Raw genomic sequence first — 72,089 nt, forward strand, 5'->3', positions numbered from 1 at the left:
CCCCCTTTATCCGCGGATCGTATCACTATATTGTGGTTTTTTTGTATATTTTTAAGCCCTTTACGTTGAGAGTAAGATAAGTTGTCTGATGATGGGATAGATTGTTCTATCGTTTTAAAATCATTGCTTATTAAATTGGAAAATGTTTCAATTGCAGGGCCACGGTGATGGAGGGGGTAAAAATAGGATTTAGGCTGTACATTAGTCCTTACAGGCATAGAGATGTCTACTGGAAAAGGAGCCGTAAGGGCCGTGGGGGGGCAGATGGCAAAATGACGTAACAGAGTTATTTTACGTAGAAATTTATTAAGGTCCATGAAGATCTCAAAGTCGTCTGGAGATGAGGTAGGACAAAAAGACAAACCTTTTGAAAGTAAGCTTAGTTCATTAGGATTAAAAGTGTATTTAGAAAGGTTGAATATTTTTATTTTGTCAACCTGTGTTTCCTCTTGGCTGAGAGGGGTAGGGTCCATGGAACGACCTCTACCCCCTCTGCAACCTCTAGGTCTGTTTCTAGTTTTCTTTTGGATGGTAATTTGTGTATTTTTTGAAAATATGTACTGATGTTCTGAGATTTGGGGCTTTTGGGTAAGGGCAGAGTGGTTGGGAGAACCGGGGGCATGGTTGGTTGACAAGGAAGATATAAAAAAGGACTGAGGGGGATGGTTTGGTCAGGGAAAGAGGAACCGTCATCTAATAGTGGAGCAACAGTGGAAGGGGCATGACTAATATGGACAATGGATACAGGAGTGTGTTCAAATGGAGATGAGAGGTTTGTGGAGCAAATTGTAAGGTCCATAGAATTGTTAAAAATAGAAAGATCCGAAACCGAGCCAGGGGGTGTATCTGGTAAGAGATTGATTAGTTTTAGATGTGCATCCAAATCGTGAGACTTAAATGCATACTGTGGGATGGTGCCTAAAGACTTTGAACAAGATGATTGATTTGCCTGAGGTCCAAGAACATTAAGAATGGAAATGGATGGGCTTGCATTATTTATTGGAGTGGTAGTGCCAATGAATGGTACAGAGGGGTCAACCTTGGATATGTTCATGACGGGTAATCCTAAATTATCCTGATGGGATGGTCCAATGTGAGGTATGGTAAGAGGCTTGGATAAGGGTTTTTTTGTGGATATATAAGTGGACAGATTTCTTCTAGATATTTTAGGAGAATTGATTGGAGGAAAATATTTGGTGGTCGTAGGACGTGCAGAGGACCAATCTCCCAAAGCATTGTTTAAGTAATCTTCCCTATCTCTTGTTAATTTACGCATTTTTTTGGAAATGACATTTTTCTCAAAAATCTTTAAATGATCTAAGGTGGATGATTCAAGTTTATTAAAATCAGGATGTTGGAGGAAAGGTTCAAATTGGTCAATCAAGCCCTCAATGGTGGTTGCAAGCGCTAGACATAGTTCAGATCTTTTATAAACAAGACGATCAATAAAACCCAAACTACAGTGTTCGATGTAGTTAGACCAATTGATACTAAAGTCTTTATCGGCAGGATAAGGTGAGTTGAACAGAAGTCTGAGGCCTCTCGGGGCCATTTTTTCAGAAATGTACAGGTTGAGAAAATAGCAATCGATGCTGTGGAAAGCTTCTTCCTTCAGTAAATCTTCCAGGCGCAGAAACAACTCTGTCATGGCTTTGGTTAGTTCCGGATTTATGGGACTGTTCAGAGATGCCACGTCGGCAACTCTTCCATTTGTATTGAGCATTTGTGTTAGTAAAGAGTCCCGGGATAAACCCCTCAGAGCAATTGATTCCAACATGATTGAACAATAAGGATTTTGTTCGGTGGTAACCAGGAGAAATGTAAAGGCAGCCTGTGTGCGAGGTCCTACACAGTGGTGACTGTGTCCAAAGTAGGAATCCTCGATAACCCGAGACGAAACACCTGAGGACTTGGTGTAGAACGTCCGGCACAATACACTGAAAACAGATAAAAAACACGGCGCCAGAATGTGCAAAATAACGATAAACAGCCCCAGGGGCAAGGGATGGAATAATTGCTCACCTAGGGACGTGGACACCGGTTAGGATGTCGTAAACGTAGGAGAGCTGCTGCCAGGTCACTAGCCTATATGCAGCACAAGGCCCTTAGGTTTCCTCATCTCCGCTGCATCTACAGGGCCCACCTGTGGGGTCTAGCAAATGATGATGTGGGGTTTTTAGTGAAATTCTACTGGACCTAAAAAATTAGTCTGTGCCGTCATTTAGCATCATTGCGTTTTGAGAGTCATAACGTGTTATTTTTCCGTTGACGGAGCTGTGTGAGGGCTTGTTTTTTGTGGAATGAGCTGTAATTTTTATTGGTTCCATTTTTGGGTATATGCGATTTTTTTTTTTATCACTATTCCATTTTTTGGGAGATGTGGAAACCAAAAAACAGCAATTCTAGCACGTTTTTTTTTTTTTGTATTTTTTAGAGTGTTCACCGTGCAGTATAAACAACATGTTAACTTTATTCTGCGGGTCGATACGATTACAGCGACACAAATTTATATCGTTTTTTTACGTTTCACTACGTTCCCACAATAAAAATACTCTTTTCTAAAAAAATCATGTTTTAGTGTCGCCATTTTCTGACAGCCATAACTTTTTTATTTTTTATTTGATATCGCTGCGGGAGGGATTTTTTTATGCGTGACGAACTGTAGTTTCTATTGGTCCCATTTTGCGTTACTTGCAACTTTTTGATCACTTTTTATAAAAAAAATTTTGAGACAAGATGACCAAAAAATAAAATGCTGTCATTGTTTTTTATTAAAACTTTTTACAGTGTTCACTGTGCAGTAAAACTAATGTGATATTTTTATAGATCAGACTGTTCCGAACGCGGCGATACCTATTATGTATAGTTTTTCTAATAATAAAGGAGTTCAGGGAAACAGGGCGATTGTTGTTTTTATTAGTTAAAACTTTTATTTATTTATTTTTCTTTAACATTTTTTTTACTTTTTTCACTTTTTTTTTTTACACTGACCTGAGGGCTTGAAGATCTGGTCTTTTGATCCCCAGTACAATACACTACACTACTTATAAAGTGCAGTGTATTGTAACTGTCATTCTTCATCTGAAAGTTAGCGTATTAAGTCCTGCCTCGGGTAGGACCTAATAGGCTTCCGTACCTGGGCAACCAGGAAGCCTAGCAACGGCTTCCCAGTTGCCTTAGCAACCATCGCCACCCGTGATCCATAACAGGGGGGGCCCGGGGAAGTACAGAGGGAGCTCCATCCCTCTGTCAACCACTTCAATGCGGCGGACGCCATTGACAGCCGCATTGAAGGGGTTAAATGGCTGCGATCGGCGGTAACTGCTGTCTTTGCAGCGTGATGTCAGCTGTGTATTACAGCTGACCGCCGCTGAAGTTGAAGCGCACACAGCTCCTGTGCCGGCTTTATCTACAGGGCGTGACTGTACGCCCTATTGCGGGAACGCACTTTGAATTTGGACATACAGTTACGCCTAAAAGCGGGAAGGGGTTAAACATATTAAAATAAAGTGGCACAAAATCAAAACTTTTGTGCTAGGCCTTGTTCACATCTGCATTGTAAGCTCCATTAGGGGCCTCCGTCGCAGATCCGGCCAAGAATATTGGATACAATAGTGCAGCATGCTGCCCTATTATTTTCGTTAAAACTACGGACACCCCAACGGAAACCCGACAAAACCCATTAACGTCAATGGGTTTCAGTGGCGGCCAGTGTTATCCATTGTGCAATGGAACCAGCGCTTCTTATTTTTCCATTGTTCTGCTCCTCTGACGGAGCAAAATAACAGAAAGCTGAATGCAGGTGTGAACCCAGCCTTACATGTTGGGCATTTTGAGTAATATAAAACTTCTCATGCAGGAGCAGCTTGTATAGAGTGGTGGTCAAGCATGTGCCCTTTACTTCATTCAATGTCCATACACTTTGAATGAAGTGGCAGCGCGCATGCTTGACCGCAGCTCGATTCAATGTCCCCCTCAATGCGAGGGGTGGGACCAAGACAATTTAGATGTATGTGGCACCGAAATTCCTTATGGCAGCCCTGATCTTGGGTGAAGGGTCTTCCCTGTTAGAACTTCCAAATTTCATCCAGGTAGGCGCTTTGCAGGACAGTCAAGCTCAAGATCCTTGATGCATCAAACATAGCACTGCACATGGCAATGCCCTTCTTATATGGAATCTTCTTTTATGAGTTCTGTGTGTCACAAACATATGCGTTTATGACATCAGCAAATTTGTCATGGTTACTACAGTTGTTTGGCTCATACCTTATGATGTCAACCACAGTGTTCTGAAATATTAATCCTTTAATGATTGACAATATGCATGGTTGTAATATATGGGCAAATGGAATATATAGAGAATATAGAAGAATTGCTTTATGGGTAGGCAATCTGCAGTGTATTAACGTAACAGCCATGTGGATGAGATTTCAACATATCTCATCCACACGCTGCTTACAATTTCAGTGCAGAACTATACTCTCAGTACAAATTATTTCATCCTCAGCATGTCAACTTATGCTGCGGAATGGTTGCGTATTTGTTGTGATTTTTTTGCATTGTGTTCAATGGGTAAGTAAAAATCCACAACACATACAACTGTTGCGATTTTTGGTTTGGAAAAGTAGTAAGTAGGAAAATAAAAAAAGCCCTACATTATCAGTTTAAAATATATATTTTTTTTATCATACTAACCTCCCTGGCTCCTTACTGCTCCCACAACTCGTCTCTGTGCTGCCAGCCTCCTAGGATGCATTTCACTCCATGTGACTGTCGCAGACAATACCAGAAATTTTCTGCAGCAAATCCGGTACAAGTGAACGTTCCCTTAGTACTGCTGTATGTCTGTATGTATGTGTATGTGCATACATATGTGTACTTAGTTGTATGTATGTGTATATGTGTCTGCATGGGTGTGTGTACATGTGTACATAGGTGTGTGTATGTCCTTGTACGTCTGTCTGTATGGGTGTGTGTATGTATGTATTTATGTATGTATGTATTTGTGTCTGTATGTATGTATGTATGCATGTATGTATGCATGTATATATGGGTGTGTATACATGTGTACTTAGGTGTGTGTATGTATGCATGTCTGTATGGGTGTGTATACATGTATACTTAGGTGTGTGTCTGTACTTGTACGTGTGTTTGTATGGGTGTGTGTATGTATGTATGCATGTATATATGTATGTATGTATGTATATATGGGTGTGTATACATGTGTACTTAGATGTGTATGTATGAGTGTTTGTACGGGTGTGTATGCATGTATATTTAGGTGTGTGTATGTACAGTTAGGTCCAGAATTATTTGGACAGTGACACAAGTTTTGGCATTTTAGCTGTTTACCAAAACATATTGAATATACAGTTATATAATCAATATGGGCTTAAAGTGCAGACTCTCAGCTTTAATTTGAGTCTATTCACATTCTAATTTGAGGAAGGGTTTAGGAATTACAGTACTTTAATATGTAGCTGTCTCTTTTTCAAGGGACCAAAGGTAATTTGACAATTATCTAAAAAGCTATTTAATGGGCTGCATGGGCTATTCCCTCGTTAATCCATCATCAATTAAGCAGGTAAAAGGTCTGGAGTTGATTCCAGGTGTGGCATTTGCATTTGGAAGCTGTTGCTGTGAACCCACAACATGAGGTCAAAGAAGCTCTCAGTAAAACAGACCATCGTTAGGCTGAAAAAAATGAAGAAATCCATCAGAGATATAGCAAAAATGTTAGGAGTGGCCAAATCAACAGTTTGGTACATTCTTAAAAAAAAAGAGCACACTAGTGATCTCGTGAACTCCAAAAGGCCTGGATGTCCACGGAAGACAACAGTGGTGGATGATCGCAGAAGCCTTTCCATGGTGAAGAAAAACCCCTTCACAACATCTACCCAAGTGAAGAACACTCTCCTGGAAGTAGGCGTATCAGTATCTAAGTCTACCATAAAGAGAAGACTTCATGAGAGCAAATACAAAGCGTTCACCACAAGGTGCAAACCATTAATCAGCCTCAAAAATAGAAAGGCCAGATTAGACTTTGCCAAACAACATGTAAAGAAGCCGGCCCAGTTCTGGAACAGCATGAAACTAAGATCAAACTGTACCAGAATGATGGGAGGAAGAAAGTATGGAAAAGGCTTAGAACGGCTCATGATCCAAAGCACACGACATCCTCTGTAAAACGTGGTGGAGGCAGTGTGATGGCATGGGCATGCATGGCTACCAAAGGCACTGGTTCACTAGGGTTTATTGATGATGTGACTGAAGACAGAAGCAGCCGGATGAATTCTGAAGTGTTCAGGGATATACTTTCTGCTCCGATTCATCCAAATGCAGCAAGGTTGATTGGACGACGCTTCACATTACAGATGGATAATGACCCAAAACATACTGCGAAGGCAGCCCAGGAGTTTTTTAAGACAAAGAAGTGGAATATTCTGCAATGGCCAAGTCAATCACCAGATCTCAACCCGATCGAGCTGCATTTCACTTGATTAAGACAAAACTTAAGGAAGAAAGACCCACAAACAAGCAACAACTGAAGACCTGGCAAAGCCTGGCAAAGCATCACAAAGGAGGAAACCCAGCGTTTGGTGATGTCCATGCGTTCCAGACTTCAGCCAGTCATTGCCTGCAAAGAATTCTCTACAAAGTATTAAAAAAAAGAACCAATTTATTCATGGTAATGTTAATTTGTCCAATTACTTTTGAGCCCCTGAAATGAGGAGGCTGTGTAGAAAAATGGTTGCAATTCCTAAACGTTTCACAGGATATTTTTTGTTCAACCCCTTGAATTAAACCTGAAAGTCTACACCTCAATTGCATCTCAGTTGTGTCATTTCAAATCCAATGTGGTGGCATGCAGAGAGCAGATCATGAAGATTGTGTCACTGCCCAAATAATTCTGGACCTAACTGTATGTGTCTCTGTATCTTTGTAGTTTTATCTAGTTATTTTTTTACACTATTATATGCAAAACTGCTGCTAAATATTTGACAAAATTGCAGTGTGAATAAGCTCTTCCATCAATTGTTAGAAGGCTTTAAATGGGTATACCTGCCATAGACGTTTTAGGCATATTCATTAAAGTGTAACTAAACTTACAACAAACTTCTGACATGTCATAGTGACATGTCAGAAATATTGATTGGTGGGGGTCCGAGCACTGAGACCCCCACCGACCACTAAAACGAATCGGCAGAAGTGCTCCAGTGAGTGCTGTGCCGCTTCGTTTCTTTCTGATCGGCCTTTTTGGAAAGCCGATGTAACGTGTACAGGCCCATAGACTTTCTATTGAGTCCGTATACAGTTAGGGTATGTTCACACGGCGGGGGTCCGTAACGGCTGAAATTACGGGGATGTTTCAGCCTGAAAACATCCCCGTAATTTCAGCCGTACCGGCATGTGCAGGCGCTTGAACGCCGCGTCAATTACGGCCGTAATTAGCGCTGCTATTCATTGGAGTCAATGAATAGCGGCTCCAATTACGGCCAAAGAAGTGACAGGTCACTTCTTCTACGCGGGCGTCTATTTACGCGCCGTCATTTGACAGCGGCGCGTAAATATACGCCTCGTGTGAACAGACAAACGTCTGCCCATTGCTTTCAATGGGCAGATGTTTGTCAGCGCTATTGAGGCGCTATTTTCAGACGTAATTCGGGGCCAAAACGCCCGAATTACGTCCGTAAATAGGCCGTGTGAACATACCCTTACATTGGCTTTCTGAAAAAAGACAATCAGAAACCAAGCAGCTCAGTGCTCGCCCGAGCGCTTCTGCCGCTTCGTTTTAGCAATTGGTCGGGGGGTCAGTGCTCGGGTCCCCACCGATCAAAACTTCTGACATGTCACTATGACTTGTCAGAAGTTTGTTGAAGGTTTAGTTACTCTGCACCCGATCGTATTTTTCATCCGTAATTACGGGCCCATTCATTTTTATGGGCTACGGACACCTTTCCGTATTTTTACGGATGGGTGTCCGTGCCGTAGAAATGATAGAACATGTCCTTTTATATGGCACGGACTCTCCATAGAAGTCTATGGGCGCTTCCATAACTACGGAACGTTTGCTATGCGATGGGGACGAGCGCTCGTTACTCCGAGGACACAGGTACAATTAGAAGCAATAAATGACCGGGTACGTTCCGTGCCCGGCTATTCAGCGCTTTTGTACCAGTGAAGCTTCCGTCGCTGAAAGGCGCTGAATGACAGGCAAAGTCATCCTGCCCAGCCAATCAGCGCCTTTCATAGACCCCCATGAGACCTGCGCAGAAGAGAGTAGGTCTCCATTGCTGCCGGCCGGCATGGTAACGGGATTAAGGTGAGTTTGAATTTTTTTTTAAAATTGTAATAAAAAAGTGTGTGGCTGTATCTACAGGGGGGGCTTTATCTACGGGGGGCTTTATCTACAAGGGGGACTTTATCTACGGGGGGACTTTATCTACACGGGGGGACTTTATCTACGGGGGAGGACTTTATCTACGGGGGTGGCTTTATCTACACGCAGGGGGGCTTTATATACGGGGGGTGTCTATCTACAGGGGGACTATATACTGGGGTGGGCTATCTATGGAGCACCATATACAGCGGTGGGCTATATGTACAGGGGGGCTATATACAGGGGTGGGCGATCTATGGAGCACTATATACAGGGATGGGCTATATCTACAGGGTGGCTATATACAGGGGTGGGCTTTCTGTGGAGCACTATAGGGGGGAGCTATTTGTGGGATACTATATACAGGGGTGGGCTATATCTACAGGGGGACTATATACAGGGGTGGGCAATCTATGGAGCACTATATACAGGGTTGGACTATATGTGGAGCACTATATACAGGGGTGGGCTATATCTACAGGGGCTGCTATATACAGGGATGGGCTATCTATGGAGCACTATATACAGGGGTGGGCTATATCTACAGGGGGGCTATATACAGGGGTGGACTCTATGTGGAGCACTATATACAGGGGTGGACTATATGTGGAGCACTATAGACAGGGGTGGGCTATATCTACAGGGGGGCTATATACAGGGGTGGGCTATCTATGGAGCACTATATACAGGGGTGGGCTATATCTACGGGGGGCTATATACAGGGGTGGGCTATCTGTTGAGCACTAGATACAGGGGTTGGCTATATCTACAGGGGGCTATATACAGGGGTGGGCCATCTGTGGAGCACTATATACAGGGCTGGGCTATATCTACAGGGGGCTATATAAAAGGGTGGGCTATCTGTAGAGCACTATAGGGGGAGCTATTTGTGGGACACTATATACAGGTGTGGGCTATATGGGGGCACTATCTACCGGGAGCTCTATGGGGGCACTGTCTACAGGGGGCTCTATGGCAGACACTATCTACAGGGGGCACAGTGTGTGTGTGTGTGTGTGTGTGTGTGTGTGTGTGTGTGTGTGTGTGTGTGTGTGTGTGTGTGCGTGTGTGCGTGTGTGTGTGTGTGTGTGTGTGTGTGTGTGTGGGACATGGTGTATGGTGCTATTATAATTAGAGGTGCAGTATATGGCGCTATTATATTTAGGGGCGTAGTGTGTGGTATAATGATAACTTTATATTTATTTATAGGTGTAGAAATGTTGTAAAAGTGAAAAGCTGAAGACATTTGAGCGGCAAACTGCAGAAATGGGCTGTGACCGGGAGAAGTCATCATAGAGGTCTGGACCGGATGGAGAAAAAGAACTAGCATCTGAGACGTCACCGGAGAGTCTCTTAAAGTATATGTTCATTCTGCCTCTAATCAGCACTGTAGTCACTGTATGATCTGCAGCGAGATGATGGGTGGTATGATTATGATATGATTTATTTTTTGTGAAACAGCAACTCCCAGCATAGCCTTACCATCTTTCGGGCCATGCTGGGAGCTGTAGTTTTACGCCATACAAACCTGTACAGCAGGGGTTACACTAAATTGAGCTGTATTTGTGCTGGTGCTGTATATATGTATTGAGCTTGGTTCTGGGGCTGTATTTATGTACTGAGCTTTGTTCTGGTGTTGTGTATAGAACTATATTGCTTGTAAAATGTACAAATGTTTTTATGCTCGAGTTACATAAAAATGTGGAAAAGAAATTACACGTCATTGATTGGTAGAGAAAACAAACACGGCGAGAGGGAAGGAGATGTCGGGAAAGAGGTTGGGGGTGGTGCCAAACTGAATCTTTGACCCAGGTGCTGGAGAACCTAGGTACGCCTCTGCCTTATATTAAAGAGGCTCTGTCACCAGATTAAAAATGCCCTATCTCCTACATAATTTTATAGGCGCTGGAATGTAGTTAACAGCAGTGTTTTTTTATTTTGAGAAACAATTTTTTTTCAGCAAGTTATGACCTGTATTACATTTATGCAAATTAGTTTCTTAATGCCCAAGTGGGCGTTTTTTAGCTTTTAACCAAGTGGGCGTATTACAAAGAAGTGTTTGGAATTCCTGTGTTTGACTCTGCCTGTACCTTTGACTGTCCTTGCCTGTCGACTGCCCTGACCTCTCGCTTGCTACCCATGATGAGCCGCTGCCGCCTGCCCTGACCTTTGGCTTTACCAACCGTGAGTGCTCGTTTGCCGCCTGCCCTGACTTATGCTACATCTGACCTCACATTCTGTCTGCTATTGCTGTACTTCACCTGTTAAAGTCAGCTGTCGCCAAGGGAGACTGCTCTGGGAATAGTGACCTGGGATTCCCCAGCAGTGAAGTACAGATTCCTGTAAAGGGGTTAAAGGGTGAATACCTGGGGTTCCCTTAGACTCCTGTTTTAGCCCCACGTCAAATTTCTTGGTGACACAGTGGGTTCACACCATGCTCTGCAGGCACTGTGATGTGCCATTCCCCTGTTATTCCTCCTAGAAATGTATGAATAAATTGACAATTGGGTGTTACCATTTCCATTGTGAAAGGGATGTGTCCTGATGCAGTCTTACTCTGTCAGCGCTGATTGGACATTGTCAGCCTGTATAGGGACACCCCTCCCCCATCTAGTAACACCCAGTTGTCAATTTATTCATAAATTTCCAGGAGGAATAACAGAAGAACGGCACAAATTAGAGTCCTAAGAAAAGATGTTCCAGAATTGCTATTTCATGGGGAATACAATTATTTACTAAAACAGACATATCAGGATAGGAGACAGGTCCAGTTTAAGCCTATGGGAGTTACAGTGGATATACGGTGGATATGCCATCAGTGATGGAAAAATCCCTTCCACAGTGTTACATTCTATCCTGTACATGTTTTCTCTCAGCACATATATCTGTATATTGTCGGCATGATCTTATATTACCGTGCTTGCTTAAAACTGTTAATTCTATTTGGGAGTTTTGGAAGTAAAACCAAATGATTTAGGTCAAAAATGTTTCCAAAGTGCATATGTGCGTACGTTTTTTAGGAGAATATAGAGAAACCTGCTCTTAAGCTCAAAAAGATCTTTATGGTTTAAAGGTTTAGATAGCAAGTACAGACAGAGAAGTATTTAAAGCTTAGAGCCTGGAGCCAGGAAAAAATTATCTATAAACAGATGGTCTCTATCAAGAATTGCTGCAGGAATCTCCTCACCTCAAAGTGCACTTTGATTGTAAACCGAATTTAAGGTAAAACATGGATTTTTCATCAAAGGTGATATGGTAGGCAGCGCAAGTCAGTCACTACTCCAGCACTATAGAGCCACTGTACCTGCAAATCAGAGATCCCAGTGTACAAGTGCAGTAAAATCCTTCATCCATAAGAAATTGTGTTGATTCAAACGTTACTTGGCTGTGAAAAAAAGCAACATTCTTTCTGAATAAACATTTTATATCATACAGTCATCATTGATAAACAGACGTTTCTTGTACGCTGTTTACTGATAGAGTCAAACACTTTCCCTTCACACGGCTCCAATGAATTGCTGAAGGGTGTTACACTAAAAAGCTAACAAAATCGTTCACAGCGTCTCTATGCTGTATTGCAAGGTCAGTTGCTATTTCGCAATAGAAACCAGCAACCGGATAAATGGTCCATTTATTTTCTACTGAATATTCCTCTGGGGTGGAAAAGTCATCAAATTTACAGCAGTGATCTCTTTCATACTCACCTGAACTGCCGGTCTATCACGTCTGGGACACTCCGGTTCAAAAAAAGGTGTCCTTTTTTTTTTCTTTTTAATTAGAAATTGGAACGGAAAAGTAAAATGTTAAATGTAATAGATTATTAATATTAATGCAACCTGCTGTAAATCTGCTGGATTATAAAGGAATTTTTTTTGTAAAAAATTATATAGGCTCCACTTCTTGTGCCATTACATTACACCATCTTGGTACAGGCTTTCTTTGTCATGTAGAAGTGAAGGGCAAGTTACCAGGTCAGTTCCCTAACTTCCTATTCATTTTTCAAAGAAGAATATTGTAAGGGAAAGTAAAGTATGCTATTATTTTTCCAAGAACCATATTCTGGCCTAGTTGTATTTTGCCAAGCATCTTTGAGCATTCAGAAATCAATGTGGCACCCAGAGGCGAAACTTGAATCTCCTGCGCCCCAATGCAAAATCTGTAACAGGGCCCCCACTTATAGTGTGCCATTTATAATACTAGTGTCTTCTTACGTGGCAGAGGGGACTTTTGGTCCCTTCAGGCTCCAAGGCCCAGGTGCGGCTGCATCTCTGCACCCCCTATAACTAAGCCCCTGGTACCATCTCTACTGAAAAAGTATCAGGTTTTACTGTCCTAGGGAACCCCGGATGGGAAACACTGGCCTATGGTGTTATTTATCAACCAATTATTTAACCAATCTTACCGCTTTCCTCAGGCCCTGCAATAACCTCTCTGACTCACCTTTAAAGATTTTTTTATCCGTCTTTATAGATTGTTATTTTGTTGGCTGATATAAATCTTTTACTTAAAGGGGTTGTCCCAAGTTGACTCAAATATTTTTTTTTATACATTCTAAGCAGGAAATTAATTTTAAAACATTTGGTGTTAAAAAATTTAAAAAATTCATTTCCTAAGTGCCTTTTTTTTACACTTGATAACTCAGCAAGTGCTGGTTATCTTTTCTAAAAAGGGGCGTGAGCGGCTCGATGTCAATCAAGCCGCTCCGCTCTGCAGTGTGCGCGCTCCCGATGTTGCTAGATACTGTAGTTCTAGCAACATCGGGAGAATGTTCGTCTCAAGCGGGCATGGTAAGCCCGATTGAGACGAACTTACCGTGAATGTACTGTACACTACACTACACTACACTACACTACACTACACTACATTCACCCCGTTTCGGCAAGCCACTTTTCCCTCCCCCACCCTGTCACTACATTTTTGTACCCGCCGCATCGGTGCTGCATCAGCACCCGGCGAACAACTAAAAATATATAAAATAAAATAATAATCACCTCAGACATTCTAACGGCGCTCTGAACAGTCCCGTCACTTGCCATCTTCCTTCTTCTTGGCGCCGCTCGCATTCATAGTAACAATGCGTTGTGGCGCAGATGACGTAATCATATCAGGCCTACGTGATTACGTTGTCTGCGCCCACCGCTCTGTTATTGTGAATGGGAGAAGAAAAGTGACGGGACCGTTCAGCTCTTCGTGGGAACGTCTTAGGTGAGTTTATTTTTGTATGTATGTTGTCATGTATGTATGTATGTATGTATGTATGTTTTCTTGTATGTATGTTGTCATATTTGTATGTGTATATGTGCATGTATGTGTATATGTGCATGTATGTTTTGATGTATGTTTGCATGTATGTATGTTTGCATGTATGTATGTTTGCATGTATGTATGTTTGCATGTATGTTTGCTTGTATGTATGTTTGCATGTATGTATGTTGTCATGTTTGTATGTGTATATGTGCATGTATGTTTGCATGTATGTATGTTTTCATGTATGTATGTATGTTTTCATGTATGTATGTTTGCATGTATGTATGTTTTCTTGTGTGTATGTTTTCATGTATGTGTTTTCATGTATGTATGTTGTCATGTTTGTATGTGTATATGTGAATGTATGTTTGCATGTATGTATGTTTTCATGTATGTATGTATGTTTTCATGTATGTATGTTTGCATGTATGTATGTTTTCTTGTATGTATGTTGTCATGTTTGTATGTGTGTATGTTTTCATGTATGTGTTTTCATGTAGGTATGTTTGTATGTATGTATGTTTGTATGTATGTTTTCATGTATGTATGTTGTCATGTTTGTATGTGTATATGTGCATGTATGTGTATATGTGCATGTATGTTTGCATGTATGTATGTTTTCATGTATGTATGTTTGCATGTATGTATGTTTGCATGTATGTATGCATGTATGTTTGCATTTATGTATGTTTGCATGTATGTATGTATGTTTGCATGTATGTATGTTTGTTTGCATGTATGTATGTATGTATGTATGTTTGCTTGTATGTATGTTGGCATGTTTGTATGTGTATATCTGCATGTATGTGTATATGTGAATGTATGTTTGCATGTATGTATGTTTTCATGTATGTATGTATGTTTGCATGTATGTTTGCATGTATGTATGCATGTATGTTTGCATTTATGTATGTTTGCATGTATGTATGTTTGCATGTATGTATGTTTGCATGTATGTTTGCTTGTATGTATGTTTTCTTGTATGTATGTTGTCATGTTTGTATGTGTATATGTGCATGTATGTGTATATGTGCATGTATGTTTGCATGTATGTATGTTTGCATGTATGTATGTTTGCATGTATGTATGTTTGCTTGTATGTATGTTTGCTTGTATGTATGTATGTTTGCTTGTATGTATGTTTGCTTGTATGTATGTATGTTTGCTTCTATGTATGTTTGCTTGTATGTATGATGTCATGTTTGTATGTGTATATGTGCATGTATGTTTGCATGTATGTATGTTTGTTTGTATAAATGTCTGTATGGCCATGTATGATACCGTCTGCTGGCGCCCTGTATCTAAGCCAACTTTGCCGCAGGCTTCTATACATGGTATAACAGTCAGTATCACACATGAAAGTGAAACTAAGCCTACGACATGTTTTATTTCATTTTTTTTTTTATATTTTTGATTTTTTACAGGTTTGGTGTTTGGACGACTACGTCGGTTTCGAGGACTACTTAGATGACGCTTTTTTTTCATCAATAAAATGGTTAATGAGGGTTGTGTTGGGGGTGCTTTATTTCAATAAAATATTTTATCTATATCTTTGTCTTTTCTTTTCAAGTTTTATTACTATCACTTTAGTAATGGCTGCTGTCTGAGTGACAAGGTCCATTACTAAGGGGAGGCTTAGTGTTAGCCGGTACAGAGGCTAACATTAAACACCATTATTACCCCGGTACCCACCACCACCAGGGGTGCCGGGAAGAGCTGGGAAGGGCCAAAAACAGTGGACCTTCCCACCCTTGTAATGCTAGGCTGCTGCTGCTGTGTTGTATCTGGCTGGTTATAAAAATGGGGGTGACCCCACGTCATTTTTTTTTATTATTTATTTATTATTTTTATTAAAAAGACATGGGGTTCCACCCAATTTATCATAACCAGCCACAAACAACACAGTGTTATTAGCCTAGGAATGTACTAAACCAGTGGCCGCTCCTCCCACCCGTGTAATGCCAGGCTGCTGCGGCCTTGTATATGGCTGGTTATTAAAAATGTGGGGGACCCAACGTCCAATTGGTACATCAAAATCTGCAACAACATAAAAAAAAAGTTATCAATGTGAACAATACCGATACTTATACTCACCTACACACACACAAACAACCACACACAAACATATACACAAACACATATAAACACACACCCATATATTACACAAACACACACATAAACACACAAAAACATACACAAAAACATATAAACAAACACAAACATATACACACAAACACACACATATACACACAAACATATACACAAACACATGTACACAAACACCCATATATACACAAACACATACACAAACATATACACACAAACATATACACAAACACACCCATATATACACAAACACACCCATATATACACAAACACACACACATATATACACAAACACACACACATATACACAAACACACACGTATACAAAACACACACAAACATATACACACAAACCTATACACATATGCACAAACACACCCATATATACACAAACACACACATATACACACACACACATATACATATACAAAAACACACAAACATATACACACAAACATATGCACAAACACACCCACATATACACAAACACACACACATAAACACACAAACACATACACAAACACACACACACAAACATATACACAAACACATGTACACAAACAAACCCATATATACACAAACATACACATATACAAACACACACACAAACATATACACAAACACACCCATATATACACAAACACACCCATATATACACAAACACACACACATATACACAAACACACCCATATATACACAAACACACACACATAAACACACCAAAAAAAACACACACACACACACACACACACACACACATATACCCACAAACATATACACATATACACACACAAACATGTACACAAACACACCCATATATACACAAACACATACACAAACCCACACATATACAAAAACACACACACACAAACATATACACACAAACATATACACAAACATACCCATATATACACACACACACACACACACACACACATAAACACACAAACACACACACATATACACAAACACAAAAATATACACAAACATATACACACAAATACACCCATATATACACTCACACATAAACACACACACACACATATACACACAAACATATACACAAACACACCCATATATACACAAACACACCCATATATACACAAACACACACACATATATACACAAACACACACACATATACGCAAACACACACGTATACAAAACACACACAAACATATACACACAAACCTATACACATATGCACAAACACACCCATATATACACAAACACACACATATACACACACACACACATATACATATACAAAAACACACAAACATATACACACAAACATATGCACAAACACACCCACATATACACAAACACACACACATAAATACACAAACACATACACAAACACACACATATACACACAAACATATACACAAACACATGTACACAAACAAACCCATATATACACAAACATACACATATACAAACACACACACAAACATATACACAAACACACCCATATATACACAAACACACCCATATATACACAAACACACACACATATACACAAACACACCCATATATACACAAACACACACACATAAACACACCAAAAAAACACACACACACACACACACACACACACACACACACACACACACACACATACACACAAACATATACACATATACACACAAACATGTACACAAACACACCCATATATACACAAACCCACACATATACAAAAACACACACACACACACACACACACAAACATATACACACAAACATATACACAAACATACCCATATATACACACACACATAAACACACAAACACACACACATATACACAAACACAAAAATATACACAAACATATACACACAAATACACCCATAAATACACTCACACATAAACACACACACACATATACACAAACACATATACACAAACACACCCATGTATACACAGACACACACACACACACACTTACCTTTAGCGGAGCGCAGACTTCTCGCGACGGGTGCCTTCCACTGCATCCCCTTGCATCTCCTGCGCATCCGCCGAGATGCGCCGAGATGCGCGTTCATGAGTAAATGACATCCTCTGCTCAGGACGCAGAGGATGTCATTACGCATGCGCGGCCACCGCTAAAGGTAAATAGCGGTGGCCGGGAACCTAGGCAACGAGCAGGATACAAAGAGGGACCGACCGCAACTGCAATCAACGATATCAAGAAAACGACATCGCTGGACGACGGACAGGTAATTAGAATTCTTCTTATTTTTACATGGGGGAGCTTTATAGCTCCATTCATCAACTTGGGACAACCCCTTTAATGACTTGCTATAGCTTTCTGGATTGTTCCTATGCTTTACAGTGGAGCAATGTTACCAATAAGTTGTCCCCCCATTTTGCTGACTTGTTGGATTTGTATGGTCTGTGACAGCAAAGTAACACTAAATGTTCAGTTTACATTAGAATATGTGGATCAAATATTGGCGTGACCCAAAACCCTACCAATTGAGATAGGTATCATAGGAGTTTTAAAAAATATGTAGTAAGCTCTAAAGCTCCCCCTAGTGGTAGTTCCAGGCAGGCAGAATATTATCATTTAATTCTATGTTGGGGCAAGTGATTTGGAGCACTGTATCATAAAACTGTAACTCCAACCTCTATAAAGTTGTATTATAAAGTTACTGAGAACTGAGTGTAACATATAGATAGATTCCCAACGCAATTATTATCAGGCAGTATTTAGACTGGAGTGTAAAGAGAGGTGACTTTGCTGTGATCGCTATAAAGTGTTGGGGAGTGGTGTTTTCTGAATGAGATGCCAAGGAAGCTTATGACTGAGATCACACAATATGATCAAAATGTGCATTAAAAAAATTCGGGTGATTAATACTGCTGTATAAATTATGAAGAAAATAACATGCACCACCAGCTCTTCTAACCCCAGCATTTCTAAGGGGAAGGTGGCCACTCCACTCCAATAACAGAGCAGAAATTTCCTGCAGCTTCCCTGTCTGCTCACCAGTATGATTATTGGAGGGTGGGTGGAAATCGGAGTACCTGGGGGAAACCCACATAAAACACAGGGAGAACATACAAACTCCATGCAGACCTATTAGAATTATAAAAAGCCTTTATAAGAACATAGGCAACAGTGAAATGATACATATTATATTGTGTTTGGTTAAATGGAGAATCTTTGTATCGATGATTTACTTCTACCAGTATCATTAGTGTCTCCATTGTCACAATGAAACATCTGGCAGTAGGTCATTGACATAACACGGATTTAAAAACCTTCTTCGATATCTGGGAAAGTTATAATTTGTGTCACTAGCTTTTAATGGTGTATATTAATATTTTATTTTAACTTATTATTTATTTTTTTTAATTATTTTTCCTAGTTTTATTAAATCGCTAAGATAAATAAACAAAGAAATACATTTTAATGTCTGCAAATTAAAAGGATTAGCAACAAATTGCAATACACCAGTTTGACTTTAACTAAAAAAATATATAATTCTGCCTGTTTACATGTAGATATTCAATCCTTTGTTCATATTTATAGCCAAAGTCATTGAGCGTCATCAGCACAGGGCTGGCCTTATGTTGGTTGGTGCCAGTGCAGTACCGACTCTTGACACGCCTCCCTTATGGTGTGCCATGCTACCATATAGTGGCCAAATAACATTGCCATAAGGCGACCAAAATAACAGTGTGTGGTCAATAAACTAGTCAACTGTAGCTACAATTGTTTTATGCTTACATATTTTTAAGCATCAAAGGTGGGATGGGGTTGACACTTGGTGCCCAGATCCTCTGGGCTAGTGATGTCCCCTTTAGCAGTGAAAGATCGCAGGCCCCCTGGCCAGCATTGCTCCAGTAGGCGTTAGGGAGAGTGCACAAGCTGCGGCAGCCGCATGCGGACCAAACCACGACTCCATGTAGTGGCCAATGGCCACATGATTTTGCCAGTAATACCACAGTGGCAAAATTGCGCAGCCACCGGCGAATTCAATATGGCATCGAGTCGTCCACATTCTGCCGCCACAGCATGGGAACACACCCTTGTTACATATAGTTTTTATTTTACTGATGGCCCTCAAAGGGAAGCTGTGGGAATTTGATGTCCAATCTATTGCATATCTCAATCATGTGTAAAAGTGATATATTTGCATTTTTAGAAATTGCTCATAAATCAATTCATTTACAAATTAGTTACAGTTGCTCCAAAATTGGAGCTTCAATTTTGAGTGAAATGTGCTACATTTGTAATTTTTAGGCTTGAATGGACCATAAAAGAAGGTGAGATAAATCAGTGATAAGTACAGTTGGATGATGGACATATTTAATTGTTACCCTATATACAGATGTATGCCGGTAAACAAATGCCGATTGACAATGTAGTACGGTAATCAGTGCTTATTTAGCTCCATTTACATTAAGCAATAATCAGACTGTATGAGGACGAATGAGATCATTCATCCCCATACAGTGTGCATCATTGTCGGCAGGAGATCCCCTGCTTACACCAGGAGATGTGCTGACGAAAACAATGAAAGGCAATAAACAAGTGTTTGCTTGTTTGTCGGCTGATCTTTGGGCCTTTTTACATGGACCGGTGCCCGTGAATGATCAGCCCGTGCAGAGCTTAAAGGGTATTTCCATCTGTAACATTTATGGCAAATCTACATGATAGGCCATAAATGTCTTATAGCAGAAGCTTCCACCATTGGGACCTCTACGTATCCAGAGAATAAGAGTCCCCTGATTCCCGTTCCACCAGACACAACAGAATGTAGAGGTGACTGTGAATTTGTGCAGCTCTTTCCATTCCCCAAGTCTATAAGCTCCCCACCTACAGAAATTTAAGATATGTACTGTGCATAAATGTCTCAGATGGGAATACTCCTTTAAGGAAAGAAGGTTAAAATGTATTCATATATGACTGCACATGCTGTATAGACCGATCGATAAACAGTACATGTTCATAGATCTCCATTAATGTATTTTATATCCGGAATCACTTGTATGGACTAGAATTTGAAAACTTCCTTTGCAGCCACGGTGCCTGAGATCCTCGCATGGAGATCACATTGTAATACAGCATATATTGTGAAGTTATCCGTACTATTTGAATTAAATGTATAAAACCCCTTTAGGTCCAATCTGCCTCCCATTGATTTCAATAGGAAGCTGAGGCTTTCTTTTAACCGAGCGGCTTTTAGCTGCTCATGGGGAAAAAAAAGCGGCATGTCCTTTCTTGCAGCGGTTCCGCCGCTGACCTCCCAAATCAATGGGAGGCAGAAAAAGATTTTTGTGCTGCGTTTTTTTTCCGCGGTCCTCAATAGCAAGGTAAAAAAAAAACGGCAAAAAAAGCAGGGGAAACCATTGCAAGAAAATGCAGGCAGGTCAAAATCTACCTGCAAAATTCTTGAAGGAATAATATTGTGTTCTGCATATATTTAATGTTTAACCATTGAGCCAATTAGATCTGAATTGCTTCATTTCATTCTTTTACCAACAGACGGTATTCAATGGAAGTTAGAACAATGGAGACCTTTGGTGGCAAAGAAATATGATTATGGCATCACCTTATGAAGGTATTGAACGTTTACATCCCAATCTTCACATGTGTTGTGTGTAGAATGACTATAATGTATCTGATGACTTTATATCCTAACAGAGCATGTTAGGGTATGTGCACACGAACTAATTACGTCCGTAATTGACGGACGTATTTCGGCCGCAAGTCCCGGACCGAACACAGTGCAGGGAGCCGGGCTCCTAGCATCATACTTATGTACGATGCTAGGAGTCCCTGCCTCGCTGCAGGACAACTGTCCCGTACTGTAATCATGTTTTCAGTACGGGACAGTTGTCCTGCAGCGAGGCAGGGACTCCTAGCATCGTACATAAGTATGATGCTAGGAGACCGGCTCCCTGCACTGTGTTCGTTCCGGGACTTGCGGCCGAAATACGTCCGTCAATTACGGACATAATTAGTGTGTGTGCACATACCCTTACATTGTTGTTTAGAATGGAATGCACTTGTTTTCGTCTCTCTTCAGCTCTCCTCTCTTGGGAACAAGTCATTTGTAACAATCTGAATACAGTATTGGTAACAGAACACATGAATAATAAACATGGCCTTAATGCTTCAAAGGAAATTAAGATTTTTCTTTAGCAGAATTCCAAACAACAACTATACTGGCTGCTAGAATTCACTCTATGTTGCCGTTTTGGAGGATACTATTATTATTTGGCATCATACAAAAATATATGTGCACCTTTTATACATCAAGAATAAATCATGCTAAAATGTGTGTGTCTCTTGCAGGGGGTCTGGGGTATGACTGCACTGCATGTACTGTCTTGTGCACTCAGTGGCAGTCCAACAGGGACTAATAGGACTGTAGGCAGTGACCGTCTCTCTCCCACCCCTGCCCATCCCCTTGACCCATGACAGAGCTAGTTGCTGTCAAGGCACTTCAGTAACGTTAATGTGTGAGTAAGTGACAGCATATCATGATCTAGAAAGATGACTATGTGCTGAGAAAAACGCAGCATAAACGTTAATAAATTGACCTGCGGTGCAGAATTTAATTCCGCAGCATGTCAATTTATGCTACATTTTTGTTGATTTTCTGTTGCAGTTTTTCCCCATTACATTCAATGGGGATGCAAAACCCGCAACAGAAAGCTAAGTGTTGCGACTTTGACGGTGTAATCGCAGCGATTACGCCGCAAAAATCACAACTCAGGAAAAAATAATCATGCTTAGAACCTAGAAGGCTCTCCTTCTTCCTGCAGTCTGGCCTCCTGGGATGATGTTTCATCCCATGTCACCGCTGCAGCTAATCACAGGCTGCAGCGCCACATGGCCTGCAACGTCATCATAGGAGGCCGGACTACGCGCAGAGAAGACAGACGGGGTAAGTATGAGCACTTTCCTCCGCAGCGGAAATTCAGTTCGAAAAACCGGCGCGATTTTTCAGCTCAATGTACTGCGGCTTCCGGGTTGGACACGCTGCGTGATTTTTACGCAGTGTATCCGACCCGTGGGAACCGGCCTAAATGTCCATGCACACTGATTGGCTGCAGGGGTCAGATGTCAGTGTGAACTTCATCAATGCAGTGATTTAAACCACAGAATAATCGGCGCTAGAGCTTTGAGGGATTTAAAATGTGAGTATGTCCCATAATTGTTTCATGTTTTGTACCATTAAAGAGGATATACTTATAAAGTTGGGAAACCCCTTTAAGGCAATGCTGCTCTTTATCACTCAAGTCCTCTCATAATCTGTCTCATCTTCTCAACTATCTACTGTACTACTGTATATGGCAGCAATATCGCAATGAATACCAATACCTTATCGTTGTTTTTACTAAACAAATCCCTGGTTCATTCATTTGTCAAGAAAACTGAATGTATATTGTTAAAAACAATTGCCCGTCTTACATGATAAACTGGATGCCTATGGCAAACAAGTAGTTACACATTCAAGGCAAGTGAAATCTTAAAGAATGTAGTATGGCGGAATGTTATTTGCAAAACGCAGTCAGATATCACTTCTCATAAAATTGTTCTGTTATGCTGTTGATTTCAGCCCACGGGAAGAACAAAGCCCCATTTGAGTAAAATCTGAACCTAAACAACTACATATCCCAGTGAGCACAAGAGTTTCTACTAATTGCAAAAGTACTAGAACTTTTTGCCAATAATTTTAAAATGTTTATACTTATGGCCAGGAAATTTACTGGCAGCAAACTGCAGGTAAGTGCAATCAATTACAGATAAAGCATGTTACGTACAATGCCCAATTGTCCTCTTTTAACAACATGTTGTTAATTTAACTGCAGCCATTACTCTGAGCAATAATGTACAAGTCAGCGTGCTGTGCTTGTGTGATCTCATAGGCCACCCAATACCAGCTCCACTAAGTGCATTCAGAATACTATATATAGATTGTGTGTATGCATTGTACAACTCAACCCTAATAGGGACTAATTCATTGCCGTTTTTATTACATATTTTTCACGTATTAAGACGACCTAATTTTTAAGACTGATTGGTCTTTCTATAAAGAGATCATTAACTTACATTGCAAAATTTGTAATAGAGAGCAACAAAAGGGCATAGATGTTTTACCTAATATATTACCCTTAATATTTAGAAGTGATTTATCTTTACTATAAAGATCACTCACTGTACAGACGATGCATTTCTTCACATTAGTCCCTGCATCAATGGAGCTTACAATCTAAATTGCAGACACACAGAGACCAATTCGCATGGCTGTTTTGATGGAATGTCACTTGATCTATGTGTTTCTGGACTGTGAGAAAAAGGGTGGCAGAAATTAGGCCATATTTTACTTCATTCGATAATTAATTTCCCAAAAATAAAATTGAAAGGGGTAGGTCATCATTATATAATCGGTGGGGGTTCCCTCACCGATCAGCTGCTCGGGCTGCTTCCAAGCACCGGATGTCTGTGACGGAAGCAGATGTCTCTGGTCACAGTATAGTGGCAGAGCTGCTGCACTTCTCCTATTCAAGTGAATAGAAGCAGCGTTACGGTTCTGCAGCACGGCCGCTATGCAATGTACGGAGCAAATTGCTTCCGGCACTGAACACTGCATACCGTGCATAATATCCGGTGCCTGGAATTAGCCGGAGCAACTGATCGGAGCGGGATGCGGGTGTCGAACCCCCTCTGGCCATATACTAATAAACTATCCTGTGGATAGGTCATCAGTATGAAATGGTCCCGTGGCCAGACAACCCATTTAAGTGGTTTGACCAATATTTCAAAGTATCTTCCTTTCTGGAATACTGTAAACAAACTCTTGATATCTTGGGTCTGTCTATATAATTATGAATTACATACATATGATACACTATGTATTTGATAGATATGATTTCCAGTATCTAAAAATTTTTTACAATGTGAACACCGGGATCCAGTATGTTTCTGTCAACTTATGTATCATACTAAGTGCTCAGTTGGCCAGAGTACTGTATTTAATGGACTACGTGGCTTAGTTGCCATATCCTTAACCTACAGTATTGAGGGTTTAGTGGGGTGAACATCACCATCAGGTCAGTGGAAATTCCCTACAACCCAATCACATCTGTGGAGAGCTACAGAAGTCATGTGATGAATATTCTCCAGAATATCTTAAAAAACTGACAGCTAAAGTACCAAAGATCTACAATGCTGTAATTACTGCAGAAATATTGATACTCACCTCCTAAATATTGAGTTTAAGTGTTTTGGCCACACCCATTTCTATGTGCATAAAATCAAGCACACAGCCATGCAATTTCTGATGCCAAACATTTCTAGCAGTTTGGGTCGCACTGAAAAGCTCAATACTCAGATGCCACAAATCATTTCATGAAATTTCTGAACTGCTAGATGGGCACAGGTCAACTGTAAGTGCTATTGGGAAGTGGAAGCGTCTAGGAGTAACAACAGGTCAGTCACAAATCAGCAGTCCACGCAAACGCAGAGCGGGCCACCGAGTGCTGAGGAATATGGAGTGTAAAAATCGCTTATCCTTTGTTGTATCACTCACTACAGACTTACACACTGCCTCTATAAGTGAGATCAGCAGAAGATCTGTGCGTCCAGTGCTTCATCAAATGGGTTTGCCTGGTCAATCAGCTACACACAAGCCATAGATCACCATGCAAGTCAGATGAAATTGTGCAAAGCACGCCACCAATGGACTCTGGAGGAAACATGTTCTCAGGAGTTATGAATCACGCTTCTCTATCTGACACTCTGATAGACGAATCTGGGTTTGGAAGATGACAGGAGAACGCTACATAATGGATGCATAGGGCCTACTGTAAAATTTGGTGGAGGAGGGATAGGGGTCTGGGGCTGTTCATGGTTTGGCCTAGGCCCCTTATTTCCAGTGAAGGATAATGTTAATGCTGCAGCATACAAAGACATTTTTTACTATTAAATGCTTCTACCTTTGTGAGAACCGTTTGGGGAAGGCCCTTTCCCGTTCCAGCATGACTGTGTCCCATACACAAAGCAGAGTCCATAAAGACATGGTGTGACGAGTTTTGGTGTAGAGCAACTGGTGTGGGCCCTCACAGAGCTCTGACCTCAACCCCATTGAACATCTTCAGGATGAATTGGAACACCAATTGCGAGACAGACCTTTTTGTCCAACATCAGAGCCTGACATCACAAAAGTACAGGCTGGACCCGGCAGAATGCCATAGGGGGAGGCCACCATGATCAGGGATGTTAGGAAGGGAAGGAGTTAAGGAGTTAGGGGTGTGTTTAGGAGGGGGCGGATGTGAGGGGGGGCGAGGTCAGTTTACTTAAGGGTAGGAGAGGGAAAGGCGTCGCCATCTTTAGTAACAGCTCAGGGAAGCTTGTGAGTAACAGCTCAGGGAAGCTTGCAGCAGCACAGGGAAGCTGGTGATCTTTAGTTAACAGCACAGGGAAGATTGCAGCAGCACAGGGAAGTTTGTCCAGTACTTTATAATGGATGCACTACTTACCCAGCTCCGTGTTTGGATCTGGGGCGCAGGCGGTGCCGTCCTCTCCTCCCCGGCGGCGGTCACGTCGCACGAGGCCTCCGGAGAGGTTGAGCCCGGAAGTGATGCCACGAGCCAGGCGCAGGGTAAGGAGCCCCACGAGGGACCCTCCAGGCCGGGCCCCTCGCTCGGCTGCCGTGAGCAGGACGGCCTGGTCTGAGAGGAATCCTGGAAGCCGGCCTGGCTCAGCGGAGGTGGTAGGGCAGGCACCCATGCATCCGGGACCTCCCTCTGCCTCCAGACGACGGGACCCAGGACTTGCGGTGGGCCGTGCTGGCGATGCTCCAGTCGGGCGGCCCACCTGTACCCAGGATGGTGCAACCAATTCCAGGCGTGTGCCACGGTCGGTGGTGACACGGCGGGCAGGAGGGCGGCTACCTGCGGGCCGCGGGGTGGTCGAGCCTCCCCAACAGACGGGCGGAGAGGCCCAGTTCATTGGCGCAGTTAAGGAGCGCTCCATCAGAAGGTCGGGGATGTCATGCGTGCGGCGCTTGTCCTGGCCCGTCTGGGCAGGATGAAGTGGACGACCGTGAGTTCGGTGACCAAGAGGGACGTCTGGATGGATCCTTCGCCCCGGCTGGTGGGGACACAGCACCTGCGCAGCCCGGTGAGTCGCTGTCTCCTACTTTTTCATTGCCTGCTGTATTTCGGTCCCCAGGGGTAGGGGGTGGGGGTTCACTTTTGCCTACGGGATTGCCGGGGTGTAGCGGGGGGATTACAGGAAGTACGGGTGGTGGGGGTGAGATTCAGGAATTGTTGTGTTGTGTGCGTGACCTTTTGGCGCGATGCGGAGGGGGGGCGATAGGTTCCCCGTCCCCGGTTGCAGCTTGGGTGGGGCCGTCGGGGCCTGCAGTGGTGGATAGCACGCTATGGGGAGCTGGGGTGGTGTCTAGGGAATCGGGCGTGGCAGTGTCGGTGCAGACAGAAAAGGATGTGGCAGTGGATGAGGTGCGGTTGGATGATAAGGCGAAGGGCGAGGTCTATGTTTGTTTTGAGGGCCCATTGGGGGCGCATCTGAAACCGGAAGTAAGGGAAAAGATATGGAGGGATGAATATGTGGAAATTTTTTCATTGTTGCCGTTGGAGAAGTTCAATTTAGATAAAGGGAAGTGGTTGGAAAGCAAGAAGGAGAAGGAGGAAAAACGTCGGTATCGATTGATTCCCCAAACTTTTGTTAATTGGTTGCAGGCGTTTGCTATTTTGGCAAGCGTAATTGGACAGAAGACGCCGGAGCATTGTTCCGGCCTCTTCTGTTATATGGATGCTATCGGAGAGGCTCATCGAGTTTACGGCGGGCAGACGTGGCTGCGCTATGATGAGCAGTTCCGGCAGCGGAAGGCAGTGAGACCTGACATTAGGTGGGATAACAAAGACATAGGGTTATGGTTGCGGGTCATGGCTCCAGTGCGTTTTGGCCAGTCCTTTCAAGGGGGTGGGGCCGGGGTGGCCGGCCCCTCATTGCCTTCGGGGGGGGGGAGCAGGGGGGACAGGAGGAAAATCCGGGTTCTGCTGGCAGTTTAATGAGGGCCAGTGTAAGTTCGGATCGGGTTGTAAGTTCAAACATAGCTGCTCCTCCTGCGGGGGGATCTCTCACGGAGCGGTTAAATGTTTTCGGAAGGGAAAAGGACGAGGGGCCGGGGGCGCTAGTCAAGGGCCGGACACCGGTGAGGTGGGAAGACATGGAGCCCTTTCTAAATAGGTACCCTGATAGGTCCAGGGCAAGTTTGTTGTTGGATGGTTTGCGGGTTGGTTTCCGGAACCCTGCCCCTGCTCACAAGGTGCCGTTTACCTTGCGTAGTTTGCGTTCAGCGTTGCAGTATCCAGGGGTAGTAGGGGATAAGTTGCGGAAGGAGGTGGAGTTGGGGCGCATGGCAGGTCCGTTTGAGAGTTGCCCTTTACCGGAGCTGGTGGTGTCACCACTGGGGGTGGTGCCTAAGAAGGAGCCGAATAAGTTTAGGCTCATACATCATTTATCTTACCCGAGGGGGCGATCGGTTAATGATGGGATTTCTCCAGAACTTTGCTCGGTGGCTTACACGTCGTTTGATGCGGCAGTTGCGTGGGTGCGCCGCTATGGTGTGGGTGCATTAATGGCAAAAACGGATATTGAGTCGGCCTTTCGCCTCCTCCCTGTGCATCCTGACAGCATACGGCTGTTAGGATGTTATTGGGACGGGCCTTATTTTGTGGATCGCTGCCTCCCTATGGGGTGTTCTATTTCCTGTGCCTATTTTGAGGCTTTTAGTTCTTTCCTGGAGTGGGTGGTTTGCGATGTTGCGGGGGTCTCGTCGGTCATACATTACTTGGATGATTTCCTGTGTGTTGGTCCAGGCGGGTCTTCGGTTGGTGCTACGTTGTTGAACATGATAGAGTGGGTGGCAAAGAGGTTCGGTGTGCCTTTGGCCCAGGACAAAACGGAAGGACCTAGCTCCTGTCTGGTCTTTTTAGGAATCACCATTGATTCTTTGAGGATGGAGTGTCGGCTCCCGCAAGATAAATTGGTAGCGTTACGGGCGGAGGTGGACCGGGCTAGACATTTGCGTAAGATCACGTTACGTGCATTACAGTCATTATTGGGTAAGCTTAACTTTGCTTGCAGGATTATGCCCATGGGCCGGATTTTCAGCAGGCGGCTGTCGGGAGCGACGGCTGGGGTGACAGCCCCTCATCATTTCATTCGTCTGACACAGGCGCTGAGGGCAGATTTGGCAGTTTGGTTTGAGTTTTTGCATCGTTATAATGGGAGGTCCTTGATCATGGCCCCGGTGGTTGACAGCGTAGATTGGGAGCTGTTTACAGATGCTGCGGGGGGCGTGGGATTTGGGGCTTACTGCAAGGGTCAGTGGTGCGCGGCGCGGTGGCCTGAGGAATGGGCGGAGTTGGGTTTGGTGAAGAACCTGGCATTCCTAGAGCTGTTTCCCATAGTAGTGGCGGTGGAAATTTGGAGTGAGAGGTTTCGGGACAGCAAGGTACGGTTCCATTGTGACAACTTGTGCGTGGTGGGGGCTATTAACAACGTGTCAGCGTCATCCCCCCCGGTCGTCCGGCTGTTGAGGCACCTGGTTTTACGTTGCTTGTCTTTGAACGCTTGGGTTGTGGCGGTTCATGTGCCAGGGATCAAAAATGACATCGCAGATTCTCTTTCTCGCTTGCAGTGGGAGCGGTTCAGGATGGTGGCTCCGGACGCGGAGGAGGACGGGATCGCTTGCCCGAAATGGTTGTGGGGGCTGGGTTACGAGCCGCAGGAGGTTTGATTCAGGCTTCGCTTGCGCAGGGTACTTGGGCTGCTTATGATTCGGCGTGGCGGGAGTGGGAGAGTTGGTTGGCAGTTCTGGAGGGTGTAGTGACGGATGATGATCGGGTGGTGGCGTTGTTAGTCTTTCTGGGGCAAGTCTCTATCGCGGGCTGGTCAGTGTCCAAGGTAAATCGTTTTGTGGCAGCCCTGGCTTTTGGTTTTAAGGTCCGGGGGTACACAGATGTTACAAAAAGTTTTTTGGTTGGCCAGGCCCTGAGGGGGTACAGGAGAGGGAGGATGTTGCCGGATCGGCGGCGCCCTGTCTCGTTTATGTTGTTGGAACAGTTGTGGGGGGTGTTGTGTGACATTTGTTTTTCCAGCTACGAGGTGACCCTGTATAGGTTGGCATTCTCGTGGGCATTTTTTGGGGCCCTGAGGGTCGGGGAGCTGGTGGCTCCCAGCACAAGGAGACCTGGGGGGTTGAGAATGGAAGATGTGTTGGTAACGGATCGGAGTGTGGAATTCTGGATCCGGCGGTCTAAGACGGATCAAGGGGGTCGGGGTAAGAGAGTGGTGTTGGGGGTGGCCAAGGGGGTCAGGATGTGCCCAGTCGCCTGCTTTGCGGGGTTCAGAGAGGTCTCAACGGTGCGTAGGGGACAGTTGTTGTGTCATGAGGATGGGTCCTTTATGTCCCGGTATCAGTTTACGTGGGTTTTTCGTAGGTGTCTGCGGAAGTTGGGACTGGAGGAGGCGTTGTTTTCCCCCCATTCTTTTCGGATTGGGGCAGCGACGGAGGCGGTGGCATGGGGGTTGGGTGAGGAAGTGGTAAAGCAGATAGGTCGATGGGATTCCCGCCGCTTCCAGCTGTATGTGCGCCCTCAGTTTATATGATAGTCCAGTCGTAATCCCTCCTTCTCTACACTCCCTCCAGGTCCCCTCATCGTTTTTCTCTCCTCCTCCATGTTTCGCTTGCATCCTTACTCGTTTTGTTAATCAGTGGTTTTATTTTTCAGGACCAGCGGGGCGATTGGTGTGGATCGTCGGGCATTCCTACGTTCATTGGGGGGCGGAGCGGGCGGATGTTCGTCCAGACGGGCGGCAGTTGGGTTTTCGGTGGGAGGATGTAGTCGTGCGGTGGCTGGGGAGTAGGGGGATGCTGTGGAGTCGGGTGTTGCCGGACGTGCATCGGTTTGCGCTGATGGACAGGGCCCCGGATGTCTTGGTGTTGCATGTCGGGGGTAACGATTTGGGTAGTCGTCCTTTTCGGGAATTGATCAGGGATATAAAATACGATCTACTCAGGTTATGGTCCGGCTATTAAGGTGGTGTGGTCAGAGATTGTCCCGCGGAAGGTTTGGCGGCATGCTAGATCGGTGCAGCGGTTGAATAAAGCCAGGGTTAAGGTTAATCGGGCAGTTTCGGGTTTCGTGGTGAGAAACGGGGGGGTCTTCGTGCGTCATTATGACTTCGAGGATGGCCAGGGTAATTATTGGCTAGGTGATGGTGTGTACCTGATGGCCGTGGGGATCGACCTGTGGACTCTGCGCCTGCAGGAAGGTATCGAAAGGGCCCTCTCGTTGGGTGGGGGCTCGCATACTTAAAGGTGTCTAAGTATGTTCGTGTGGCGGATTGGGGGTCCTTGGAGTTGGTGGTAAATTACTGTGGGGGGGGGATTCATAGGGGGTATGGTCCCTCCCCAATTTATTATGGTTGGTAGTCTGCTCAATTTGGGCTCCTGCTGGGTGGTGTCCCGAGGAGTGGTCAATTTGGGCTCCTGCTGGGTGGTGTCCCGAGGAGTGGTCAATTTGGGCTCCCGCTGGGTGGTGTCCCGGGGAGTGGTTGCGGTTGAGGTCAGCCAACTGCTGGTATAACGGTGCCCCTGAGCCAGTAGGGTGACGGCTGGGAGAAAAATACTATGCAGGTGGGCTGTTTCGTGACAGACTTTTGTAGCTCCAAGGACTCCCCTTCCATTGTTATTATTATTTGTAAATTGGTGTTCTTGATGTTTGTTTGTAAATAAAATGGCTGCTGTGGCCAAATTTATCCAACCCAAGTGTCTGAGTCTTATTAGAGGGACAGGGGGTTTGGAAAAAGGTATGGCCATTAATGGGGAAGGTGAGTAGGTGAAGCCACTTCCCCCCGGTAGGAGTGTACGCACTCTACAGTCCCCTGATCAAGTACAGGCTGGACCCGGCAGAATGCCATAGGGGGAGGCCACCATGATCAGGGATGTTAGGAAGGGAAGGAGTTAAGGAGTTAGGGGTGTGTTTAGGAGGGGGCGGATGTGAGGGGGGGCGAGGTCAGTTTACTTAAGGGTAGGAGAGGGAAAGGCGTCGCCATCTTTAGTAACAGCTCAGGGAAGCTTGTCCCACCCTCCCTCCCAAAATGATGTGTTCATCTGTGTGACTATTTTGGTATTTCGCTTTGTTGCTCGTTGTTTTTGTTTTTCCGCAGGTACCGGAGGATGCTGTGGAACAGTTTTGCAATGTCGCAGCAGTTGTATGGCGGATTGGGGGTCCTTGGAGTTGGTGGTAAATTACTGTGGGGGGGGGGGGATTCATAGGGGGTATGGTCCCTCCCCAATTTATTATGGTTGGTAGTCTGCTCAATTTGGGCTCCTGCTGGGTGGTGTCCCGAGGAGTGGTCAATTTGGGCTCCTGCTGGGTGGTGTCCCGAGGAGTGGTCAATTTGGGCTCCCGCTGGGTGGTGTCCCGGGGAGTGGTTGCGGTTGAGGTCAGCCAACTGCTGGTATAACGGTGCCCCTGAGCCAGTAGGGTGACGGCTGGGAGAAAAATACTATGCAGGTGGGCTGTTTCGTGACAGACTTTTGTAGCTCCAAGGACTCCCCTTCCATTGTTATTATTATTTGTAAATTGGTGTTCTTGATGTTTGTTTGTAAATAAAATGGCTGCTGTGGCCAAATTTATCCAACCCAAGTGTCTGAGTCTTATTAGAGGGACAGGGGGTTTGGAAAAAGGTATGGCCATTAATGGGGAAGGTGAGTAGGTGAAGCCACTTCCCCCCGGTAGGAGTGTACGCACTCTACAGTCCCCTGATCATGCTCTTTTGGCTGAATGGGCACAAATTCCACCAGCATACTCTAAAATCTTTTGTAAAGCCTTCCCAGAAGAGTGGAGGCTGTTATAGCCTTGAAGGGGTCTGACACCCAGAGACTGCACCGATCAGCTGTGCCATCTGCCTCCAGGCGCCGGATGTTTTGAACAGTACGCAGTAGTTGGAGTCGGAAGCAGATGACTCCAAACACTGCATAGTGACCGTTCTGCAGAACTGCAGCTCTGCTTCTATTCACTTGAAAAGGAGCAGAGCTGCAGTACTGCAGCTTGGCCGCTATTCCATGACTGGAGCCAACTGCTTCTGGCTCCAACTACTGCTTACCGTTCAAAACATCCGGGGCACCTGAGCGACTGGTCGGTGTGGGGTCGGGGTGTCGGACCCCCACTGATCATATAGTGATGACCTATCCTGTGGATAGGTTATCAGTTGTCCGGTCATGGACAACCCCTTTAAAGGCAGCCCAATGGGTTACCACTATATTAACACCTGTGGTTTTGGAATGGGATGTCCAATAAATTCACATAGGTGTGATGGCCTGGTGTCCACATACTTTTGGCAATGTAAGATAGATAGACAGACAGGCAGGCAGGCCGACAGACAGACAGACAGACAGACAGACAGACAGACAGACAGACAGACAGACAGATAGATAGATAGATAGATAGATAGATAGATAGATAGATAGATAGATAGATAGATAGATAGATAGATAGATAGATAGATTGATAGATAGATTGATAGATAGATATGCCCGCTGTCTCAGGGTTGTTTTTCACTCAGATCTTTCCTTTACTCCTCACATCCAATCACTTTCACGCTCCTGTCATTTTCACCTCAAAAATATCTCCAGAATCCGCTCTTTTCTTACGGAGGGAACCGCCAAAACTCTCATTGTTGCTCTGATTCACTCTCGTCTTCCCCTCACCAAACTCTCCCCTCTCCAATCTATCCTCAATGCAGCAGCCAGGCTCATATTTATGACCAACCGCTACACCAACGCCTCTACCCTGTGCCAGTCACTGCACTGGTTGCCCATCCCCTTCAGAATAAAATTCAAACTTATTACTCTCACCCACAAAGCTCTCCACAGTGCTGCACCTCCTTACATCTCCTCCCTCATCTCTGTCTACCACCCTACTCGGGCACTACGTTCTGCCAACGACCTTAGATTAAAATCCTCCATAATCCGAACCTCCCACTCCCGTCTCCAATATTTTTCTCGTGCTGCACCGGTCCTCTGGAATGCGCTACCCCAGACAATCAGATTAATTCCCAATATCCACAGTTTTAAACGTGCCCTAAAAACACATCTATTTAGACAGGCCTATAACATTCCATAATCTGACTCCTTTCCATGGCCCCCTTTTAGATTAGTCATCAGAATAAGATTCCGTAACACTCCTTCTCTTCATGTCTGTCATACACGGATACTGGCTGGTGACCGGCTCATGCAGCTTTATGTTACCTCCCCATGTGTATAAAAGTGGCCGGACTATTGTACAGAACAAACACTGTTACACTTTATGTCTCCTTTATTTCCTCATAGATTGTAAGCTCTTGCGAGCAGGGTCCTCACTCCCCAGATTTGAATTGTAAATGAACTTTGTCACTATGTAATGTCTGATATTGTTTGTTTCATGTTCCCTCTAAATTGTAAACTGCTGCGTAATATGTTGGCGCTATATAAATAAAGATTATTATTATTATTATTATTATTATTATTATTATTATACTAGCATCATAGTTATGTACGATGCTGGGAGTCCCTGCCTCTCCGTGGAACTACTGTCCCGTACTGAAAATATGATTACAGTACGGGACAGTTGTCCCGCAGTGAGGCAGGGACTCCTAGCATCATACATAACTATGATGTTAGGAGCCCGGCTCCCTGCAGTGTGTTCGGTCCGGGACTTGTGGCCGAAATACGTTCTGTCCTTTACGGACCGAACATGCCCGTGTGAATCCAGCCTAAGATATTAATTGCAATATATATTTTTTTTCCCATTTTAATTTTAGACTCTGCGATGAATAAATCTCTTAGTAAGCGTTCATGCACACAACAACCGTTGCTGTTTTGTGGACCGCAAAACATGGATCCTAGTGGCTTCCGTGTGCTGTTCGCTTTTTTTTTGTGGACCCATACACTAGAATGGGTGAGACGGACCGCAAATACGGAAAAGAATAGGATCTATTCTCTAATTTGAGGAATGGACACACAGATCCACACATAAAAAAACACATGTGTGCATGGCCCCATAGAAATGAATGTATGCTATCCACAAAAAAAATATAACGGATCGTACACTGCAGAAAACAAGGGCCCTTATGCTAATTTGCTGAGTACAGTTGACTGACAGATCAGTAGTCTACAATACTCCTAAATGTCATTTTCAGCTAAATGCCAGTCTCTGATCTTGGGAGCTGAATTCTCTTAGCAGATACATGTGCTCAAAGTTTCATAATAGATTTGTTTTAACTTTTCCCACAAACAGCCTAATTACTAAAATAACTGATTGTCCATGAATGTATGCCATTTTATGCATAATAAAAAGAGAGATGATAGATAGATAGATAGATAGATAGATAGATAGATAGATAGATAGATAGATAGATAGATAGATAGATAGATAGATAGATAGATAGATAGATAGATAGATAGATAGATAGATAGATAGATAGATAGATATGAGATAGATAGATAGATAGATAGATGATAGATACAGATAGATAGATAGATAGATAGATAGATAGATAGATAGATAGATAGATAGATAGATAGATAGATAGATAGATAGATAGATAGATAGATAGACAGACAGACAGACAGACAGACAGACAGACAGACAGACAGACAGACAGACAGACAGACAGATAGATAGATAGATAGATAGATAGATAGATAGATAGATAGATAGATAGATAGATAGATAGATAGATAGACCATTAATATATTTTGCATGTGCATTTCTATGTACATTATTCACCTCAGCACACAACTAGGCAGAGCAGCCACAATAACAGCTTCTTCCTAATAGTGGCCTGGCGACACCGGAGTGTTCTGTCTCACAGATTGACGAGCCCTCTGCTGCCGATTTACAGTTACACGGCAGCCACTCTGGAGCCGGAACACATCTGGAGTAGAGTAAACTGAGGGATTCAGGGGCCAGTCTTGGCTGTGTTCTTAAATGAGAGCAGCTGATGAAAGCCAACACTACCTCCCAGAGCCCTTTCCAATCCCTTGGCCCATTTGCTAATCTAAACAAAGATGGTAGAAACACACAATGACCTTATGCTACAATGTTGACACTATTCCTATCACTCCAGGGCCAGAGCAAAAAGAACATTAGTAGTTCATTTTATCTGATCACATCTCATGTTCCATGTTTTCTGTCATTATAGTGTATTCACAGCATTACATTATTCCTCAAAGTTACATTACAGGCCCAGGGCTTGCAGCAAAGTGTAAAAATATTAGTAAAATATTTCTGCAATACGGTGCAGTATTTAGCTTTGCAATCCTTATGAAAAAAAGCATCTATCAGCTTCTTATTAATGGCATTAACTTTGTTGTTTGCCAAATATAATCTAATATAATCAGTATATCCCATTTTTACTACATTATGTGCACTGTTCTTTTTTATTTAAATTTACATGCATAAAGCTTTCTAGTAATAATAAGAAAAAAACAGTCCTTGGATTTTGGTAAAAGTATACGTTTTCACAATTCACGCATAAACCCATTCAGGGAGGAGTTAAAGGGAAGGTGTCATGAATTTCTTTTTTTTATCATATTGCTTTTAATATGATATTAACATAAATTTTATTTATTTGTGTTCTCATGTTCTACTTTTTACTTTGTTCTTACTTTTACTTCTCTATGGGGACTGCCATTTTATTTTCATCTCTGTATGTGTCGATTAACGACACATACAGAGATGGAATACGGCACATACAACCCCATAGAGGATGTGAACGGGAGCCGTTCCAGTCTCAGAAGCGTAACGCCGTCTGTGTGGGAAAGGCGCATCCCACACAGACCAAAACGAAGCTCGTTCGCAGAGCGAAATCCGGCTCCATTTTCATGTGGACCGGAAGCCGCTGCCGGACAGTAAGATGACGACTTCCGGCTGCGGCTTCCGGCCATATGTTCAAGGAAGCGAAGGAGCAAGGAATAGGAGCAGAGGCGGCGGCGGCAGGAGAAGGTAATATATGTTCGTGTATGTGATGTGTGTATTATGTTCGTGTTATACTGTCTGCTGAGCACTGTATCTAATCCTCCTACACTGTGCAGTCACTCAGAAAATGGCGGCACACAGTGTAGGAGGTTTGAAGATTCAAAGCCCTCCTTCTCCTGGCACCAGCCAGAAGAAGGGAGGAGGAATTGTCTGAGGACAATAGAGAGAGTGTGTCCACCGAAAATTTGCAACATAAATCAATGAGGTTGCTTTACCACATTGACCATGCTGCAATTTTGGTAACTGCTCCCTCTAGTGCTCAGCACATGGAAATGTTATAAATTAGAATCTAATTTATAATATTTCCTGACTTGTGAAAAAATTAAAAAAATTAAAACAACGTGTAATCACTTAAATAATAATTGTTTAACTAAAAAAAAAAAAATTCTAGCAACAAATTCCCTTTAACCCGCAGATTTTATCTCACTGTAGACTTACTCCCTTTTCCTCCCTGCATGTGTCTATGCGACCCAGCATTTTTATTACTAACAGTGCTTCCCCTGTGAATTAACATTCACACATCTTGATTACTATTTACCCATGTCTCCATGGCAACTTCGTCTCTGACAACGCCTTGCTGACGTCTACACGCCAGGGGCGTAGCTAGGGGGGGCAGGCGGGGCATGTGCCCCGGGCGCAACCTGGAGGATACGGATAGAGGGGCGCCCAAGAGCAGCTGATCGCTGCTGACAGGCGCCCCGTATGTGGGACACCTGCAGCAGCTTAGGAAGAGCCAGGACATTACGGCGTTCTGACTGGGGTCTGTGACGGCCAGGGAGTGGACCAGTCCAGTCACCTGACCTCACGTCAGTGACATGAGGTCAGATGACTCAGGTCAGGGGACAGGTCCACTCCCGTGCTGCAGCCTCCCTGCATCTGGCTCTACTCTGTGCTCTGCCGAGAAGCAGAGAGGAAGCTCCGCCCACACACAGCCCGTCCTGACCTGTCAGCAAGGAGACATGGTGAGTGTCTTTGTGTGTAATGTGTGTATCTGTGTTTGTATGTGTATATGTTACAGTGTGTGTGTGTGTGTGTGTGTGTGTGTGTGTGTGTGTTTGTCTCTTGAATCTACTACATTATCTGTACTCAGAGAGTTATCACTGTGTTATCTGTGGTGTTACATAGGACTGCAGATAACACTTCTACATTATCGGTACTCAGAGAGATGTGAATGTGTTATCTGCGGTGTTACATAGGACTGCAGGGAACATCTACTACATTATCTGTACTGTGTGCTAAATTACAATCTCAGCTCTGCTACACAGTACAGATAATGTAGTAGATGTTACCTGCAGTCCTATGTAACACTACAGATAACACAGTGATATCTCTCTGAGTACAGATAATGTAGTAGTGTTACCTGCAGTCCTATGTAACACCACAGATAACACAGTGATAACGCTCTGAGTACAGATAATGTAGTAGATGTTACCTGCAGTCCTATGTAACACCACAGATAACACAGTGATAACTCTGATTACAGATAATGTAGTAGCTGTTGCCTGCAGTCTTATGTAACACCACAGATAACACATTGTGCTAAATTACAATCTCAGCTCTGCTACAATGTGTTATCTATGGTGTTACATAGGACTGCAGGCAACAGCTACTACATTATCTGTACTCAGAGAGTTATCTCTGTGTTATCTGTGGTGTTACATAGGACTGCAGGTAACACTACTACGTTATCTGTGCTGTGTACATATGTGCCTGTGTGGGTATATATGGGTCTGTTTGTGAATGTGTCTTTGTGCTTGTATATTTGTGCCTTTTATGTATTTGCATATGTTCCTGACTGTGTATTTATCTGCTGGTGTGTGTGTGTGTGTGTGTGTGTGTGTGTGTGTGTGTGTGTGTGTGTGTGTGTGTGTGTGTGTGTGTGTGTGTGTGTGTGTGTGTGTGTGCATATGTGTCTGTACGTGTATATATTTACCTGTATGTATATATTCCAGATGTGTGTATGTATATTTGCCGGTATGTCGAAATATCTGTCTTTATGTATGTACAGTATATATGTTCCAGCGTGTCTATATATGTGGTTAATTTTTGGTTTGTGTAGGGGGCGGCAATAGAGAGTCCCGCACAGTGCGCCATCCAACCTAAGGCCGGCCCTGGCTGTCACCAACCCTTGTCAGAAGAAACTCCGCCGCTGCCTGCGCCGAATGACCTCCTCGACTCCTCCGGTAAGTCACACCAGGCACAGTGGAGAGTGGTAGCGGTAGACTACTGCTCACCGGTCTGTTCACAGTGTGGCGCTATTAAAAGGGGTGGGAGTGTGGCGCTATTTACAAAGGGGCAGTGGGCTGTGTGTGGCACTATCTACAAGGGGGGCTGTGTGGCACTATTTACAAGGGGGGCTGTGTGTGGCACTATTTACAAGGGGGGCTGTGTGTGGCACTATCTACTGGGGGCTGTGTGTGGCACTATCTACAAGAGAGGGGCTGTGTTTCTCTATCTACAGGGGGCTGTGTGTGGCATTATCTACAGGGGGCTGTGTGTGGCCTCTTTAATTTATTTTCTTTTAATTTATTTTTATGTTAATTACATTATAGAACTATATCGCTTGTAAAATGTAGAAATGCTTTTATACTCAAGTTACATTAAAAAAAATGTGAACAAAAAATTACATCTCATTGATTGGTAGGGAAAGAAAACATGGCGAGGGGGAAGGAGATGTTGGGAAATAAGTTGGAGGGGGGCGCCAATCTGAATCTTTGGCCCGGGTGCAGGAGAACCTAGCTATGCCTCTGCTACACGCCACGATGCTGACCACGCCTCCATATCCATGTCCACAGTGAAATGCACGGCAATGCCGCCGTCCGCTCCACGGCACATACGCCGATGTAATCAGTGATGTCAATATGCGCACACCGGACATTAGTCATAGCTGCCCGACTTGTAATATAAGGGAATACCGTGCATAGGGACAACTAGCGCCATATACAGAGGCCAGCCGCTATTCTACTACAAGTGCCAGTATATTTCTAATCAGTCCCCAGAACGGCTCAGGTAAGAGGCTATTTCGATCACATCTTCATTGTATACAATGTTTTATTTATTCATGTACCCTGCTACTCATCATGTATGGTTTTGCTTCTTGGGGTATCCCTGACTCCTCAAGAACAAGACTATTTTTGGCTATTTTACATTGTGATATACCTCTGGGTACTTATTAAACATGTATCAGCACTGTTGGCCTAAACATTCAGTCTTATGTAATCAACCTGGACATCATAATTACCTCCTTATGATTTCACAGATATTGGGAATGCCCATATTAGTTCCTCTAATAAAAGTATGCCACTCGCTGTCCCGTCCGATGTCTCATGCATTTTTTCCAGATGCAAATATCTCCTGGGCACAGGACGCTCGGTACTGTTCTTGTTTTAAACTGCTTCTGTTGTATATATTTCCATCTGATTGTAGATACTTCTTGTATATACGTGTATGTAACCAGAATTATGATCACGCTATATCCGGATTATGTATATTGAATTTGTTTATATTTATCTATATCACTTATATGTATTTCCTCAGTACCTGATGAAGGTCTCGCGACTGAAACATTGCACTAAGCCACTGGCATCACAGAGTAAAACAAAATAAGAAAGAATTTTTCACTTTCCAAGAGTGTGCCGAATACTTTTTTACACATCGCAACTGGGTTGGGACCCTATCTCGAGCACCTAAGAGATCTAGTTCTATCTGAACACCTATATCCCATAATAACAGCCTGGACATGCTGGGAGCTGTAGTTCTCTCCTCTTAGGGTATGTTCACACGGCTTATTTACGGACGTAATTCGGGCGTTTTACGCCTCGATTTACGTTCGAAAATTCGGCTCGATAGCGTTGGCAAACATCTGCCCATTCATTAGAATGGGTCTTACGATGTTCTGTGCACACGGTCATTTTTTTTACGCCCCGCTGTCAAAAGGCGGGGCGTAAAAAAGACGCCCGCGTCAAAGAAATGTCTGTCACTTCTTCAGACGTAAATGGAGCCGTTTTCCATGGACTCCATGGAAAACCAGCTCCATTTAACGTCCGTAATGGACGCAGCAAAAAGCGCCTCAACATGCCATTATGACTGAAATTAAAGTGCTGTTTTCTCCTGAAAACAGCCCCGTAATTTCAGCCGTTACGGACGTTGCCGTGTGAACATACCCTTATACCTCCTTATTTATTCCTTCCACTTTGATGGTTTGTGAAGGTCACTTTACTGGGGGGGCTGATGGTCAGTTTACTGTGAGTGGGGGGCTGTTGGCCACTTTACGGGGGTGCTGATGGTCACTATACTGGGGGGCTAATGGTCATTTTATTGTGAGTGGGTGCTGATTTTCATTATACTGTGAGTGGGGGGCTCATGGTCACTTTACTGGGAAGGCTGATGGTCACTATACTGGGGAGACTGATGGTCACTTTACTGTGAGTGGGGGGCTGATGGTCATTGCACTGTGAGTGGGGGTCTGATGGTCATTTTACTCTGAGTGGGGGCTGATGGTCATTTTACTGTGAGTGCTGGGCTGATGGTAATTTTACTGTGAGTGGCAGGCTGATGGTCATTTTACTGTGAGCGGTCGCTGATGGTAATTTTACTGTGAGTGGGGAGCTGATGGTCACTTTACTGGGGGGGGCTGATGGTAACCTTACTGGGGGGGGCTGATGGTCACTTTACTGGGGGGGCTTATGGTCAATTTACTGTGGTGGAGGGGCTGATAGTCATTTTACTGTGGGGGGTCATGGTCACTTTATTGGAGGGGCTGATGGTCACTTTATTGGGAGGCTTATGGTCATTTTACTGTGAGTAGGGGCTGATCTTTACTTTACTGGGGGGCTGCTGGTCACTTTACTACTTTACTGGGGGGTGATGGTTGCTTTACTGGGGGGGGTGATGGTCATTTTACTGTGAGTGGGGGGCTGATGATCACTTTACAGGGGGCGCTGATGGTCACTTTACTGGGGGTGATGGTTACTTTACTGGGGGGGCTAATGGCCACTTGACGGGGGGGCTGATGGTCATTTTACTGTGAGTGGGGGGCTGATGATCACTATACTGTGAGTGGGGGCTGATGGTTATTGCGCTGTGAGTGGTGGGCTGATAATCATTTTACTGTGAGTGGGGGGTTGATGGTCATTTTACTGTGAGTGGGGGCTGATGGTCTTTGGGTGGTTTCCGCCTCTAACCTCCCATTAAAATTAATGGGAGGCAGAAAAGACCTGTGGCGCTCGTTTTGAGTACTTTTTTGCCTGCGGTTGTTGGATTATCTTTAACAGTTTAAAAAAAATGGAAAAGGAAAAAAGACGCGAAAAAAAAGCGTCAAACTGCCGAAAGGCAGATATTTTTCTGTCTTACAAAAAAACGCCAGGTAGAGTGTAGTGCTTGTTTTTAGCCATTTTTTTTTGTCCTTTTGTAAAAAAAATTCTGGGGGTGCCATGAGGAAGTTTTTTTTTTTCCAGGGGTGCTTCAAGCCTGAAGAGGTTGGGAAACTCTGGTTTAGCGAAATAGGCGTGGCTTAAAATGTCACCCCGTGAACCAAAAATATGAATTTTCACACAAAAAACTCGAATAAACTAAGCCAACTAATAGGTGGTTTAAGGAAGAAAAAAGTTTCTAGCATGTCTAGCAAGATGCACCAAATTTATCTTACAGCATGTACCACTTTGATAAATTTGGCACATTTTTTTACATCCATCCCTAAGTTTGCACTGTCTAAAACGTACACAGTATTAGTATATCTGCCTGACTACGTGTAGAAATGTACTTTTTCAGTTTTTTTTCTAAACTTCAGGAATAATACTATGTCATCTAATTACCATGAGTCATTTTATAACTAAAACATACACAAATTATCTGTAATCATTACTGAATTAGACCTGGAGTTCTCTCCTAAACAACAATAATATGCTCAAACAGCTCAGCCTGGGAAGACGTCTTGTCTTATTTCTACCATAATCTGATGCAGGAGTTTTTCTGTTTATATAAAAATATTTATTTTTAGTCTAATACCACCTCTCTCCTCAACACTGAACCTAGATGAACACTAGACGTAGGAATTCTGTCATAGATTTTTTAGTTGACAATCAAGAATTTGGAATCCACCATTAGGCCTCATGCACATGACCCTAAGGCTGGGTTCACACGACCTATTTTCAGACGAAAACGAGGCGTATTATGCCTCGTTTTACGTCTGAAAATAAGGCTACAATACGTCGGCAAACATCTGCCCATTCATTTGAATGGGTTTGCCGACGTACTGTGCAGACGACCTTTCATTTACGCATCGTCGTTTGACAGCTGTCAAACGACGACGCGTAAAAATACAGCCTCGTCAAAAGAAGTGCAGGGCACTTCTTTCAGACGTAATTTGAGCCGTTCTTCATTGAACTCGAAGCACAGCTCAAAATTTACGGCTGTCAGAGAAGCCTCGCAAAATGCGAGGAGGAGCATTTACGTCTGAAACGAGGCAGCTGTTTTCTCCTGAAAACAGTCTGTCTTTTCAGACGTAAAAGCCAGTTATCGTGTGCACATACCCTAAGGGTTTTTACTGTCCACAAATACGAATCCAAAGTCATCTGCAAGTCATCCGCAAATACGGGACAGTATCCATAATTATGGGCCATAGTGCATCCGTAGTGCATCCATATTGACGGATCCGCAAAAAAAACCAGGGAGAAATCTCGTGGAATTACAGACGGCTACGGAGCTACCTCCACAATGGTGTAAGCGCCCATAAACTTCTATGAGGAGTCCGTGCCGCAATTGCAGACAAAAATAGGATATGTTCTATATTTTGCGGATAATTTCTACGGCACGGAAACACACATCCGTAAATATACTGAAAGGTGTCCGTGACCAATAGAAATGAATGGATCCGCAAATTTGATCAGTAATTACGGATGCGTAATTACGGATGAAAACTACGGTTATGTGCATGGGGCCTTAAAGGGATTGTCCCACGACAACCACTTTCTGAATTTTAGAACCTATCAATCAGACAGGTTAAAACAGCAGGTGAGGAAGGTGTCCGACCTCTAGGACCTCCCCTGTTGCTGAGAAGGAGGGTGCCTTAGTCCCTATTCGTGGCTGTAGAGTAGAGCAAACAAGTGCTATCCCTCCTGATAGACTTGAATGGGGGGCGTTGTTTCATCTGTTTCCGACAGCCACGTTCACTTCATTTCAGAAGACTGATCAATCGTTATAATAGTCATCCATATAAGCCCTGCCAGGCTACAAATGTAGCAGAGTTGTATTTGTAATTTTAACAACTCATTGTAATATCTTAATGTTTTATCTGTTTTTTTAATAGGACTTTTAATGCAAAAATGACCATCAGCCCCCCACTCACAGTATAATGACCGTAGTACAATGTACAAAATAGCACAATGTACAAAAGGAATAATTCCATGAGTACCTCTACGTTTCTTTATGTATTGCACTGTCTGACATGCAGGGCCGATTCTAGCTTTTCTGCTGCCTGAGGCGAAAATTGAAATGGCGCCCCCCAGATTTTGATTGACATCCCCCTGGCTGTTCTACATCACTACCAGCCTCCTGAAACTCTTGTGGATGCGCCGTTGCCTTGTACTCCCCTGGCATGCATGGTGCAGCGATGAGTACACCTCGCTGTACGGTGCGTGCCAAAGTAGTACAAGGCAATGGCGCATCCGAGAAAGTTGGATCAGCCAAAAATGAAAAGGTGGGTTTGGAGGCAGGATGATGTGACACTTCAGGATAGCAGCATCGCCCCATGACCCTTTAATGAGTAATTAGCATATAATGTGCGCCGTTTTAAAAGTTGATTTTATAGATTTTGCTGCATCTGAAATAAACATACATTTGGAAATTATTGTCAGGTCATGTATTACCGCATGGTGGCGGTTCAAAGAGTTAAAACTACCAGACAGGTTCCCATTAAATATACAATGAATTTAAAACAATTCCATCTGCCCTGCAATTTTGTTATTATAAATATATTCTATAGAATTACAGCACCAGAACTAAGCTCATATATATATATATATACAGCACAAGAACCAAGATCAGTACACATATACAGCACCAGACCAAAGCTCACTACATAAATACAACACCAGAACGAAGCTCAGTACATATATACAGCTCCAGAACCAAGCTCAGTACATATATACAGCTCCAGAACCAAGTTCAGTACATATATGCAGCACCACAACAAAGCTCAGTACATATATACAGCATCAGAACAAAGCTCAATACATATATACAGCACCAGAACATAGCCAAAAACATATATAAAGCACCAGAACAAAACTTAGTACATAAATACAATACCAGAACCAAGCTCGGTACATATATACAACACCAGACCTAAGCTCAGAACATATATACAGCACAAGAACAAAGATCAATAAATAAATACAGCACCAGAACCAAGCTCCGTACATATATACAGCACCAGAACAAAGCTCAATACATAAATACAACACCAGATTCCAAGACCAGACCCAAGCTCAGTACATATTTACAGCACTAGAACAAAGCTCAATACATAACTACAGCACCAGAACAAAGCTCCGTATATATATACAGCACCAGAACAAAGCTCAATACATATATACAACACCAAATTCCAAGACCAGAACCAAGCTCAGTACATATATACAACACCAGACCCAAGCTCAGTACATATATACAACACCAGACCCAAGGTCAGTACATATATACAGCACTAGAACAAAGCTCAATACATAAATACAGCACCGAAACCAAGCTCAGTACATATATACAGCACCAGAACAAAGCCCAATACATATATACAGCACCAGACCAAATCTCAGTACATATATAAAACACCAGAACCAAGCTCAGTACATAAATACAGCACCAGGACAAAAATCAGTACATATATACAACACCAAAACCGAGCTCAGTACATAAATACAGCACAAACACAAATACAACTCAATTTAGTGCAATCCCTGCTTTATAGATTTGTACGGCGTAAAACTACAGCTCCCAGCATGGCTTGAACAATGGTAAGGATATGCTGGGAGTTGTAGTTTTACAAAAAAAATCATATCATAATCAAACTACCCATCTTCTCGCTGCAGATAATACAGCGACTACATTACTGATTAAAGGTAGAATAAACATTTACAATAAGTGACTCACCAGTGACTTTAGCTTCTCACTTTTCAAACATTTCTGTTCTGCACCTATAGCTCCCCCTGTATATAGTGTCCTACGTATAGCCCACCCCTGTAGACAGTGCCCTTCATATAGCCCCCCCTGTAGATAGTCCCTCACAGGTAATCCACCCCTGTATATAGTGTCCCACATATAGCCCACCCCTGTAGATAGTGCCCTACACATAGCTCCCCCTGTAGATAGTGCTCCACATCCCCACATATAGACCTACTGTAGATGGAGCCCCCCCCCCCCCATTGTAGATAATGCCACTCACAGTTTTATTAGAAAAAAAAAATATCTTTACATACTCACATGATCCCATTCCCACGCTGTCCGGTGGCCATGCAGACCTGCTCTCTTGTGAGCAGATCTGCTGGGGCTGAACGACGCAAGCAGCACGATGATATCATAGCTCCGCTTGCATCATTGAAAGGCGCTGATTGGCAGGGCAGAATGACTTGCCCTACCAATCAGTGCCTTTCAACATCGAAAGAGTCATCGCGCCGCTAGCATCGTTAAAAGGCGCTGATTGGTGGGGCAAGTCATTTTCCCCTGCCAATCAGCGTCATTGTAAGGCATTGAATGGTCGGACACGGATTGTAATTGTATCTGCGTCCTATAGATGCAGGCACAATAAGTGCAGGAGGGGGTGGTTTCAGTGGCGCCGCCGCCCTCCTTAGAGAGGTAACAGGCCGCCGCCTGAGGCGAGAAGCTCATCTCGCCTCATGGACGGTGCGGCCCCGCTGACATGCTATATTGGCACTTTATTTACAAATTAAGATACATTATACATGCAAAGACATCTATATTAAAATTGTTTTAGACCCTAGCAAGACCATCTTTACATTGACAACATTTGCAATCGATTTGCACATACCTAAATACAAACAAAAGAGTAAATCCTAACAATATTGTAAAAGAAAAATCACCTAGTGCTGTAAATTGCCCGTCATTATTCACCTATGCTGAATCAGAATAAACATCTCCCCCACAGAGTTACTTCAAAATAAGTTACGCATTTGGATGATGTGATCCACAATAATCACAAACTCATCTGTTTAATCTGGCCCATCTTATAAAATTACAGTGCTGCATCCCTGCTTGATACTGGAGCACAGTAAGCCTGTATAAATCCATTATATGAAATGTCATTTAATCATCTTTGTTATATAGGATTTAGAGCTCATTCAGACGAGAGTGTTCCTCATCTGTGTGCTGTGTATTGAAATAACTTACAGCGCACGGACCCATTCATATCAGTAGGGCTATTCAGACATGTGAGTTTTCACGCAGCGATTGTCCGTTGCATGAAACTCACTACATGTCCTATATTGCTGCGTTTTTGTGCACCTTGTCGCCCATTAAAGTCTATGGGTGGGTGAAAGCCACAGACAGCACATGGACAGCACACGGACGACATCCGTGTGCTGTCCGTGTTTCACGCATCAGTTTCAAAGAAATGCAGGAAAAAAAAAAGAAGTGCTTGCACGAACGTGAAAAACGCATGCCACACTGATGCCAATACACAGCGTACACTGATGGCACACGGACATGAAATGTAGGAAAAAGGCTGTGTTTTTACGCGTGCAAATCGGACACGGTCGTCTGAATGTAGCTTTGAACTATTGAGGTCGGAGTGGGAACTCCAGATTGTACAAGTACTTTAAGCAGTCATTATTATAATCTGAATATTGCTTTAAATTCACTCTGTGTCCAAAGTATTTTTCTTTTTATACATAAGCTGTGTTCCACATTCCTACTTTTTATTTCACCGTTTTAGCGCTAGTCATTATCACAGTCAGACTCAGATTTCTAATGTTCTGGCCATCAGATATTTCAATGTTTCCATTGCTATTTTCTCCGGCAAAGTTTATAGAAACTTTAATATGTCTTTCATGGTGATGAAACAGTAGAAGATTCCAGTTTAATAGATAGGCATTTCCTTACTGTAAAAAGCCTCCAATGAAGTAGAAAATGAGTAGACGTGTCTTGTGAAACATTCCATTTTCCTAAAGTCTAAACAAGGTTTATTTTTCAGCTGGGACCAATACAATGTGGCCAGGTCACATCTTAGAAGCCACAGGGTATCTTGTAAATAACACAGTGTTGCCATTTGGACTGACACATAACAGGAGGGTAATAGAACTGATCTCCTGTGGAATGTCTCCAGCGATGAAGGGGGATGACATGCAATGTGACCTGCTCCTAAAAGGACCTAAGAGGACAGGACTGCTTTCTCTACAGAGGTCAGAGGATCATTGACACAAAGGCAATTACGGAAATATCATGACTATTGCATGATCTAGTAAATCACTTTAAAAAAAAATTCAATTATATTATATATCAAGCACGTATTCATGAATCTAATAACACATATTGTACAGTATGTGCTCAATAAATTACAGATAATGAAAATAAAATATAATAAATTAACTAGTGATGAGAGAAAAAGTTTTACTGGGCTTGGGCTGTTTGTGGGATTTTATTGAACTTAGCTAAAAAATAATAACGTTTTGATGTACCCTCCTACAGAAGTGCAAATTTCAGCATGGAGAGGGAGCGCTCAGCACCAGTCTGCCACACCAGACTTAGGGTATATTCACGCGCATCAGGTTCATCAGAAATTTCTGCAACTAAAAAACAGTTGCAGAAATTTGAACAACACATCTGCTGTGTGAGAATTTGCCATTACTCTCTGTATTCGCTGCATGTGAATATACCCCAAGGTACTGGTTCTCCCTAACCTATGACTCTCCAGTTGTTGCAAAAATACAACTCCCACCATGCCCTGACAAACTACGTTTGCCAGGTTATAATTGTAGTTGTAGTTTTGCAACAGCTAGAGAGCCACAGGTTGGCAAACATTGACCTAAAGGGTCCCCTGGTTGGCATCCTCGACAGAGAATTGTAAGTTATTTAATTTGTCCAACTCAAGGCCCCAAGTGGTCTGATGTTTTTACTATGTTTTAAAAAAATTTGTATACAAACAGAAACCATTTAAATTCCCTACTAAATAATACCTTTAAAAAGACAAAAAAAAAATGCATACAATTATGAAACAGTAAAAACATGCAAATTAACCTTGTGTGAACCTGACCCAAGAGTCTAGATAAACCAACATAAAGCAGTTGGTGAGATTCCAAAAACACTGATGAAGTGAAATGTCAAACTATTATATGTCATTTTTTATGTGAGCATGTATACTCCTCCCGTCAGCAAGAATTTTTTTTTTTTATAAAGGTTAAAAATGGATTATTAATTTGAAGTGAATGGCTACACAAGTAAAATATCAGTCGAAGCAATAGAATTAAAAATAAAGCACTTCATAAACAATATAGATGTACCAGAGCTGTTTGTTAAGCCACTTTCACACGGCAGTATTTAGGTCAGTATTTTGCATCAGTATTGGATGTCAAAACCAGGAGTGGAACCTACACAGAGAAAAAGTATAATGGAAAGATCTGTACGACCCACTCTTGGTTTTGGCTTCCAAATATTGATGTAAAATACTGACCTAAATATTGCTGTGTGAAAGAGGTCTTAGGGCTTATTCACACGACTGCAGTATACGTCCGTGTGACGACGTTAAAAAAACGGCCATCACACGGATGCATATTTTTCAATGGGGCAATTCACACAGCCATTGTTTTAATGGACCATGTGAAGGGCCCATGAAAATCCAGGACATGTCCTATTTTCTTCCGTTTTCACGGATCCCTCAATAGACTCAAGTCTATGATGGATCTGTGCAAACGGGTCCCACACGGGTGCTGCTCAGACGTGAAAAACTGCCATTTTTGACATCTGAGTTTGCACTCGATCGTGTGAATCTAGCCTTAGACTGCTGTTTAGACAAGCGTATTTTTGATTAGTATTCAATCAATTTTTTTCCATCCATATTTTGCATCAGTATTTGGAAGCCAAAACCAGGAGTGACACATGAACAGAGAAAAGTATAATGGAAAAATTATACCTCTTAGTATTTTGGACCCACTCCTGGCTTTGGCTTCCAAATACTGATGCAAAATACTGACCAAAATAGTGCAAAATAAGGCTAAGTTCACACTAGCGTTAGTATACGTTTACCTCTCTCCCGTCAGGGGAAGAGAGGATCGATACATTAAATGGAAAGCAACTGTTCTGTTAGAATTACCATTGATTTCAATGGTAATTCCTTTTTTCAGTTGCTTTCCGTTTGTCAGCGTTCACTAGCGTTCCATTTTTTTGAACGGAAACAAAAGTTCTGAAGACTGCACTTTTGATTCCGTTCGAAAAAACGGAAACCTAGCGAATGCTGGCAAACAGAAAGCAACTGATAAAAAAGAATTACCATTGAAATCAATGGTAATTCTAACGGAACGGTTGCTTTCCATTTTATGTAACGATCCTCTCTTCCTCTGACGGAAGAGAGGTAAACGTAAACGTATTCTAACGCTAGTGTGAACTTAGCCTTAGTTGTAGGTAAACAGAGTTTGTCATTTAGCACCAATAATCATCATTGGATCATTTCTATCATGATGTATTATAAATGGTTTTACTTGAACTGCAGATAAATTGACTGCATTGCCATTATGCATAATGTTTTATAATGCACACCCCAAAGAGGTAACTAAAAAATTCGGATTAATTTATAAATATTACACTAAAAGGGAAAACACTCATTATGAGCATTGCCTTCTTGTGCAGATGACTAAAGTACAAGCCCTGAAATATGCCATAATATTACCATAATGGGGCCATTTATTTAGGGTTTTATAGATACAGGTTTGATTTATTGCATTTCAGTGATGCATTTTGAAGACGCTGGAAATGCCTGATGACATCATTTTAGTAGAACAACTTTACGCTGTGGTCACTTGAATATTTTTATGATGTCTGTGGGAATAAACTGAAGATCAATGGGATATATTGTTCTTTAATACTTTGAAATATGCAAGTGCTCTACTACTGCTTTTCCCAATTGGACATTAGCCTTTTGCACAAGTTCAGACTGTAACCTTAACAATGAGCTCTCAGCTTAATCGGAACAATATGTTTTACAGGAAAAAGTATATGAAAAGAACGATATAGAGCAGTCCACATATTAACCAATTTGTATTTACCACCAAAAGTGTCAGGATAGAATATGAGCACAAAAAAATGTACAGTTGCTGAGTTATTCAGTACACGAATGAGCAACAACATGCAGAAAGTTACACCCATGTAATCAGATATAGCCATAAATCACAGCTGACATTATTCTTCATATCAGCAATGAGAGAAAGAATGCATTGTTACTGGACACCATATTAAAATACAGCACTGAACATATTTTACTTGTACCAAACAATCATATAAATTGATATTTGGACCACCCACTGTAAATTTAGGTCGCTTTTGCTGTGCTTTGTGCAGTTCCGACATAAAATTAAACTGTGAATTTCACTGCATGTCATAGGGACATATCAGAAGTTTAAATCGGTGGGGGTACGGGTGCTGAGACCCCCACTGTCGATGAAACATAGGTGCAGAAGCACTCAGCTGAGCACCCTGCACTTGTGGCTGTGGTCGGCACTCCCTTTTAGGGTATGTGCACACGACCTCTTTTCAGAAGTAATGGAGGCGTTTTACGCCTCGAATTACGCCTGAAAAGACGGCTCCAATACGTCGGCAAACATCTGCCCATTGCTTGCAATGGGTCTTACGATGTTCTGTGCAGACGAGCTGTCATTATACGGCACGTAAAATGACGGCTCGTCAAAAGAAGTGCAAAACACTTCTTGGGACGTTTTTGGAGCCGTTTTCTCATAGACTCTATTGAAAACAGCTCCAAAAACGGCCGTAAAAACGCCGCAAAAAACGTGAGTTGCTCAAAAAACGTCTGAAAATCAGGAGCTGTTTTCCCTTGAAAACAGCTCTGTATTTTCAGACGTATTTTGTTAATCATGTGAACATACCCTTAGGCTAAAGAAGGCTCATAGACGTTCGATGCGAGCCTTCATTAGCCTAACAAGATGCGTCGATCACCGCCGAAGGTGCGAGGCGCTCCGCTGCGTGCTTCTGCACCTACGTTTCAGCGACAGTGGGGGTCTCGGCACCCGGACCCCCACTGATCCAAACTTTTTATATATGTCTCTATGACATATGAAAAGTTTGCTGAAAGTTCAGCTACTTTTTAAGTCTATTCTGCTGGCAATCGGCTCCCCCACAGCAGTGCCACACCTAACTGCCTCTGCTTTTGGTGACATAACCAGGACCTGATTGGTTCAGCTCCAATTCACGTGATTAATCATGGTGCTCACAAACTTTCTGGGGTCTGTGCAGTATTAAATTCTCTTTTTCTTCCCATTTTCTATCAGCGTGAGATAAGAGGAGAGAGTGCACAGTACAGAGGTCACAGTACAGGGGTCACAGTACAGGGGTCACAGTACAGAGGTCACAGTACAGACATATACTTGGCTGAAATTAAATAGCAATTAACCCTCTTCTGTCTGCCCCATGCAAATTAACAGGGTAATGGCTCAGTCCCAGCCTCTTTACATGCTCTGTATGATATCACTTCTCACTGCGCAAAGCTCTGACAGGCCAACCCCATACTGTGGCAGCGAAATATCAGTTCTTGTCTTTAAAACTCTATAACAAAGCACTCATCTAAAACCAAGCTGGGGCCTTTGTTCTCACAGTATATCGTTGTCATACATTTGATGATACATATTTGACATTGTTAGGTATGGGAGAATTCGAGGATTCATTTTTGTTTTAAATATCATTGAGTGAAATACATAAGGAGATGGGCGCTATAATGTAGGTGACAGCAGTGCTTTTTATTTAGAAAAACAATCTATTTTCACCATGTTATTAGCGATTTTAGCTTTATGCTAATTAGGTTCTTAATGCCCAAGTGGGTGTGTTTTTGCTTTAGGCCAACTGGGCGTTGTACAGAGGAGTGTATGACGCTGACCAATCAGTGACCAATCAGCATCCTGCACTTCTCTCCATTCATTTAGTCAGCGCATAGGGACACTGCGTTGTTCGCTATGTGCTGTCTTATACTGACATATTAACGTTACTGCAGCGTTTAGACAGTGTATAGACATTCCTTCCAGTCAGGACGGGATGTCTATTCACAATCCCGATACTACGTTATCGTTTCTATGGTACTTACAGCAGAGCGAGTGTAATCTTGCTGTAACCTGTCATTTACAGCGAGATCTCGCGAGATTACGCTTGCTCTGCTGTAAGTACGAAACAAACGTTAACGAAGTGCCGGGATTGTGAATAGACATCCTGTCCTGGCTGGAAGGAATGCCTAGTCACTGTCTTCAGTAACGTTAATATGTCAGTATAAGACAGCACATAGCGAACAACGCAGTGTCACTATGCACTGACTAAATGAATTGAGAGAAGTGCATGACGCTGATTGGTCACTGATTGGTCAGCGTCATACACTCCTCTGTACAACGCCCACTTGGTCTAAAGTAAAAACATGCCCACTTGGGCATTAAGAACCTAATTAGCATAAAGCTAAAATCGCTCCTAATGTGGTAAAAATAGATAGTTTTTCGAAATAAAAAGCACTGCTATGATCTACATTATAGCGCCGATCTCCCTATGTAGGAGATAGGGCACTTATAATGTGGTGACATAGTCTCTTTAAAACGAAATGGTGAAAAAAATACCTTGAAAAAAAAAGCAAAAAATTAGAATGCAACATTTTTCAAAATTACATTTTGCCTTGCGCACAAAGGCCCCAAACATCTCCAGTAAAGAAAGGGCGAAGGAGCATTTACCACTTAAATTAAAAAGACCATGCCCCGGATTCTTTTGCGCAGTGCCACTGATGTCCTTGGCTGGCGATTGCCACTTTCAATTGTATTCACATCCTCATGACATGAATACAATAGCAGAACATTTAATTAGATAGCAGAAAAAGCAGCACCTACAATTAGGTTGTGGCTACTTCCCTGTAGCTTTTCCATAAACTGATCTAACTAAAAAGCAGTTGAATAGAATTTTAAATAATTTGACAGAAATTATTTTTCTGGGTTATAAGAGTAAATGTTTTTGTACTAAAATGTCAGATTTGGTTCTATAAATTTATGGAGTATAAAACCAAAAAGAAAAAGAGTCTGTCATATTTACTGCTTGAGAACATGTAATGCTGCTTTATTTTCGATAAGTAACATAATTTTTATAAGAAAGATATTGGGGGACATTGCAGGAAATTAATGTACGGATATTTCATGGATACAGTTTACTAGAAGCAGTTTACAGGTCGGGATTAAAAAACTCACTTTGGCCTCGTTCACATCTGCATTGGAGGCTATTTCAGGGGCCTTAATCGTAGATCTGGCCAAAAATGCTGGAAACAATAGGGCAGCATGCAGTTGAATACACATTCGGGAATGGAAGCTGTATACTATATGATCACACTGTGTTGCTGGGCAGGGAAGGGGGAGAAGCTGTATGACAATTGGACAACATCATACAGAAAACATTACACCACCCAGAGTGAAAAGAAAGAGTTCGGCTTCATTCACATTTGCGTCAGGGTCCCGTTCTGACATTCCGTCGGAGGTTTCCGTCAGAACGGGACCCTGACTAAAACAAGTAGAAACCATAGCTTTGGATCACCATTAATTTCAATGGTAATGGACCCGGTGCCAATGGTTTCCGTTTGTCTCAGTTGTGCAAGGGTTCTATCGTTTTAATGAAATCAATACCGTAGTCGACTAAATGGTGAAAATCAATGGTGATGGAAATGGAAACCTATGGTTTCCGTTTGTTTCAGTCAGGGCTCCATTCTGACGGAAAGCTCTGACGTAATGTCAGAATAGAGCCCTAATGCATATGTGAACGAAACCTAACCTCCTATTTGGCTATTAGAGCCAAATTAGCATATTCCGAAAAATGCTCACTGTAGTTATCAGCGTCATAGCGCCTATTAGATTAGTTAGGAGATAGGGAATTAACAAACTGGCGATAGAGCCTCTTTAAGGTCCTATTACATGACCCGACGAGGAGCGTGTAAACAAGCGCCGATCAATGAGACAGCTTGTTGATCGGCGCTCGTTTGCTCCTTTCACACGGAGTGCTCATTACTCCGATCACTGGTCCCCATACATTTCTCTCATGTCGGCAGCGCATCCCCCTCTTTACACTGTGAGATCTGCTGCCGACAACGGTAATATTTTAGGCTGCATAAATGGTACAATCAGCCAATGAATGAGCTTGTTCATCAGCTGATCGTTGCCCTGTTTACACAGGGCAATTATCATCAACTAACGTTTTGTGAATGCTCGTTTGCCCGATAGTTGGCCTGTTTAAAAGGGCCCATAATGAATGTTACTTGATGTACCCTATTATTTTCTTACTGTACAAATAATACCAAATTACGCTTTGTACATATTTTATTGTTGCAGTCACAATGTGAACAAGGTCCGGGAGGACTGAAATGTCCCCTTCTGAATTCTGTCTCCTATAATGAAATGTAATACATTTTCACTTTAAGCACATGATTTCCTTTGAGAGTGGCGTGATTTTTTACACATTCAGCCACAGACACGGTATTCTGCATTTTTAGGTCCTGATGCATTTTGGTATCAGTTTGAATCATATAGAAATATATGGGAACCATACTCAGAAATGAGGCATTATTACATGATGTCATTTATAACCAAGACTTTAATGCCTACAATTTTTACTCATTATCTTCAAGCATATTTTGTGGTTTCCTTAAGAACAGCATGTCATGTATATTCTCACAGAATTATTCTCTAGACTTTCTAGTCATTCCACAGATGAGGTGGTCTGACATGTCTAGTGGATGTGATATTGCCAAATCTGGATAAAAGGCAGGAATGTGGTTTCCTAAAGAGATTTCAGATAGTATGTGGGAATAAAACTCTTGAATTGGTGATAGAGCTGGAAGAACTTCCTTTCTGAATAATTTCCAGATGCAGATATATATTCACTAAGCAAATCCAAGAAAATTAGTCTGACATGTTACTCTATGAACATCCTTGATTCCGGGCACATCATGGGAAACATTTCACTTGTCAATGTAATGTAAACTTCACAGTGATATCTTTGTTTTCAGAATATTAAGGAACATTTTTGACTGCATTATACCCAACACATGATCCTTTTGTTATACATATCTCATGGATCTGTATGTATACTACATAAACGTATATAAACACTAGAGATGCCAGTATGGTTTAATGTAGAAAACCCTGGAAGAATAATCAGAACAATCAGTTGACCTGGAGTTTTTGTGAACTATAAAACCACCTCATATTGTAAGGTCCTAGATAAGGAGTCAAAGACATCTATGACATCCCATCCAGTTTATTAGCATAGTATGTGGTATTATGCGTTAACTAATTGAACAAGGGACTGTTCATTAAATGCCAGAAACATGGAGACATGGAGAGTTTACATGAGGTCAACTCGTAGTTGTCCCACATCACGGTCACCTCACTGGTGCCCCTGGAATAGCAGAGGCTGGCGCTAGACTAGGATTATGTTGCTTTATAGGGGATTGGATAACTAGATTCAAACTAACATGGTTTAGCACTGGTTTGCATCAATTTTGCAATCTATTTGAAATAAAAAAAGTAAATGTGGGAGGGGGGAACAATCTGTTGTGATCAGTGTTAGGCCATGATCACACCAGCATCTATTTTTACATAGGTGACCCCAGAAATGCAATTTAAAAATAATCCATATATTGAATGTTTATATATATCATAGCACCCGCTGCTGCATCTATATGTTTGTTTGCTACTGCATGGCACCTGTCCATTTATTTAATTTTGTTAAGAAGTGCCGACAAAGGCCCTGTTCACATTTGGCCTACGTTGAATGTATACGCCAGGAAAAAGCTACCGATGTATACGTTAAACGTAGGCTGTGGCTGATGCCTAACCGTGTCATCTGTCACCACAGAATTTAATGGTATCCATGAAATAGATTGTAGTCATTATAGTTCACGACGTATCTATTACACGGGCACCATTATAGTTTATGAGTGACGGATGCCGCTATTAGCATCTGTTTAACGTATGCGTCACCCGTGGACTATAATAGTATCCATTTAACGTATATGTCATGAAAGGCTATTGAAAGCCCATGATGTAGACGCTAAACATAAACCTGTGACGTATGCCATGTAGTTATTCATGCACGCAGCCACCTACAGCTTTTTGACCAGCAGGTATATGAAACATTATAGAAAATATCTCCAACCCAATATGGAAGAAGTTACACTGACAAGCTCTTTTTCATAAGTCATTTTATATCCTAGCGATCAGATAGTTACCAAACATGACTTATGTAATCACAATATTAATATGTACAAAAGGATAAGAATAACTGTTAGGCTGGGTTCACACGACCTATTTTCAGGTGTAATGGAGGCATTTTACGCCTCGAATTACGCCTGAAAAGACGGCTCCAATACGTCGGCAAACATCTGCCCATTGTTTTCAATGGGTTTGCCGATGTACTCTGCCGACGACCTGTCATTTTACGTGTCGCTGTCAAAAGACGACGCGTAAAATTACAGCCTCGTCAAAAGAAGTGCAGGACGCTTCTTGGGACGTTTTTGGAGCCGTTTTCTCATAGGCTGGGTTCACACACCTTATTTACGGACGTAATCCGGGCGTTTTGCCTCGAATTACGTCTTAAAATACGGCTCCAAAGCATCGGAAAACATCTGCCCATTCATTTGAATGGGTTTTACGATGTTCTGTGCCGACGGTCATTTTTTTTACGCGCCTCTGTCAAAACACGGCGCGTAAAAAAGACGCTCGCGTCAAAGAAGTGCATGTCACTTCATGAGACGTAATTGGAGCCGTTTTCCATTGACTCCATGGAAAAACAGCTCCAATTACGTCCATAATGGGCGCAGCTAAAAACGCCTGCACATGCCATTACATCTAAAATTACGGAGCTGTTTTCTCCTGAAAACAGCACCGTAATTTCAGACGTAACGGAGGCTGCCATGTGAACATACCCATAGACTATTGAAAACAGCTCCAAAAACGGCAGAAAAAAACGGCGCGAAAAAAGCGAGTTGTTCAAAAAACGTCTGAAAATCAGGTGCTATTTTCCCTTGAAAACAGCTCCGTATTTTCAGACGTTTTTGGCTCAACGTGTGAACATACCCTTAGGTGTTTCCACTTGACTGACAAATTGTATTACGAAGGAGAGGTCTAGGGCAATGTTTACACACATATAAGATAAATCGGAGATGGTTCAGGATATGTATGCCTGTAAATAAAATAAGCTGTTTGTCCCATTGTCTCCAGGTTAGGCTATGGCCGCGGACCCCCGCCGCTCCACCTTCATCAGACGGTCGCGACTGCAGACTCCCAGCTTTCCGCCAGCGCCTTCCTCCTCAGAGACGCCAGCTCATGCGGCCATCCTGTCCTGGACTGTGTACTAGGGTGCGCGGGCACACTCTACCCCGGTCTTAAAGGGCCAGTGCGGGCACTTACTAAAATTTGATTAACCTATACCTAGATAACGCTGTACTATAAAAAGGGCTCCGCCCTTCCACTCCTTGCCTGAGCATTGTTGTTGTCTACCCATGTTCGTATTGCAAACGTATTGCTCCCAGTGTTCCCGTACCCTGCTTTCTGTATCCTGTTGCAGTCTCCTATACCTAAGCCTTTAATTGGAGTGTGTATCATCAGCCACGCCTGGTGTCACCTGCCACGCCTGCTATCATCTGCCATGCCTGTTGTCACCTGCCATGTCTGCTGTCATCTGCCACGCCTGCTGTCAAATACCACGTCTGGCGTCATCTGCCACGTCAAGTTCCATCTGTGCCAAAGCCTCTGCTACTGTCTGGACTCTTAGGCCGTGTTCACACGCTTAACAAAAAATGGCTGAAAATACGGAGCTGTTTTCAAGGGAAAACAGCCTCCGATTTACAGCCGTTTTTTAAGCAACTTGAGTCAATGAAAAACGGCTCAAAAAACTGCTCAAGAAGTGACGTGCACTTCTTTTTACGAGGCGTTTTATTACGTAAAAAACGCCCCGTGGGAACGGAACGCAATTTTTCCCATGGAAATCAATGGACAGACGTTTGTAGGCATTCAGCGCCCGCATTTTTAGCCATTTTTCGGGGCGTTTATGGCCTGAAAACGGCTGGAAGAAGCCTGTGTGAACATACCCTCACAGGTACTCTTGTGCTAAGGACTTTGCATAGACTTTATAGACTGTTATTTGGCCAGCTGCCACTCCGATACGGCGGAGCGGCCTAGTGGCTCCACACACCCCTAAATCGTGACATTACATACCCAGAACACTGGTTTTACCAGAGGCGCCCATCTTGCAGGACTACTGTGCAGCTACACAGGTGACACATATGGTATTTGTGCCCCTGCACAAGCTGTCTAGTGCGAACTGTATTTTCTTACGTTTTCAGTGTGAATTTGTTGCTTCAGCATTAATGTAATGATTTAAAAAATCAACCGTAAATTGAATACTCACAGATTTATGTATTTAAGAGCATTCACTTGTAAATTTATAATGTTTCAAGTTATTGAAGCCATTTTCCTCACAGCTGGAGCACTTGAGCATGTGGGTACATGTGTTTACCTGACTGTTCCAAAGCATGGACTAAATGCAAATCCAATCAGAGCGGTTCCCTGTCCATGGTTCTGAATTAAAAAAGTGTAATGCATGTCATTTTATCATGATAATTTGATTAATTAAATGTTATGAAGGATATCTCTCACACTAAAATATGTTCCCCTTTCCACATAGTCTCTGCTTCTGAGATGTTCACTTGTAAATAGATTTTACACTGAAAATGTGGTAATAGACAGAATGCTGGTAAAAAGGCTTCAATACATAAACCATTCATTTATAACATTAAAACCACCTGCCCAATATCGTGTAGGTCCCCCTCATTCTGCCAAACCAGCTCTGATCCATCAAGACACGAACTCCACAAGACTTCTGAGAATGTCCTGTGGTATCTGGAACCAAGACGTTAGCAGCAGAGCTACAGCAGTATGTAAACCTTCGTAGCCTTTTTATTTTTATTAAATGTATACATTGTGGTTAAAAACATTTTTCAAATTGACTTTTATTGAAAATGTTTTTTACTTTTTGCAATGCAGCTTCTACGTATGCACTATACATGATAGAAGCTGCATAGCAACGTTGTAAGCTGAATCTATCAGTCTGCTGGACGGCCAGCTCAGCTGACAGCAACTCCCTAATACTGATCATATCTAAGGAGCAGCCGTCAGATGAGCCGCCAGTCCAGTGGACTGATGGATTTGGCTTACAGCAACGCTATGCAACTCCTATATGTAGAGAAATGTAAAGCAACACATAACACATACATTTCATGAAAACAAAAAAGGCTACAAGGGTTTACGTAGCCTTTAAGTCCTGTAAGGTCCAAGAATCAGACTTGTTTTTACAGCATATCCCACAAATACTCGTTTGGATTGAGATCTTGGAAATTGGGAAGCCAAATCAACACGTTGAACTCTTTGTCATGTTTCTCAATACACTCCTAAACAATTTTTTACATTGTGGTAGGGCACATTATTCTGCTAAAAGAGGACCCTGCCACTAGGGAAAACCGTTGCCATTAAGGGGTGTACTTGGCCTACAATAATGGTTATGTATGTGGTACGTGTCCATGTAACATCCTCATGAATGCCAGGACCCATGATTGCAAAGCAGCACATTGCCATTGACAAGGGGCGAGATATTACAGAACAGTCAGTTATTGACGTTGATGTTTTGGAAGTAGGAAAAATGGGCAAATGTAATGAGCTACGGGACTTAAAGGTTATGTACACCTTTGAAAGTGATTTTTTAAAAATAAAAATAAAACAGTGTATCAGTGCATTTGGTGCAACTTTGTAATTACATTTTATTAAAAATTATTTTTACATTTTCAGATACAGCTGCTTTGTATCATGTGTACACAGCAGCTGTATCTAGCGCTGAATCCTGTATCCATCAGGTCAGCGGGACTGACGGGTTCAGTAACAGCAGGTCCTTCGTGTCTCTGACATGTAGGATTGAGCTGTTATCGATCATATATAACTACATTACTTAGATGTGATAACAGGTGGATCCGGCATGTCAGAGAAACGCAAGACCCGCTGTCACTGAACCCGTCAGTCCCGCTGACCTGATGGATTCAGGTCTCAGCGCAAGATACAGCTGCTGTGTATACATAATACAAAGCAGCTGTATCTGAAAAAGTTACAATTATTTTTAGTAAAAAGTAATTACAAAGTTGCACCAAACGCACTGATACACTGTTTTATATATATATATATATATATATATATATATATATATACATTTTCAAAGGTGTACGTAGCATTTAATTCCCTCAGATCATTACGTTTGCCCATTTTTCCTACTTCCAACACATCGACTTCAAGAACTGACTGTTCAGTTGCGTCGTAATATATCTCACCCCTTGTCAGACGCCATAGTAACAAGATAAACAATGTTATTCACTTCCCCTTCAGTGGTTTTAATGTTATGGCTGATCAGATTATACAAAATATTTTTAATTACATAATATAAATATTGTCAGTAGAACATTATTAGCAATTAAAAGTAGGCTAGTGGTATAGTAAATAATTGCATAGTATGCATTCATGTGCAGAATATTCAGAATATAACAGGGCAGTACATTTATATAGCTTTTGGCAGTCACTCATTACATCTTTTGTGCATGGCCAACAGTTCGTGGATGGCGTGCACCTCATTTATAAAGTCTATGTGACATAATTCACTCTAAAAACACGTTAACAAGACAGAGACATATATCTGGAATTCATTGCAGAAACGTGAAGTGTCACATGCAGATTTGTAAGATGACGTCTCTAATTTTTGAACATTTCAAGTATTATTGGCCAATTAAGTATACCAGCTTCATTTCACTGTAAAAGTACGTAGGAATTAAATAAAAGCTACGGTATATATGATATATCTCTACTGACATGTTTAATTTATACCTTCAATGATTGGCTATTTTTTGGGGTGCACAGCAATATATATTACGAATTTCAAATATGATAATGATTTACTACCAAATGCTTGTTTAGGAGAATATATCTGTAAGGCCCCATACAAACGTCCGTAGTTTTTATCCACAATTACGGATAAAATACTAACACATTAATTTCCATCGGCCACCTTCCCGTATATTTACGGGTATGTGCCTGGGCTGTAGAAATGAGCCACAAAAAATGGGACATGTGCTATTTTTCACATTTACGGACCGTTCTCCTATACTTATTAGGGTATTTGCACACACAGAATTAAAAACGTCTGAAAATACGGAGCTGTTTTCAAGAGAAAACAGCTCCTGATTTTCAGAAGTTTTTTAAGCCACTCGAGTTTTTCGCTGCGTTTTTAACGGCTGTTTTTGGAGCTGTTTTTCTATGGAGTCAATGAAAAACGGCTCCAAAAATGTCTGAAGAAGTGACATGCACTTCTTTTTTGCGGCTGTTTTTTTACGCAGCTGTTTTTTTAAACGGCTGCGTAAAAAAACGGCCCCGTCAGATCAGAACGCCGTTTTTCCCATTGAAATCAATGGGCAGATGTTTGGAGACGTTCTGCTTCCGATTTTTTGGCCGTTTTTCGTCCGTTTACACCGTGGAAAACGGCTGAAAATAAGCCGTGTGAACATACCCTTACTGTGATCACGGTCCGCAGCCCGTCCGTGCAGTATTTACTGACCGTAAATACTGCATGGTCATGTGCATGGGGCCTAATAGGGCAAATTAAATGGATGTCAGCAGCACTCCTGCAAGTATTCAAAACATCACAATATCTTCAAATTTAAGGCGGTGCAAGCAGTGTAAAGCCATTTTACACTGGCCAATTATTGGGCAAACGAGCGTTCAAAGAATGCTCATTCCTGATAAGTGCCCTGTGTAAACAGGGCAGCGATCAGCAGATGAACGAGCAAACGCTCGTTCATCAGCTGATCGTATTGTTTTAAATTTGTAAAATATCATTGTCAGCAGCACATCTCCTTGTGCGCTCGCCCCCATATTAGCTACTTGTGAAAGAAGCAAACGAGCACCGATGCAAAGAGCTGTCTCGTTGATGAGCGCTCGTTGCACGGGCCAAACTTGGTCAGTGTAAAAGTATCTTTAGGCTCCAACCCAAGAGCTTCTCGTACAAGTATAGAAAAGGGGGAATAAATAATAGCACTTGTCTAGTTTGCAAAAAAGGTGTACGGCTTTATTTACCAAATCATGTGACAGATCCTGAATACTGCAGTATGCATTGGGCCTACATGTCTGTGAACATCATTTGACAAATCTCTCACTGAAGCTCCAGCCTTTGTACTTATTTAATGCTGCTCAGCGAGTAATGTGGAACCCGTGGTTGGATTATAGGGAGGGCAGATTAGGCAATTGCCCTTAGGCTTCCACTACCTGGGGCTTGAAGAGGAATCCACCACCACACTTTTGACCCCTTCCCACCGCAGCCAGTTTTCATTTTTGTTTTTTCTTACCTGCCTTCAAAGAGCCATAACTTTTTTATGTTTACATTGACATAGCAGTATGAGGACTTTTCTTTCTGTGGGGCGAGTTGTATTTTTTAATACCTCCCCTTAATGTACTGAGAAATGTTAACGTTAACTTTATTCTGTTGGTCAATACTATTACGATGATACCAAATTTATATAGTTTTTGTGACTGTACCGTTAAACTCAAAAAGGTATTGCAGTCAGACTTTGAGCAAGCTACCCAGTAAATAACCAATGAGGTCCACAGGGTAAACCCTAAAATGTCCCTAAATCTAGAGGAGCCCTAACTATAGTGGAACTACCGCCCTGATAACAGCGATCCCACTATCAGGAACCTCCTAGTAACCCTGACCGATCTCTAATAGGATTCGTTAACATCTGCGTCAGGGCTCCGTTACGACATTCCATTGGAACTTTCCGTCAGAACGGAGCCCTGACTGACACAAACAGAAACCATAGGTTTCCGTTTCCATCACCATTGATTTCAATGGTGACGGATTCGGTGCCAATGGTTTCCGTTTGTCTATGTCGATGTAAGGGTTCCATCGTTTTGAGGGAATCAATAGCGTAGTCGGCTACACTATTGATTCCGTAAAAGCAACGTCAAGGTCCCGTTACAACTGAAAACTCTGACGGAACATCGGAACGGGACCCTGGCGCAGATGTGAATGAAGCCTGAGAAGCTACTAAATATCAGGATGACTACTGGGTAGTACGGGTAGAAAGGTACCTGAAAAGTAAGCAGTAAACCAGGAAGCACGTAAAAATCCAGCAGAACAATAACAGTAAAAGGATGACCAGAAAGTAAGTCATACATCCAGCAAAACAAGTAAAAGGTAAACAAGAAGGCACGTAATAAATCCTGCTGGATAATATCCACATCACACTAAACCGAGGACGAAGAAAGTCAATTGACAAGCAGAGAAAATTTAATTACTGAAATACATAGATAAACGTAGTGATATGTATTTGATGGGTCTGAACACACAGAAGAACACAGAAATGCAGACCCAGCCCAGTCCACACAAGAAAAAAAAAAAGGATAGTCGGAATCAATTCAAACAGACCAAATCAAAGTCCAAACACTGAGACACTTAGCAGAGTTGCAGCAGCAGAAAAAGCAGGTAGAATAAACAATTACTGGCACCTGAGGCCAGGAGAAGGCACTTTTAATCAGGCGCTACCTAATATGAGTGGACGCCGGAACTGACAGCTGATTTATCCGACGTCGCAGTACTCTTGCAGGCAGGCCAGATTGATCAGCTGAACGGCTGCCTAGCCTGGAAGTAACCAGACGGTGACACTGCCCCCTTTCTACAAGGGGCCTCGGGACCCTCTAAACCGGGCATGGATGGATTTTCACAATGGAATTTTTAATAAGTCAATTGCCATTTATGGACTTTGCTGAAACCCAGGACTTATCCTCAGGTCTGTAACCACATTAAGTATTGTAAGGAATTTCTCACAACATGGGAATCAAACATTTCTTATACCACAATCTCTAAATTATCTCTGACTAAGACTGGAGGTGGAGTATCAGAAACTAGGTGTACGGGAAAATGAAATAGTTTTAGGAGGCATTTGTGGAAAACATAAGGAATCCTAAAGGAGGTGGATTATTCTAATCGAAAGGGCAATGAGTAATTACCTCTATTATTTTGTAAGGGCCAATGAATTTGGGACCCAACTTAGCTGTTGGAACCTTGAATTTGATGTTCTTGGTGGACAACCAGACTTTATCCCCCACAGTGAAAGTTGGCCAGGAAGAGAGTTTAGTGTCAGCAGCTTTTCTGTATTGTTTCCAAACAATGTTAAGGTTCCATTGGACCTCAGACCACACCACGGATAATTGTCTGGTATATGCTTCACAGCCTCAGGGGTACTGAAATCACTGGAAGAAAAGGAACCAAAACGAACGCTGCCAGAGGGAGGCATGACACCCAGTTGGACTGATGATCAACAATATAGCAACATAGATATTGTGTTTGATTAAGACGCTCGGTTTGTTCATTAATTTGAGGGTGATAATTAGACGAAAAAGACAACTGAATTTTTAACTTGCCACGAAACTTCTTCCAACTTAGTAATAAACCGTATACCCCAGTCTGACACAATATTGATAGGAACACCATGCACTCCAACCACATTCTGAATAAAGCGTTTAGTCAGGGTTTAGGAGTTGTAAAGCTGAGGTAGAGGCACTAAATTATACTGTTTGCAACTACCACCCAAATCGCAGTTTTACCTTTCCAGGGCAGGCAGTTCAGTTATAAAGTTTAAGTCCAGGTCTTCTCAGAGATAGGCAAGTGCAGATGTCTACCAGAGGGGTGTGTGTGGGGCACCTTGGCTCGAGAACAGACTTCACAGGCAAGGACATAGGCTTTAATAGCAAGAGATGGCCACCAATAGTTACAAGACACGAGCTGGTACCGGAGACCCTAGGATGTCCTGTCATGACAGAATCATGTACCTCCTGGTGTAAACACAACCGAAACTGGAGAAGTACATAAAATTTACCTAGAGGTAGTGACTCAAGTGCAACATTCTGTACCGCCAAAATCTGTTCAGCAAGATCTGGAGAAATTAATGATAAAAACTATACCCTTGGGAAGACTGTTTTCTGGTTTGACTGTTTCGGGTTGCAGGGAACAAAAACTGAGAAAGTAGCCTAGAAGTAACAATTAAATCGAAACAGGTAAAGAATAAAGCCCATCTGGCTTGTCTGGGATTCAGTCTCTTAAGGGGGTTTAGCACTGGGCAATTATCGGGCAAACAATCGTTCACAGAAAAACAGGGCAGCGATCAGGAGATGAACGAGCAAACGCTCATCATCTGCTGATTGTATCGTTTAAAAAAAGTTAAATATTATCATTGTCGGCAGCAGCAAATCTCCCTGTGAAAACATAGACACGTGCTGCCGACATGATAATAATGTATGTGGACAAGCGATTGGAGTAACAACCGCTCGTCCCCATACATAGCTCCTTTGATCGGCACTCGCTGCACCGGCCAAATCAGCCGGTGTAAGAGGGCCTTTAGTCAATTTCAAGTAGGTAACATTTTTAACATCAGTCATAACCATAAATTAATGATCAGCTACTTCTAGGAAATCATACCACTCCTTCAATGCCCACTTGCCCAATATCCTAATTTTTATCAGTAGGAAAAAAACTTTTTGGAAAAGAAGGCACATGTATGAAGCACTGAATTAAATGATGATACCTGAGAAAGCACAGGTCACGCTCAGAAGAATCTACCTGAAAATAAAAGAATCTCAGGTTGGACTAATACTGGTGCAGGGTAAAATGCTTGTGGGAAGGTCCAAAGGGCCCTCTTGCCTCAGAATTTTATTCAGCAACATTTATAGTAAGATCAGTCAAAGGCTTAGCTATCTTAGAAAAGTCCTTGATGAACTTCCAGTAAAAATTAGCGAAGCCCAAAAAACATTGCAAAGCCATAAGAGCTTTTTGTTAGGACCACTCAATAACAGTTTGGACCTTGGACGAGTCAATACAAAATCCCTGGGCAGACAGGATGTAACCCAGGAAATTAACTTCCTGAATGCCAAACATACATTTCTCAAATTTAGCATAAAGGTGATTTTCTCTCAACGTTTTCAAAACAGTACGTACATGTTCAATGTGATACCAAGAGTTCAAGGTTGTCATCCAAGTAGATGGCAACAGAGAGGTCAACAATATCACAAAAAAATTCAATAACGGGAGCGTTACTAATGCCAAAAGGCATAACTAAATATTCATAATTGCCTTCAGGAGTTTTTATTGCGGTCTTTCACACATTTTCTGATGTGGATCAGAATATAGGCACCCCTGAAGTCCAGCTTAGTAAACCACTAAGAAGCTAAAACCTGGTTATACAGATCAGGCTTAAGGGGAAGAGTGTACTGGTTTTCAGCAGTTATTTTATTAAGCTCACGGCAGTCTATAAATGGACTGCATCTTTTTTTCAACAAAAAGAATCCCGATACCCCTGGAGAAAAAGAGGATGGTAAAATGTGTCCCTTACGTAAGCTATCAGTTATATAATCCTTCATGGATTGCCTTTGAGACCCAGAGTGGTTATATATTCTCTTCTTATAATGTATTTGTTGGGCCACAAGTGGCACCACCCCCTCCAGCCAAGCCCCACCCATTTTTTAAAATAAATGTGGCGGGGTGGCGTAAAGCTTTTCTACACCAGAAAACTGGCGTATGGTGCTTGATGAATTACCCCCATTGACTCCAGGCACACCCAAATAGTTCATATAACGAAAAACAATTATCGCTTTAGTTATAACTAAATAGAGCAATTCTACATTTAAAAACATACTAGACCTAGACCAATAAATTAAGATAATAATATATGTTCATGTGTAAGCTCATATTGTTCTGTTCACTATGCGGTATGACGACCTTACATAGATAGGTCTAGGACTCTTGTATGTTTTTAAACATCCACTTTGTTTTGTTATATATAAAACTAAAAAGATAATAGTATTTTGTCATATAAACTATTTGGGTGGGCCTGGCATCTTTATCTCTCTTTTTTCTTTTCTTATTTTGTGTCAATGTTTTTATGAGATGAAATTCTGAACACCCCAATATCCTTGCTTATGGTATTATTTTGTATTTAGCGTGCTATATGTTGAATTTCTGAAATGAAAGAGAAATGTCATGGATTATTACAGTCTTCAGTAAATGATGGAGTACATTACCTCCCCAGGAGAGCAGGGAGTGACAGGGAAGATACATAGAGAACCTTATCTGTGTGTTTAACATGTAGTATTTTTCTCCTGCCAGAATACAGAAAGCACATATAGTCTCTGCTCTAGTGGCAAGGGTGAAAACTGGAATATTTCAGGATTCTTTTTATGTGGATAGATTTATGTGTATATATATATATATATATATATATATATATATATATATATATATATATATGTATATATATATGTATATGTATAGACACTACCGTTCAAAAGTTTGGGGTCACCCAGACAGTTTTGTGTTTTCCATGAAAACTCACACTTATATTTATCAAATGAGTTGCAAAATGACTAGAAAATATAGTCAAGACATTGACAAGGTTAGAAATAATGATTTTTATTTGAAAGAATAATTTTCTCCTTCAAACTTTGCTTTCGTCAAAAAATGCTCCATTTGCAGCAATTACAGCATTTCAGACCTTTGGCATTCTAGCTGTTAATTTGCTGAGGTAATCAGGAGAAATTTCACCCCATGCTTCCAGAAGCCCCTCCCACAAGTTGGGTTGGCTTGATGGGCACTTCTTGCGTACCATACGGTCAAGCTGCTCCCACAACAGCTCTATGGGGTTGAGCTCTGGTGACTGCGCTGGCCACTCCATTACAGATAGAATACCAGATGCCTGCTTCTTCCCTAAATAGTTCTTGCATAATTTGGAGGTGTGCTTTGGGTCATTGTCTTGTTGTAGGATGAAATTGGCTCCAATCAAGCGCTGTCCACAGGTTATGGCATGGCGCTGCAAAATGGAGTGATAGCCTTCGTTATTCAAAATCCCTTTTACCTTGTACAAATCTCCCACTTTACCAGCACCAAAGCAACCCCAGACCATCACATTATCTCCACCATGCTTGACAGATGGCGTCAGGCACTCTTCCAGCATCTTTTCAGTTGTTCTGCGTCTCACAAATGTTCTTCTGTGCGATCCAAACACCTCAAACTTCGATTCGTCTGTCCATAACACTTTTTTCCAATCTTCCTCTGTCCAATGTCTGTGTGCTTTTGCGCATATTAATCTTTTCCTTTTATTAGCCAGTCTCAGATATGGCTTTTTCTTTGCCACTCTGCCCTGAAGGCCAGCATCCCGGAGTCGCCTCTTCACTGTAGATGTTGACACTGGCGTTTTGTGGGTACTATTTAATGAAGCTGCCAGTTGAGGACCTGTGAGGCGTCTATTTCTCAAACTAGAGACTCTAATGTACTTGTCTTGTTGCTCAGTTGTGCAGCAGGGCCTCCCACTTCTGTTTCTACTTTGGTTAGAGCCTGTTTGTGCTGTCGAGTTTCACATGAAAGCTCTCTTTTTCTAGCCATTTTGAGAGTTTAATCGAGCCCACAAATGTAATGCTCCAGATTCTCAACTAGCTCAAAGGAAGGTCAGTTTTATAGTTCCTCTAAACAACAAAACTGTTTACAGCGGTGCTAACATAATTGCACAAGGGTTTTCAAGTATTTTCTAATCATCCAATAGCCTTCTAACACAGTTAGCAAACACAATGTACCATTAGAACATTGGAGTGATGGTTGCTGGAAATGGGCCTCTATACACCTATGTAGATATTGCATTAAAAACCAGGCGTTTGCAGCTAGAATAGTCATTTAGCACATTTACAATGTATAGAGTGTATTTCTGATTAATTTAATGTTATCTTCATTGAAAAAAACTGTGCTTTTCTTGCAAAAATAAGGAAATTTCTAAGTGACCCTAAACTTTTGAACGGTAGTATATATATATATATATATATATATATATATATATTCATATATATATATATATATATATATATATATATATATATATATAAACCAAAACTTTTACAAACTGTGTTTGTAATAATAACTTACATTAAATAATAATTCATTTTCTGCTTATACATTCCCTTTAAGCTGGAATCAAACTCAGCACCTAGTGTACCAAAACATCATGCTCATGATAAATTCTCTCCTCTTTCCTCTAATTATAAGTACCAAACAGATCAGTACCATTACATGTAATTGTTTACTATGGGTGAAGTCTTTAGTATTGAGCTGACCCAGCAGCCTTCTTATATAGCTTTATACCATGGGCGGACACAGACAACAGAGGACCCCTCTGCAAAAATAGTTTATGGGCCCATTGCTCTCCAATAGCTTATCATAGAAGAGCGTCTTACCTCTAATGTATACGCCGATAACTTTTATGACCTTTTCATGAAGTATACGTTAAGCAGATGCCACAATAGCCTATGGTGTTGGATGCCACTATCATTGTCTGACTGGGGTTCTTTGGGGCTACCAGAAAAGATGATACTGAGGATCACTCTCCATCTACATAGAACATGTGCACGTCCACTTTTAATTGCACAGTAATCTTGGCTTTTGTCATTGTACACAAAGGACATATCATTAATACTGTTTAATACGTTATCACTGAATCATCCCATAAAAAAAAGACTCTAGTGGCAAGTGATTGGCTCCAAAGTCACTTCATAATGCGGTTATCTTCTGCTGTACTGGAGCATTGGGCCCATTATTGTGTCAGAGTCAGGGCCCACAGGGGATCCCCTTGTGGGCCAGTTCGACCCTGGCCACTGTTAGGCATGAGTCATAGGCATCTGTCACACATAGGCTATTATGGCATCCATTTAACTTATATGTCATGAAAAGTTATTGAAAAAATCATGACGTATATGTTTAACGGATGCCTGTAACGTATGCAATACAGTGGCATAAATCACCCATAGGCTTCCATGTATACCACACAGTATACTTTTTTTGGTGGATCCCGTTGTATTGAATAGTGTAGTCTACGCTACTCCATACCTAAAAGAAAGGTACACAGATGTATACCAGTCCAATTCAGGCCTAAAGGAGACTTTGTCAAGCTAATGGAGCCCTATGGACACATAAAACGTGTATGTGGGAAGCTTTTCTAGCGTATATGCATGTGCATTCGTGTGTGATGCGTGGTTTTCACGCACCGATTGACTTCAATGGGCGCGTAGTTGCGTGATAACGCACCAGTATAGGACATATAGTGAGTTTCATGCAGCGGACTCTCGCTGCATGAAAAATCACGCATGTGTGAATGGCCCTATTGAAATAAATGGGTCCGTGTCAGGGGCGTAACTAGGAAACACTGGGCCCCATAGCAAACTCTTGACCCCCCCCCCCCCGGGTGCCACAAGGGGGGCTCCCTTATAAATAGTGTCCCCTGTAGAATGTGCCATACAGCCCCCCTGTAGACAGTGCTATATGGCCCCGCTATAGAACCAACCTCAGTACATAAATACAGCACCAAAACCAACCTCAGTGCATAAATACATCCCCAGAACCAAGCTCAGTACATATATACACAGAACCAAAACCAATCTCATACGTATATACAGCACCAGAACCAAGCTCAGTACTTATATACAGCATCAGAACCAATATCAAATCATATATACAACACCAGGACAAATACAGCTCAATTTAGTGCAACCCCTGATGTATAGGTTTGTACGGCGTAAAACTACAGCTCCCAGCATGGCCCGAACAATGGTGAGGATATGCTGGGAGATGCTGTTTCACAAAAAATAAATCATATCATAATCCTCTCGATGCAGATCATACAGTGACTACATTACTGATTAGAGGCAGAATAAACATTTACATTAAGTGACTCACCGGTGACGTCTCAGATTCTAGTTCTTTTCTTCTCCCTCCGGTCCAGACATCTATGATGGATTTCTACCGGCCAGGACCCATTTCTGCAGTTTTCCGCTCAGATGTCTTCAGCTTCTCACTTTTAAAACATTTCTGCACCTATAAACAAAGTTAAAATTCTCAACACCTCTTGCACCTCTAA

General features: G+C 42.3%; 1 long non-coding RNA gene across 1 annotated transcript; it reads left to right on the forward strand.

Moving 5' to 3' along the window:
• Positions 1–20,622: 20,622 nt before the first annotated feature.
• Positions 20,623–58,372, forward strand: LOC142652671 (uncharacterized). The gene is made up of 4 exons (XR_012847879.1): positions 20,623–20,801; positions 21,231–21,306; positions 23,314–23,480; positions 58,276–58,372. It is a non-coding gene; the product is annotated as an uncharacterized LOC142652671 (long non-coding RNA).
• The last annotated feature ends 13,717 nt before the right edge of the window (positions 58,373–72,089 follow it).

The sequence above is a fragment of the Rhinoderma darwinii genome, chromosome 5 (genome assembly GCF_050947455.1).
Source record: "Rhinoderma darwinii isolate aRhiDar2 chromosome 5, aRhiDar2.hap1, whole genome shotgun sequence".
In the NCBI taxonomy this organism is placed as follows: Eukaryota; Metazoa; Chordata; class Amphibia; order Anura; family Rhinodermatidae; genus Rhinoderma; species Rhinoderma darwinii.